We start from the raw sequence: 72,089 nt of genomic DNA on the forward strand, positions 1-72,089 counted from the left end.
TTTATGTATTTCTTAACGGATGGGGGGATGGGTCACAATGTTAAAAGTTTGATGACAGATTACACTATTATGTCAATATAGAGCACAATTCTGTATTCTCTGTTTGCATTTGATATGTATATACTGTTGGATGGGAATCGCAGGAAAGTCATCAATAAAAATTGTTGAAACATAAAAATTAAAGGTAGAGAGAAAAACAAAGTGATACTTATCTGATAGTCTGCTGAGTTTAAGGGATTCAGTGGGTGTAGAACAGTTCACAATTTTCTGTAAAATGGAAAAAACACATTTGTAAAGTTCAGCTGACTAGCATGCATCTTATTTTTGTAAATGTTTTTGGTAATTGAATTTTGGGAAATATTGTCACATTTCTAATTATACTCCAACTACAGCTACAAATAAAAGCATTTTTTGACAACTTATCTTTTGTTGCTAGCTTTGCAAGTAAAAGGGAATCCTAAATTTTAGCTTCTTTTCCTCCTTGCAACTTTGAGTTGTAAGGACGTGGTTAGTTTATATTGCTTACTCTTTTTTCCTGAAACTCAGCTTGAGGTATCAGCCATGACTACCAACATCAGGTACAGTAGAGCTGAGCACCCTCAGGAATGGGTGTGAGTTGGCAATGGACAGGCTGCCTAGGCTTTCTGGCAGTGATAGTTTCTTCCCAAGTTGTGGTTTATATTTCCACACTGCAGCTCCGTGGCATCTCCTTGCCATGGTTCCTGTTGCCACAGGCAGTTGCTTGGGACTAAGCTTGGCCCAGCAAACCCCTTGACCAGACAGGACTCCGGTCACTCAGGTTCTCACCCCCCCCCCCCCCCCGTATCAGGCAGATCTCCTCCTCTCCAGTGGGAGACCCTAGTTACCTCTTCCAGGTGATGGACCAATTGACTATTAACAACCTTGACCTCCTAGTTAGAGTGCTCCTTGTCTCCCATTGGTTTTCTTTCATGACTTCTCAGGACTTCATTGAGCTCTCTCCTGGGAAGTTTCCTTGAACTGGCTAGCTAAGCTCTCTAGCTCCTTGTACATCGCATGTTTAGATGCTTCCATCTGGGTCAGCAGAGCTTGGACCTGCACCACCTATTCCTGCAGGACCCACGTACCCTGTCCAGCTCTGCAGCATTCCCCTGAAATTATTGAACTTGTAGTTGTAGCATGGCATTCATGCTAGCCAGCATTTGGATTCATTCTAGCACTGTATTATAGATCCACTAGGTTCCCATCAGCTGCCCTTTCAGCTCAGAGTAATGCCACATGGGTACTGTGCCTGCCAGCTATTGTTGCAGCCGCTTAATTTTTCCCCCTGACACTCTCATGTCATTCCTTGGTTGCCCGGACAGTCACTTTGGTTTCCTGCAGTTCCATCAGCAGTTCTTTCGCCTGTTCCAGCAGAATCTTCTGGGAAGGTCTCGTGGAGTTTAGTTGCTCTTGCTGATGGGTCACCTCTGCAGTTTGATTTCCCTTTTCTCAGGGTACCAATGGGACTTTCGGGAACTTAGATTCCAACTTCAATCCTACTTGTGCAAGGTCCTCTTCCAGTGGTTTGGTCCCCAACTGCCATGTTTCTTCTGCCTGCTGCTCAATAGTTTCCAACAACCCTCTATGCTCTTCTTCCACTGCATCCCAGATGGACCGAAGTTCAGCCATAAATTTTCCACTTTGCTGTATAAGGCTATGCTCATATTCCTTCATTTTTTGAGTTTACTTCCTAATCTGGCTCTGAGCTTCAGCCAGTTGAACGTGCAGGTAGTCCTTCTCTTAATCTCCTTATACATCTAGTTGCTTGCTCTTAATCCTTCTCCAATTCAGCAATATAGTGGTTGGTTCGCCCCACCTCACTGTATTGAGGGTCATTCTCCTCCCATGATATACCATTGCCGACAGACAATCCAGGGCCTCCATCTTTGTCTCTTGCCCACAAGAAGTTCTTTCTTCGTTCTGCTCAGGCTATTTAAAGGGGCTTCATCAATTGATGGCAGGGTTTAGGCAGATTTGGGCTCTCTGTATATTCATTGGGAATTTCCTTCTTCTTTGATCCAGCTGTTAGCTGACACAGAAGGGTTTGACGTTTGGAAAATTCCAGCCCAGAACAACTGGGTAGGGGAAGCCACAGCAAAATCACCAACTCCAAATGAACCTGCCCGACTGGTGTATTGATAGACATGTCAGCTGTAGGATTTTGTCTTTGGTCTTCATGCACGCATGACAATTTCACAGTTCATTCATGGGTTATGTGGAGTAGGATGGCTATTCCCCTCTGAACGAGTCCTTACACTGCCGGAGTCTATCAGTGCCTGGTAAGAGTTCCCATTCAGTTCAACTTGCAGCATACAGCTCCATCTTTCAAGTGGGGAAGCCTATGCAAAACAGCAAAAATGCGAGGCTACCACATTCACGTCCATGAAGATATCAACCTCTTAGCAATCCCAGGCAATATGACTTCTCTCCCCACACCTGAAACATGTGAGAGAGCGTGGTTCTCGCAACCCTGCCAGTGGAGGGTGCTGGATACATGGAGACAAGGGTCTCCATCGTTCCAACCCCATTCTCTGGGGTGCCAAACTAGAAGGTGGTTTCAGTCCCGTTGCCCCCCCCCCCCATAACTATGCCACTGATTCCTAGGCTCTAGGCCTGGTAGGACTACCACACATGAAAATGGGCAAAGGGGGCCAGCTCTGTCTGAGTTAGGGGCTGGAAGAAATATAGTTAGTGCTGGTCAAGCAGGCTTTATTTCCTGGTTTGTTACTCTTTTGTTGTACACAACAAGGTTGCACAGAAAATATAGAAAGATTGCTCCAGGCCTTGTCAAGGGGCAGCAGCAGCAACAACAGTTGCTGTAAACTATTGTGCAGAGGCAATGCGAGCAACAACAGGCATTGTTAAATTCTTTGGAGGTACAGTGAAACTCCCTAGTACAAGTAACCCAAGTGCTCTACAGACACCCAGGCTACACATTTCAGTTCCAGTATTACCGAAGATGGTACTGGAGAATGAACCAGACTACTTTTTGGCAAACTTTGAAAGAACTGCTCACCTGGCTGGGTGGCCGGAAGCATCATGAATGGCATATTTAGGAAACCTGCTGACTGGTAGTAGCCAGACTACGTTTCAAGACATCAACTCCAGTGAGACAGCCCCATATGCAATAGTAAAGGCTGTCATTCTGGAGAGGTCAGGTTGCACTCAAGAGGCCTATCATCAACTTTTTTGAAAGGGGTCTCTACAAGAATCCTCAAACTTTCTTTTACTGGCTCAAGGAAGTAGCCTGGAGATGGCTCCAACCAGAGGGCAAGACTGGCCTGGAGATAGCAAGAGTTGTCCTTCTCGAACAGTTCCTTGAGGGCTACCTCCATCCATGAAACAGTGTGTGAAGTGACGCCCTAATCTGACACCAGAGAGCCTTGGAGGCAACCGAGGCCTTTTTCCAAGCCCAACCCAAATCTGAGCCCTACAAAGATAGAAAACAAGCTCAGATCCCAGGAAGAGAAGAGAGAAGGCAAAAAACTGAAACTCCCTGACCCTATCCCCATGATCAGTCTGTGCCCCCGCTACAAGCCCAGGCCAGCCACCATCATTGCAAGCCCAGGCCAGCCCCCTAACTGGAAACCCATCCTCCTGGGCTGCCCATCAATTCTGCCCTTCCCCCCACCCCTCACCTGTAGGCCCTCCTCGGGCCTACCTTCTAAAACCCTGGTGCTCTATTAGCCTCTTTGGAATAGGAATGATCTCAAGTCGCTCCTGCCCCACCCACTGCATAGTGAAAATGGCATCTGCAACTTCCCATGGCAGCCAAGCGAGATTGCTTCAGTAGGTTGTGGTTGCTATTTTGGGATTGGATCCTGCATGGGCAGAAGCAATCCCCAGTTGCTCCTGCTCATGCCATTTCTAATCTGAAAATGACATCTGCGATCTCCTGTGGCAATCTCAGGATCACTCCTGTTCCAAACAGGCCACTAGATTACCAGGGCTTTTTGAAGGTAGGCCTGGGAGGGCCTATGGGTGGGGGTCGGGGGAGGGTGGAGTTGGTGGGCAGCCCTGGGGGATGACAGGAGCCTGGCCTGGGGGGACAGGCTTGCGGTGGGGAGCAAAGCTATGGTTTCAACTTTGGCTTCGATTCCGGCCAAAATCAAGTGAGGAATTTCAGCTGTAGATTCAGTTTTGGCTGGAACTGAAAGCCCTGGTTTCAGTCATCCTCTGTCTACAGGATATCCACTGAATCCTCTCCTTCTTTTCCTGGACCAGTGGCTTCCTGCTGCTCCCCTGTACTCTAAAGATGCTTATCTTCTTTCTTTCTTGTTAGAAGCAGTGGTTTGCTGGTGCAGTTAACCAAAGCAGACTATCAGGGGAGTGCAGAGGCCCTGTTACCTCTCACTACTTCTCTGATCCTTCTGGTACAATGGCTGGGCTAGCCAAAGACCTTGGTCCTCTTACAGATTGGTACAATGGCTGATGACCCAAAATATAGAACAGGAAAAGTTCTCTACAATGACGAATCACAGAAGGCAAAAGTAGAGACTAATAGACGATTCACCACTGGAGACGTGAGTCCAACAGTCTTTATTATATCAGAGATAACGACCCGACACAGGCCGTGTTTCGATGCTAAAAAGCGTCTGCATCAGGGGTCAATAAATACACCAAGTAATGAATGCAAAACGAAGAATCCTACTTGTATATGTGTTGTCAACTCACTGATCACGTAGCACCAAACAGAATATGCTTTTTAGCGTCGAAACACGGCCTATGTCGGGTCGTTATCTCTGATATAATAAAGACTGTTGGACTCACGTCTCCAGTGTTGAATCGTCTATTAGTCTCTACTTTTGCCTTCTACAATGGCGATCCATAAAACCACAGAAATTCAAATGGGCCTGGTGTTTTATAGCAGTTCCCCTCCAAAAGGGGTCTCCTCCTATCTTTACCTCACTGGGTAGGAGAGCCCTCCCCTTGTTCTGGAACATGCACGGGTATACACAGGTCACAGCACAATTATTTAGTAGAGCCACTAGGGGTCTCGCTACTCAATATTTATTTATTTATTTATTGCATTTGTATCCCACATTTTCCCACCTATTTGTTAGTTTTGCCCCAAGATGTTTTCTGTATAGCCTGTTGCTCTGTTCGTTTCATATTGTTGGCATTTTTGGTACATGGTTGTGGTCTTATCCCTCTGTTCTGGGACTCAGGTTGTTTAAACATGGTTCTGATCTCCTGTCTTGCAGTAAAGTGTTTCATTGGGTTGTTTAGTATCATTCACCTATCCTGTCATTTCTCATATCTAAGCCATGGCTTTCTTTATGCAGCTTCATCCTATCACAGCATTTCACAGGGTGCAACGGGTGGGAAAACACAAATATCTTGATATACCATCCCCATTGGAAGTCAATATTATGTGGCAGGATAAATCAGTTACCTTCCTCTTCTTGGATGAACCTGACTAAAGATGGGAGATGAAGTAAGCTGGCATGGTGGTGGGGGTCAGGGTGGCCAGTACATTCTCAGAAAGGCCTTTTCTAGACTTGTCTGGGCTCTGGGAAAGGCTAATCTGTCCTGGTGCCATGAAATGACATCTTCAGTATGTGGCCTACTTATTCTACTGTCCACAGAGAACTTTACTATCTTGATATCTCTCATACAGTATCTCCAGAGTGGTACTTCTGCTGTCTTTTTCATTGGAGCATATGAATTTGAGATATTCCTCTGTTAGTACAACATGCTTCATCCTCTTTTGAACCTTTCTTTACAATTTTTGGTGTGCCGACACTACTGGCACTCCTATATGCTCTGTTTTATTTTTTCCCTCAATATATTATTTCTAGCAATGAGATGAGATTTTGTTTTGATCAGTTTAGAGTTCTTTAACCAGTTGTTTATCAGATGGGTGTAGTGAAACCAACGTGGGTGGAACTCAGTGTATGACGATATAAATCCTTTCTGTGCAACACATGCAAATCTTGTCCCTTGACTCCCAATAAGTGCAGATGTACATAGTACTACTATCGGTAGTGGTTTACAACTGGTCTACATTTTGTTACAGAACAAATTAATTGAAATTAAATTCCACAGGAAGTGGTGAGTTTTAACAGTTCTCAGTTTCTATATAAAACCAATGAGTATTCTGGTTGCTATGTTAGTCCAAATGTTTATGTACCAATAAAGGCCATAAACAAGATGAAGGTGATGTTTTTTTAGTAGACTAACGCCATGCATCTGTGACTGGCTGTTGAGAGCAGTGAAGAAACAGCCCCATTACACTCTATGACCAGCCTGTTCATATTGACATGGTTTGGCTCTGGAGCCTTGTACTCTGCTAATACCAACCATGATCTGCAGTATCATTTATTTATTAGGATTTATTTACCGCCTTTTTAAAGGAATTCACTCAAGACAATGTACAGCAAGAATAAATCAAACATAAGCAATAGACAATTACAGCAGTCAAAATATTCAAACAACAATACAAAGAGGGGCATAATCGAACATGAACACCCATCTCCATGGGCGTCTATGTCCGAAAACGGGTATGTGAAGAGGCGGGACAGACTGTATTATTGAAAAAGATGGGCATCCATCTTTTGTTTCGAAAATATGGTTTGGACGGATCAAATGTCATGGATTTGGTCCCTTCTGAGATGGGCTTTTTTTTTTTTTTTTTTTTGCGATAATGGAAACTAAAAACGCCCAGCTCAGAAACGTCCCAATCCAAGCCATTTGCTCATGGGAGGGACAAATGTACAACATTACCATAGCTCTTAGGGGTGAAGGGAGCAAGTACATGTGGGTACAGTGGGTTTTAGAGGCCTCCCATTTACCACCACAAGTGTTACGGGTGGGGGGGGGGGGGGGATGGGCCTGGGTCTGCTTGCCTGAAGTGCACTGCAGTACCCACTAAAAGTGCTCCAGGGACGGGACTTGTTGCTGGTGTATAACCTTGGCACAGTAGTTCACACCTGAAGACTAATCTCGCTGAAAACGTCCTTTATTTGAATAAGCACCTTTACTCACAGTTAACTGCAGATCAGAGGTTGTGCCCCACTGGCAACGAGTCTCCCTGGTACTGAGATTAGCAGTAGGTCCGAGCTGGCAGAATGGTGTACAATGCCCTCTTTCAGCAACATTCAAGGTAAGAACTAAGTGCTGTAACATGGCTAACACATGAAAGGGATCTAAAAGTGTCTTACACAAATGGCTACTACCTCATGGACTACCAGAAACAAAACAAGGCACACTCTGACCCAGTAAGCAAAGGGAAAAGCATCATGGGAGTAGAGCCTACCAACTACCAACATCATGAGCATTTAACACAAGCTAGTGGAATCACGGAGCCCAATACCCTACACCCACCACAATGCATTGCTGATGTGACTCTGCAGTGCCCTTAACAGAAAAGGTGTCACACTCACCAGAGACCCACATCAGAACCAGGGAAAGGCTGTCAGAGGATAGAACACATTCTGCTGTCATGGAGGTGGGTACGGCATTTGAGGCTGGCTTACAGGCTGGGAAAAAAAGTGTTTAAAGTGGGGCTTTTTTTGGTGGGAGGGGGTTAGTGACCACTGGGGGAGTCAGGGGAGGTCATCCCCCTCCGGTGGTCATCTGGTCAGTTCGGGCACTTTTTTAGGACTTGGACCTGAAAAAAAAGGGTCCAAATAAAGCGGACCAAATTCTCGTCAAAAAACGCCTGTCTTGTTTGCAAGGATGGTGAGCCCTTAGGTCCCGTAAGGCCCCGAGGAACCTCAAAGAACAGCCGTGCAACCCCAAGTCTTCACCCGCGGCGACCGCCGTTCACCAAGGGTTGAGCCCCCAGCTGCAGGCGGCCAACGGGACTTCAGGAACCGCGGGGTGCCGAGCTGACCCGGACAGGGACCAGGAGAGCGGAGGGCAGATGGAGAACGAGAACATCCAATAACAGGCAAAGTTCAGGGCAGGCAGCAGACAACGAAGTCAAGATCCGGCAAGAGGTCGAGGCAGGCAGCTAGCAGGGAAAACCAGGAACAGTCCAAAGGTCAAAACCAGAAGAACGAGGAACACACAGGAACAAATGGAAACGGCCTCAGGAACAGAACCTGAAGCAAAGTTCTAAATCAGTTCCCTTCCTTAAATACTGTTCGGCATCAGCCGCCCCGCCCCCGCAGGTACAGCCGACCAACCCGAACCTGGTTATTGACAGAGCCCTTCTGAATGGCTCTGTCTGCCCAATCCAGCACCTCAGAGGCGGAGGTCCGAACCCCCGCGCTCGGGAGAGATGAAGACGCCGGCCATCGCGCCCCGGCACCGCCTCCTCCCGCAGCGCAAACACCGCCCCCACAGCCGGCAACCGAGAGACCAGTGGCCGCAATCGCCGGCCTCCGGCCTCGGACTGGGCGGCCACCACCGCGGCGGGCCCCGACTCCCCGCCGCAGCCTCCGGATCGCCGAACCCCACCAAGGCGGACGCCGGCCCCCGCCCCCCGTGGCGGAGGAGCCAGCGGGAGCAACGGACGCGACAACGCCCTTCTTGTTTCGATTATCAGCTAAAGATGCCCATCTCTCCTCGGCCGATAACTACGCCCCAGTCCCGCCTTCGACACGCTCCCATGATCTTTGTTTGTCTCCGTGACGAACTGCATTTGAGGACGCCAAAAATCGGGTTTTGATTATACCGATTTGGGCGCACATCTCCCGATTTGGATCGAAATATGGGCATCTTTCTCTTTCGAAAATAAGCTGGAAAGTGTGACATGGAGGGGCATAATCGAATGGAAACGCCTATCTCCATGGGCGTTTATCTCCGAGAACGGGTCCGTGAAGGGGCGGGCCGAACCGAATTTTCGAAAAAATGGTCGTTTTTGAGCTGGGCGTTTGTTTTTTTTTAGCGATAATGGAAACTAAAAACGCCCAGCTCAAAAACGTCCTAATCCGAGCCATTTGGTCGTGGGAGAGGCCAGGATTGGTAGTATACTGGCCCCCCTGATATGCCAGGACACCAACTGGGCACCCTAGGTCAGTGCGGTGGACTTCAGAAAAAGCTCCCACATGCATAGCTCCCTTACCACGGGTGCTGAGCTCCCAACCCCCTCCCCCAAAACCCACTACCCACAAATGTACAACACTACCATAGCTCTTAGGGGTAAAGGGGGCACCTACATGTGGGTACAGTGGGTTTTGGAGGCCCCCCATTTACCAGCACAAGTGTTACAGGTGGGGGGGGGGATGGGCCTGGGGCCACCTGGCTGAAGTGCACTGCGGTACCCACTAAAAGTGCTCCAGGCATAGAGGCTGGAAAAAAAGTTTGTAAAGTGGGGTTTTTTTTTGGTGAGAGGGGGTTAGTGACCACTGGGGGAGTCCGGGGAGGTCATCCCCGATTCCCTCCAGTGGTCATCTGGGCAGTTGGAGCACTTTTTTGGGATTTGTTCATGAAAAAAAAGGGTCCAAAAAAAGTGACCCAAAATTGCGGTAAAAACGCCTTTTTTCAATTATCAGCTAAAGACGCCCATCTCTTCTCGGCTGATAACCATGCCTCAGTTCCGCCTCCACCACGCCTCCGACATGCCCTCGTCAACATTTTTCATTTCCGCGACGGAGTGCAGTTGGAAACGCCCAAAATCGGCTTTCGATTATACCAATTTGGGCGCCTTTGTGAGACAAACGTCTATCTCCCGATTTAGGTCGCACTATAGGCGTTTTTCTCTTTCGAAAATAAGCAGGATAGTATGGTACATTACAATATCAACACAATACATAATAAAACATTTTAATAGACAGCATAGGGTGTAAGCAAAGATGGAGCATACATTTGGATGTACTTCATTGATTTGCCCTTTCATCCTTATCACCTTTCCCCCTTCCTCTGCTGTTTTTTTGACTGTATCTCGCAGCAGATCATGGGGGACAGGCTGAGCCAGTCCTAGTCTTGCTTCTAATGCACTCAATGGAAGAAAAATCAGAACTGGCTCAGCTTGTTCTCCTGACTTGGAGCCATCTGATAACTCATTCTTGCTTTGAGATTCATTTATGTGAAGCGAGTAATCAAGTACTAGTAATGTAAAGTTAAGTTGAGAAAATGAACAGGGTAAAGTCTGTAACAATGTAAAACTATCTGACAGCGGAAACTGGGCCAGCTCAAGGGATAGTGGCACACTGAGCCAACTTGCTTTGGTGGCACTCCCTTATCACATTGCTCCCAGCGCCCCCCCCCCCCCCCACCAACCCTGTGGGTCTGGCATCTCTCGTCCCTTGAGCCAGTGTCGCTCCCCATCCCCACCCCCCTGTCTGGTCTCTTTCCTCCTCCTTGTGGGTCTGGCACTGCTCCCTCCTCTCTTGGGGAGGGGGGGGGGGGGGAGAGAGAAGAAAAGGCTTCACCTTTCAACTAGGTGAGGTCAGAGGCTGGGTATTTTGGCACCCTTAATCGCTGGCGCCCTGGTCCAATGGTTAAGCCAGCCCTGAGCAGAAAAGGAGCATCAGAGCGGTTGTATCTGCTCCACCTTCCTCTTGGAGAACCATGACCCTAGCTGATCCCAGTCTCCCCTGCACCTGCTTGTCACTAGGGATTCACTGTGCTTATTGCATGCTTTCATGAAATCTCTTGCTGTTTTTTGTCCCCAGCAACACCACCGAGGTTATTCTATGCATTTTTTCCATGAAGAATTGTTTACTAATGTTGCTACTGAGTTTCTACTACTCGCGACCCCTCATCCACAATTTTCTTTGCCCAATTAGAGATTTTAAATTAGTGTCAACTATGTTTTTCCAGCTTTCCTCAGTAGCGTTGCCAGTCAGTATTTGGCATGCCCTGTTTGTGGACCAGCTGGTTGGTATGCAGAACAGTTTGCCGTTAACTTCAGGATTTACTATTTCATTTTAAAATTGTGCCTCAGAAGATGCTTAAAAATTAACCAGCTATGCATGGAAGGGATTGGAGGTGTTCCAAGGTGCTATCTGCTTAAAAAACAGCAGATAGCACCAGTCAGGGCCGGCTTAAGGGGCAAGCCACTGAGGCCCTATGTCTGGTGGCCAAGCTTAGAGCACCAAAACTGTGCCTCATTAGCTCTGCTCTTTGCTGCAGCAGGAGCTTATGTTTTTGCTCCCACTGCTCTGTACATCTTTGTCTGGCTCTGTTTGTTCTCACTTTTTAAACCCTTCTGGGAACATGCAGAGTGATGTTCTTATGACAGCAAGTTCCTGCTGCTATAAAGAGCATGGAATTCCTTGGACAGGTAAGAAGGACAAGTTGAAAGAACATATGAACATAAGAAAAGCCATACTGGGTCAGACCAATGGTCCATCTAGCCTAGTATCCTGTTTCCAACAGCGGCCAATCCAGGTCACAATTACCTGGTAGAAACCCAAATAGTAGCAACATTCTATGCTACCAATCCCAGGGCAAGTAGTGGCTTCCCCCATGTCCATCTCAATAACAGACTATGGACTTTTTGTCCAGGAACTTGTCCAAACCTTTTTTAAACCCAGATATGCTAACCACTGTTACCACATCCTCCAGCACAGAGTTCCAAAGCTTAACTGTTCACTGAGTGAAAAAGTAGTTCCTTCTATTTGTTATAAAAGTATTTCCATGTAACTTTATTGAGTGTCCCCTGGTCTTTGTACTTTTGAAGGTGTAAAAAATCGATTTGCTTCTACACCTCTCAGGATTATAGACAAAGAGGGGACTGAAGCTGATGCTGTGTCTTGGAGAAGGAGGGGACTGGAGCTGATGCTGGGTTTTGGTGAAAGGGGTATGAAAGCTGAGGCTGGTCTGGCAGAAGGGTGGGCTGAAGCTGATGCTTGATCTGGGAGAAGGGGTGCTGAAGCTGTTAATGTGTTTCAGAAAAGGGGAACTGAAGTGATGCTGGGTCTGGGAGAAGGGGGATTGAAGCAAAAGGAGAGGCAGGCACTATAACAAACAAAACCAAAAGAGAACAGCACCAAAAATTCAGAGGTAACTTGAACAAAGTTTATTCAACTTAGAATTTGCACGCAACATGGCCACATTTCACCCAAACGGGCTACATCAGGAGGTCATATAACATCTGTGTAACAAATACACGAATGATATATGTAAACTTGTATAAGAAAATTAAAATCACTAATCTAAAATAAACGCACCGAAATCATATACAGCTTATCACATAGATCAGATCATACCTGTATAGTAAAGTCTTGATCATCCGATGTAAATGGGACTGACAGGTAGTCGGATAATACAAAAAATGGTAGATGAGGGATAAAAAAGAGGTATATTAAATGTTTGTTTCAAAAGAGGAAGTAGTAATAAGAGTTTACAAACTTATTGTAGCTTCCTCATCTCAGAAGGCCCCGCAAGCTCTACTATTACCCGTGGCCAAATACCTCAAGCCTGCAGTTCACCTCTGAGCTCGGAGACAATTAAACTAATCTCACCTCCGAAGTCCTAGACCATGGAGGGGAAAGAAAACTAAAAGGATTTTAGGACCCAGTAACCAGACAGATGGTAAGTACAAGTTACTAGTTGTTTATTTAAACCCAATTTGGGGTATGGAAAAAGTGATGTTCTTAACACATTAGGTTCTTTTGTAACATAAAAATACATTTATACATAAACTAATAACATACATTTTTCTAACAGGTGCAGCAGTAGAACAACAGTGAAACCAACAGACAAGTATTAACCAAGATATCTTATTTGTTCTCTCTCAATCTATAAATTTCCTTTATATTGTGTGTTTCAAGAATCAATTATTTTGAATTACTGTCCGCCTTATTTTCGAAAGAGAAAGACGCCCATATTTCGACCCAAATCAACTGCACTCCGTCGTGGAAATGGCCAAAGTTGACGGGGGAGATGTCAGAGGCGTGGTGAAGGCGGGACTGGGGCGTGTTTATCGGCTGAGGAGAGATGGGCATCCTCGGCCGATAACTGAAAAAAGAAAGGCGTTTTTAGCGTGAATTTGGGTCACTTTTTTTGGACCCTTTTTTTTCATGAACAAGTCCCGAAAAAGTGCCCTAAATGACCAGATGACCACCGGAGGGAATCGGAGATGACCACCCCTGACTCCCCCAGTGGTCACTAACAAACCACCAAACAAAAAACAATTTTAACAACTTTTTTTTCCAGCCTGTATGCTAGCCTCAAATGCCATACCCAGCTCCATGACAGCAGTATGCAGGTCCCTGGAGCAGTTGTTAATGGGTGCAGTGGACTTCACCCAGGTGGACCCAGGCCCATCCCCCCTACCTGTTACACTTGTGGTGGTAAATGAGAGCGCTCCAAACCGCCCCCAAAACCCACTGTATCCACATCTAGGTGTCCCCCTTCAGCCATAAGTGCTATGGTAATGGTGTAGAGTTGTGGGGAGTGGGTTTTGGGGGGGATTTGGGGGGCTCAACACCCAAGGGAAGGGAGCTATGGACTTCAGAGGTAGTTAACATTTTTTTTAATTGTTACAAGTGCCCCCTAGGGTGCCCGGTTGGTGTCCTGGCATGTGAGGGGGACCAGTGCACTACGAATCCTGGCCCCTCCCTCAACCCAATGCCTTGGATTTGTTCGTTTTTGAGTTGGGCGCCTTCGGTTTCCATTATCGCTGAAAAACGAAACCGCCCAGCTCAAATCCGCACAAATCCAATGCATTTGGCTGGCACAAACCGTATTATCGGAAAAAAGATGGACGCCCATTTTTTTCCAAAATACGGTTTGTTTTGCCCCTTCACGTACCCGTTCTCGGAGATAGACGCCCATGGAGATGGGCGTTCACGTTCGATTATGCCCCTCTTTGTCTTTTAGGTGTGAACACCCAGATTCAGTCTCTAAAACAGGTAAGTCAGATTAAACTGTGACCTTTCAGTGTCCTTTTGCATAGGAGTGAAGACTTATCTTTGGCCCTTCTTGGAGCTTCTTCGTTCTTCCTCTTGCTTGTATGTTGGAGCTCAGGATCTTCTCTTTCAGTACAGGAACCTACTGCCTCACCCTTTAAATGAAATCAACAATAAAAAACCTTCTTCCTGACTAACAGCAGGAACAGCACTAGCTGGGATTCAAGGATAACTGTGGCTTGCTAACTAACAAAATGTATAACCTTAAATAGTTTCTCTGTTCTTGTACTGAGTTCCCTAACTAAGGAAGGGCACTCTTCATTGGATCTTATAGTCACACTGCTCTCAGCAACTTTGTCTCTCCAAACTCATGCAATCTTCCACTCTAGTGCACCAGCATGTGAACACACATACTGCAAGCCCAACCTTAAGCCTGGAGACCAGCAGGCTTATTTTCGAAAGTGATCACCGGCGATCTTCCGACATAAATCGGGAGATGGCTGGCGATCTCTCAAAAGCGGCGAAATCGATATAATCGAAAGCTGCTTTGTTAACATCATCGCCGCTTTCCCGTCGCCGAGCCGGCAAAAGTTCAAAGGGGCGTGTTGGTGGCATAGCGAAGGCGGGACATGGGCGGGCATGGGCGTGGCTACCAGATGGCCGGCTTTCGCGGATAATGGAAAAAAAAGTGACATTAATCAGTATTTCGCCGGGTTTACTTGGTCCTTTTATTTTCACGACCAAGCCTCAAAAAGGTGCCCCAACTCACCAGATGACCACCGGAGGGAATGGGAGATGACCTCCCCATACTCTCCCAGTAGTCACCAACCCCCTCCCACACTACAAAAATAAAAATAAAAACCTTTTTTTGCCAGCCTGTATGCCAGCCTCAAATGTCATACCCAGCTCCCTGACAGCAGTATGCAAGTCCCTGGAGCAGTATTTAGTGGGTGCAGTGCACCAGGCAGGTGGACCCAGGTCCATACCCCCCCCCCTACCTGTTACACTTCTGGTGCTAAGTGTTGAGCCCTCCAAATCCTCCCAAAACCCACTGTACCCACATGTAGGTGCCCCCCTTCACCCTTAAGGGCTATGGTAATGGTGTAGAGTTGTGGGGAGTGGGTTTGGGGGGGCTCAGCACCCAAGGTAAGGGAGCTATTTGTGTATTTTTTTTTTTTAATTTTTAGAAGTGCCCCCTAGGGTGCCCAGTTGGTGTCCTGGCATGTGAGGGGGACCAGTGCACTACAAATGCTGGCTCTTCCCATGACCAAATGCCTTGGATTTCGCCGGGTTTGAGATGGCCGGCATTTTTTTCCATTATCGCTGAAAAACAAAACCGGCCATCTCAAACCCAGCGAACTCTGGCATTTGGCCGGGCTAAACCTTATTATTGAAAAAATAGATGGCCGGCCATCTTTTTCGATAATACGGTTCCAGCCAGCTGTTGTGCTGCCGCCAAAATAGATCGCTGGCGATCTATTTTGCCGGAGACGTTCTATTATGCCCCTCCAGTTTTCCTAGTGGCTAAACTGGGATTAATCCACTTGCATAAACCTGTCTTACACAACCTTACACAGGGTCTCTCCAGTCTCCACCACAGTTTTAACTGTAAAACATTTAAACAGCACACAAACAAAAACACATTTTAGTTCTTTCTTTCTTTCTCTTGTTCAAATCCAACACCTTTCACCTTCAGCACACTTCACCTGCATTCAGTGTTTCAGCACTAAACACTGGCAGAGAAATTCCCTTTCAGATACTTAAACAGTACACAAAAAAAACATCAGTTTTAGAACTTTCTTTCTCTGCTCAAATCCAACACTTTTCACCTTCAGCTCTCTTCACCTGCATTCAGGAATTCAAAGCTCACAGAAAAACTTACTTTCACACACTTTTCTGCCTAGAAATCCTGTCATGCACTCAGAGCTCTCCCAAACACATTTTTCCTCTTCAGTGCTTCAGCCCCTCCTCCACTTCCTGGCAAGCTGTTGCCAAGGGACACTGTGTCTCTGAGTCACCAGCTGACCTCTTCTGGCCAATAAGGTGTCAAAACACAGGGTGTTTTCCTCATGGACACTACAGGGGCTTAGCTATGGGTGGGCCTGGGTGGGCCCAGGCCCACCCAATTTCAGCTCTGGCCCGCCCACCCACTTTTCCTTCAGGCCCGTGCCAGCCCCAGCTCCCATTGCCGGCCACTGCTGCTTTTCCTGATGAGCAGCAGGGCCGGCGCTACAAAAAGAAGAAGCGCTCAGCTGACTGAGCTGAGCGCCAACGCAAATGACGACTCGTCGAGAAAAAATGTTTTAAAAAAAACGCGGCACCGCAGGCAGCCTCGAAGCATTGGCTGCTGGCTCTGCAGGCTCCGCCCGTCTCTTACGTCACTGCCCCTGGAGCGAAGCAGGGGCAGTGACGTAAGAGACGGGCGGAGCCTGCAGAGCCAGCAGCCAATGCTTCGAGGCTGCCTGCGGTGCCGCATTTTTTTTAAAACATTTTTTTCTCATCGAGTGAGTCATCGTTTGCGTTGGCGCTCAGCTCAGTCAGCTGAGCGCTTCTTTTTGTAGCGCTGGCCCTGCTGCTCATCAGGAAAAGCAGCAGTGGCCGGCAATGGGAGCTGGGGCTGGTGGGCCTGAATTGGGAGTGGGAAAATGGATGGCAGGATGGGAAGAAAGAGGGAAAATGGAAGAATGGGGAGAGAAAGAGGGAAAACAGATGGGAGGATGGCAGAGAAAGAGGGAAAACGGAAGGATGGGGAGAGAAAGAGGGAAAACAGATGGGAGGATGGCAGAGAAAGAGGGAAAATGGAAGGTTGTGGAGAGAAAGAGGGAAAACAGATGGGAGGATGGCAGAGAAAGAGGGAAAACGGAAGGATGGGGAGAGAAAGAGGGAAAACAGATGGGAGGATGGCAGAGAAAGAGGGAAATTGGAAGGATGGGGAGAGAAAGAGGGAAAACAGATGGAAGGATGGCAGAGAAAGAGGGAAAACAGATGGAAGGATGGCAGAGAAAGAGGGGAGATGGATGAAAGGATGCAGAGAAAAAGGGGAGCGACTGGAAGGATGTGGAGAGAGAAGGGGCACTGAACAGAAAAGGGTAGAGAGATACACACTGGTTAGAAGGAGGGAGAGAGACAATAGATGGAAGGATCAGGAGAGAGGGTAGATGGGTAGAAGGATGGGGAGAGAAAGAGGGAAGATGCTGGATGGAAGGGTAGGGAGAAAGAGGTGACACGATGGAAGGATGCAGAAAGAAAGATGGGAGACTATTGGAAGGATGGGGAGAGAGAGGGGAGACACTGGAAGGATGGGGAGAAAAAGAGGAGAGCTGCTGGACGGAAAAGGGGAGTAGTGAAAGATTGGAGAATAAGAGGAAGGGGCATGGGGAGAACAAGGGTGAGAAAAAGATGAAAAGCCATAAGTAGATGAAGGAAATTAAAGAATGGATAGTAAGAATGAATTAAATCTGGACACAGAGAGAGGCAGAAAAATATTGAAGAAAGCAAAGAAAAAGGAGAGAAAAATGACAAATGGCCAGGAAACCCTGGCAGAAGAGTTAAGCGAAAATGAAGGAAAGCAAAATCTAGAGACTGGGAGCAACACAATGAGAAAAAGTAAATGGCCATACAACAAAGGTAAAGAAAATAATTTTATTTTTAATTTAGGATAAAGTAATATGGTGTTAATAAAGTTTCAGAGACCAATACTTCCTTCCTTAGGTCAGGAGAGGATACCATAACAGCATTATACTGACCTGAGGCAGGAGGTTTTGGCCTCTGAATGCTCACTGAAAAGGATTAGGCTATTAAATAAATTGTCTGAAATCAGATGCACTGAAAAGCAGCACTTTACCCTGTGTGACAAATGCATCTGAGTGTGACTAAATTTTGCTGGGGGGGGGGGGGGGGGTGTAGAGAAAAATTTGTGCCCACCCACTTTGGGTTCAGGCCCACCCAAAATTGGCAATGGCTACGCCACTGGGACACTAATTAACTTTTTTTCACAATCTCCATTTTGGAAAATAACTTTCCATAGGAAATTGACTGTCTAAATCCAAACCCTGGTGAATACCCAGCGGACAGAACCTGGGCCAACTTTGAGACGCTATCAGAGGACATCGTCTCCCAAGCTCAGAAGGTTTGCCAAGTCTCATTGCAAAATAGACATATGCCCTAACAACCTAACAAAGTCAGCCCCTCAACAATTTTTAACAGATCTCACAGAACACCTGAACTACATGCTACAAAATGGACTCTTTCCAAAGGATCAAGGAAATATTTTACTCACCCCTATACACAAAAATACAAAAAAAAAGCACAAGCGACTTAACCAATTACCACTCAGTAGCATCTATTCTGCTGACAACCAAATTAACGGAAGGATTGGTGACCAATCAACTCACCGACTACCTAGATAAATTCTCCATACTGCATAACTCCCAAACAGGATTCCAGTCTAACCACAGCACATGAGTGTTAGTTACTCTCATGTCTAAGTTTAAACAATTGATCGCAACTAGCTACAACATACTTCTCCTACAATTCGATATGTCCAGCGCTTTTGATATGGTTGACCATGGAATATTACTACACATCCTTGAATACTTTGGAATCGGAGGCAATGTCCTCAAGTGGTTCAAAGGCTTCCTAACCACACGATCTTACCAAGTAATATCTAACTCTGCCACCTCAGACACATGAACACCTGAATGTGGAGTCCCACAAGGATCCCCCCTCTCGCCGACCCTCTTCAACCTAATGATGACACCCTTGGCCAAATTATTATCCAATCAAAACCTCAATCCATACATCTACGCAGATGACATAACAATCTACATACCGTTTAAACAAGATGTAATGGAAATTACCAACGACATCAACCAAGGTTTCCAAATCATGCATTCATGGGCGGATGCATTTCAGCTGAAACTTAACACAGAAAAAACACAATGCCTTATACTTACCTCACAACATAACATGAACAAATTCACCACCATAAACACACCAAATTTATCCCTTCCCGTATCGGATACATTGAAAATTCTTGGCGTTACCCTCGACCGGCATCTTACACTTGACAATCATGTGAAAAATACAACTAAAAAGATTTTCCATTTGATGTGGAAACTAAAAAGGATAAGACCATTCTTCCCGAGGACCATCTTTCGCAATCACTAGTGCTTAGTCACTTAGACTACTGCAACGCACTTTACGCCGGCTGTAAAGAGCAAATCACCAAGAGACTGCAAACCGCCCAGAACACCGCAGCTAGACTCATATACAAAAAACAAAATATGAAAGTGCTAAACCCCTGAGGGAGAAACTACACTGGCTTCCACTTAAAGAACGCATCACGTTCAAGATATGTTCTCTAGTTCATAAAATCATCCACGGAAATGCCCCAGCCTACATGTCAGATCTGGTAGACCTGCCGCCCAGGAACGCTAAAAGGTCATCTCGAACGTTCCTTAATCTGCACTTCCCCAGTTATAAAGGCCTAAAATACAAATTAACGCATGCGTCTAACTTCTCCTACCTGAGTACACAGTTGTGGAATGCATTGCCGCGCAGCTTAAAAACTACTTATGAACTAACTTTTGCAAAGCCCTGAAGATCCACCTATTCAACAATGCATACCAATAAGAGCAAAAACTAGAAATGTAATACATAGCAACCTTACCTATTATCAACAATGTTCTTGCTTATACCTTCTTGTCTGAATTTTGATTACGCTATTTTCTATGACATCTCCATCTTACCTATTATCAGTAATATTTTTATACTTATATTAACTTGTCTGAATCTCGATCATGCTACTTTCCATGTAACACTAACTGTTATCTCCTAATCTACTAATAACAACACATTGTAAGCCACATTGAGCCTGCAAAGAGGTGGGAAAATGTGGGATACAAATGCAATAAATAAATAAATAAAATAACTTTCCATAGGAAATAATAGAAAAGTTATATTTTTAGACAAAAACCCATACAATTTCTATACAGTCAGATCAAAATATCTTACAATCATTGGTGCCATCAAACTATACATACAGTGTATTTTTTATATGTTTAAACACACATTTAAATATATTTACAGACTTTTATCATAAATCTGTCAAAACTCTTATAAAACTAGAAATGTTCACTCAAAAAAACAAATCCAACACTCAGAGCATTGGGGCAAGCCGCAGACTGCGCAGCTCTGTGCAGGAAGTCTAGAACCGCTTCTGGAGTCACAGTACTGGCCACCAACAATCTCTGGGAGCCTAGAGCCTCCCCCGGACCCCAGGTAAAAATAAAAAAATAAATATAACTCACCGGGTTACACTAACTTAAGGAAAGATTGCATGTGGTGAGACTGCTGCTAGAGGTTGCAACAGCCATTTTGAGGCCAAAGCTGACACAGGCAGGAGCAACTGAACAACCAGCAAATATTAAGGTAGGTCTGGGGATAGGAGTAGGGGAGCTGGCAATGAGGCTTCAGGAGTGGGCCTATTCCTTTTTGGGAGGGAGGGGGCCTATTACTCTTTGGAGGGGGGAGTCACGAGGGTAGGGGCCTATTGCTCCTGTGGAGGTTGGGAGAAAGGTGAATCTATTTGGGGGGTGGGCAGAAAGGGAGATGAGACTATATGCTGCTTCAGGCCTCCACCCAGAAGCTATGCAGCTGATATTCAGTGCTGGCACCTGCATAGCTAGGAAGGTAGATTTAGGATTGTTTACTTATATGGGAACTGGCACTGAATATTGCTGGAACCCGCATATCTGCTGGCTCATCCCTGACTCCACCCCCACAACAGCCCTCTCTTGTCTGATTTAAAAGATGGCCACATAGTACTGATATTCATTGGCACTGCCAGTTATGTGCTGCTGAGTACTGATGGCCGGCCTGCCCGCTAATATTACTATGAACTGACCCTAAGGGGTCCAGCAGCAGAACAAACAGAGTCTGCAGTGTCACAATGCAAAGAGTGAATAGGGCAGTGAATGTAAGGCTATTTTTTTTTTAATCTCTCTATGGGTCTTACGTGAGAAGCACTACTGAGTGAGCTATTGACTTCCTCTTTAAATCGTCAAAAGCCTTTAGCAAAAGAACAGGAAGAACATTTTTTAACTGTGTCTTGCTGTGGCTTAGCCAGCCACTGAGAGACTTCTGAGTGCGACTGTAAGGTTGTTCAACACTGTTTCACCAACCTGCAACCGAATAAAAACTAATTAAAAGAACAAGAAATCAGCTAATAGGATTCCCCCAGAGGAAAACAGAATTTGGACCCACAAGGTAAGGACAAGAACCACATGTTGATCACTGGGGTTGTTAGAATTTAACAGAGGTCTGAGAGTGATGGAAAGTAGGTTAGCATTCTCTGTGGCCTAAGCATTGTCTCATAGACAGAAAATGGGACAAACCCTTAAGCACATTTCTCAGTTACAGATGCTTTCCTAAATGTCTGCCCTATGCATGACAAAGCTTAAAGCTTTTGGCAGCTACTCTGTCCTCACTACCTTGATAAATGAAACCCATAGCAAAGTGCATCTACGATGACAGTATAGTACCTTTCATCCAAAACTACCCCACAAGAGCTTTGCAGCAGCATAAGCCTATGCATGAAGTTCAGCAAAAGATGAATGCTTTATGTTGAGGAGTGTGGTACGGCTAGATTAGAACTCAAAACCAGAGATGATAGGAATTCATGCCAAAAACTAGAAGAGAGAGAACTGCTACAGAAGGATCTGCCCTTGCAACTAGGACTGGATTTGTGTCAAGGCAAGATGGGGGGGGGGGGGGGGGGGGGGGAAAGTCCAAGGGAAGATTTTTAAGCAAGAAAGGCGATTTTGACCTAGATTGTTATAAATAAAATAATTGTTTTTAATTATAATTATTTTTAGTTATAAAACTTTATATCAGATTGAATGGTTTTATACTGGACTGTTACATAGCATAGACTCCCTATCGATGTTTACGAAAGAACTAAAAACATTCTTATTTCTAGACGTTTTGTCTTAGGTATTTAGTCCTATTATTAACTAATCATCTCCTCTTACTGAAGATCATCCTAATGTTCCCCTCACCTCTGTCTCTTCAAATATTGTAGTTCTTCCCTCATCCCTCACAGTCAATGTCTGTCTTAAAGCACTCGCAATAATAATAATAATTATTATTATTTGTTGCATTTGTATCCCACCTTATCCCACCTCTTTGCAGGCTCAAAGTGGCTTACAATACATCATGAGTAGTGGAAGAATGTTAGTAAATAAACATTTAGTATTGCAGGATCTTGGTCAGCATGATGATAATAAAACAAAGTAATAGTATACAAGCAGATATTGTGAAACAGTTCTGAATATAGATGTGCGAGTAGTGTACATTCACAATTGTTGATCTTTGTGGTACGCTTTATTAAAGAGATGGGTCTTCAGTAATATGCGGAAGTTCGTTTTTTCATAGATCGATTTTAAGCTGTGCGGCAGTGCGTTCCATAACTGTATGCTCAGGTAGGTAAAGTTTGACGCATGCATTAGTTTGTATTTCATTCCTTTGCAGCTGGGGAAGTGCAGATCAAGGAATCTGCGGGATGATCTTTTGGCATTCCTAGGTGGTAGGTCTATCAGGTCTGACATGTAAACTGGTGCGCCTCCATGGATAATTTTGTGAACTAGTGAGCATACTTTGAATAATAATAATATTATTATTGAAATTGTAAGCCACCTAGATGGAGCCTCCGACTGGTGGGTTAGTAAAATATAATAAACGTGAAACGTCACAACAATAACATATCTATCTATCTATCTATCTATCTATCTATCTATAGATATATATACGTCAGCAAAACCAGTTTCAGGATAAGACCCTTTATTATGGGGGTCACCTAATACATGGGTGGCCAGTTTTTTTCAGATCAGTTATCAGTTTAAAAGCATGCTAAGTGTTGTTCAACAATGCAAAGGACGTCACTAGCTCTGTTGGGAAAGTGATGCTTGTTTATGAAAACTGTTGCTTAAATTATTACTTCACCGGATCTGAATCTGGAAAGAGAAGTAGCAATAGAAGTCTGGGCTGCAATGCCCGTGAAGTGGGCAGTTATGGTTCTCACAACACATAAGGGAAGTAAAGAGATCTGCAGGCCTTCCAGCTGTAAATTCACCACAGGCAACCAGAAATTCAAAGCTGGTGCCCTCCGGGTGCTAGTACCGTGCTATGCTACAGGGCAAATGGGACACAAAAATCAGGAAGTGTTTCTCTCAAGTGCTGCCACTCCAGGGGCATAGCCACAAGAGGGCCTTGAGTTTGGGACACCTGGCTGGCAGGGATCCCTTTGCTTTCCCAATGGAAATGCTCCTCCACTACCTCCACTTACACTGACCACCTTTGATGTGGCACTGGGCCTCCACCCACCACGCATGCTTATTTTTTGCTAAACTGAGTGCATGTAGGGGGCGGGGCTCTCTCGCGCATGCTCAGTTTCATGGACACCGAGCATGTGCTGGGGGGGGGGGAATGCCCAGTACAGAGGTGTCAGAGAGAGGTTGCAGGTGGGAACAGCACATGTGCAGGGCAGGGTTGGGGACCCTCTCCAGCTCAAGTATGGAGAGTCATGGGGGGGGGGGGACAAAATGTGACGGCAGGGTGAGGCAAACGTTTGTGCCCCCCTCCCCACTTTGTGCTCTGGCACCCCTGGAATTCAAAGTCTGGCTATAATAAAGTAAGACTAATGTGTGTTTTTTTTTTGGGGGGGGGGAGGAATAAGGGACATAGAAGCCAACTTTTCAGAACAATTAAGGGTGCTAAGCCTAACTAAATTACCCCTTCCTGGTCACAGTGAAAGAGCTTGCTCAATACTGGGGGCAAGGCATCCATTGCACCTACAGAACCATAGAAGCCAGCTCTCTGGGTATTTGAATATCCCAAATATTGAGCAAACTTCTCTGTGTCCAGAGACAGAGTAGTTTCCATTAGGTTTAGCACCCTCAATCATCTTAAAAAGTTGGCTCCTTTGAACAGAACTAGCACCTGTTGGAGGACAGCAGAGCTGTATCAGAGCGTATTTCTTTGGAGCAGTAAGGTTATCAATAGAAATCAAACAAAATAAAATATGGAAAAGAAAATAAGATGATACCTTTTTTATTGGACATAACTTCGTACATTTCTTGATTAGCTTTCGAAGGTTGCCCTTCTTCATCAGATCGGAAATAAGCAAATGTGCTAGCTGACAGTGTATATAAGTGAAAACATTCAAGCATTACAATGACAGTCTGACAGGGTGGGAGGATGGGGGTGGGTCGGAGGTATGCATGGGGACATCAAAGCATATCATTGATATTCTAAAAGGATGGGTGTGGATAGGTGAGGGGTGGAGTGATCAACAGAAACATACAGCTTTATGGTTTATAATGGGCTAGGAACCCCAGATCCTTGTTAAGTCCTTTCTGTTGGGTGTTAAAATATTCAATCATTCTGACTTCAAAGGTCTTACGTTCTTGTATGGTTTTAAAGTTACCTTTCAGGATTCTCACTGTGAAGTCACTGGTACAGTGTCCTGGTCCTGTAAAATGTTGACCAACAGGTGTGGGAACCCTACTGGCACCAGCATTGTTCATGTGATGTCTATGTAAATTGAATCTTGTCTTAAGCATCTGGCCTGTTTCTCCAATATAGCATCCTTCCTTACATTTTTTACACTGAATGATATATACCACATTGGAAGATGAGCAAGTGAAACAATTTACATAGACATCACATGAACAATGCTGGTGCCAGTAGGGTTCCCACACCTGTTGGTCAACATTTTACAGGGCCAGGACACTGTACCAGTGACTTCACAGTGAGAATCCTGAAAGGTAACTTTAAAACCATACAAGAACGTAAGACCTTTGAAGTCAGAATGATTGAATATTTTAACACCCAACAGAAAGGACTTAACAAGGATCTGGGGTTCCTAGCCCATTATAAACCATAAAGCTGTATGTTTCTGTTGATCACTCCACCCCTCACCTATCCACACCCATCCTTTTAGAATATCAATGATATGCTTTGATGTCCCCATGCATACCTCCGACCCACCCCCATCCTCCCACCCTGTCAGACTGTCATTGTAATGCTTGAATGTTTTCACTTATATACACTGTCAGCTAGCACATTTGCTTATTTCCGATCTGACGAAGAAGGGCAACCTTCGAAAGCTAATCGAGAAATGTACGAAGTTATGTCCAATAAAAAAGGTATCATCTTATTTTCTTTTCCATATTTTATTTTGTTTGATTTCTATTGATAACCTTACTGCTCCAAAGAAATACGCTCTGATACAGCTCTGCTGTCCTCCAACAGGTGCTAGTTCTGTTCAAAGGAGCCAACTTTTTAAGATGATTGAGGGTGCTAAACCTAATGGAAACTACTCTGTCTCTGGACACAGAGAAGTTTGCTCAATATTTGGGATATAAATAAATAAACAATAAAAAACAATATAACATTTTCTGTTGTTAACCAGGAGAGACGGAGCAGCAAAGATGAAATGAGCTGGATGGCATTCTCATTCAAAAGGTCCTGGGGACAAGCCTAGTGGTTAATGCAGCAGACTTTGATCCTGGGGGACTGGATTCAAATCTCATTGCAGCTCCTTGTGACTCTGGGCAAGTCAATTAACCCTCCATTGCCCCAGGTACAAATAAGTACCTGTATCTACTATGTAAACAGCTTTGAATGTAGTTGCAAAAACCACAGAAAGGCAGCATATCAAGTCCCATTTCCCTTTCCCCTTTTGGCATTCCAGATAATCACAGGGTGCTCTTCAGACCCATGGCCACTACATAATGACTTGCAGAAGATTTATTCACTTATTATTATGCACAATATCCAACAGAGCTATACTTAGCTGGGACCACTGAATAGGAAGCACTGATGCATAATTTAGCCTTTTAAGACAGGATTGCTATCCAGATAAGTTTCGTTCTGCTCTTGAAAAGCCCCTCATCCCCTCCTGATCTGATATGGATAACATTTGGCAGACATCAAAGTGCCCATCCTAAATGTATCTGTTAACCTGCACGTAATAATAATAATAATAATAATAATAAAAAATTAACATTATTAGTTGAGTGCATAAATGCTTTTCAATATTGATCTGTCAGTTTTTAACACAATGCTTTTTTTATGATGACATGCTATTTATATATTTGTATAGACTTCTTTACTTTTCTGAAATGCAAGTTGAAAAAGGACTGTCCTGTATAAAGCAGAAGGACACGTGGAGGGGCATAATCGAAAAGGACGTCCTCGTTTCGATTTGGACGTCCTCGCAAAATGTCCCCATCCATGGGCGGGGAAACTCGTATTTTCGAAACAAGATGGACGTCCATATTTCGTTTCGATAATACGGTCAGAGAAGCCCAAATCCTGAAATTTGGTCATCCTTAGAGATGGTCGTCCCTAGACTTGGTCGTTTCTGATTTTCGTCGATAATGGAAACCAAGGACGTCCATCTCAGAAACGACCAAATGCAAGCCATTTGGTCATGGGACAAGCCAGCATTTGTAGTGCACCGGTCCCGCTGACATGCCAGGACACCAACCGGGCACCCTAGAGGGCACTGCAGTGGACTTCATAAATTGCTCCCAGGTGCATAGCTCCCTTATCTTGTGTGCTGAGCCCCCCAACCCCCCCCCCCCAAAAAAAATAAAACACACTACCCACAACTGTACACCACTACAATAGCTCTTACGGGTGAAGGGGGGCACCTAGATGTGGGTAGAGTGGGTTTGTGGTGGGTTTTGGAGGGCTCGCTGTTTCATCCACAAACATAACAGGTGGGGGGGGGGATGGGGCTGGGTCCGCCTGCCTGAAGTGCACTGTACCCACTAAAACTTCTCCAGGTACCTGCATACTGCTGTGATAGACCTGAGTATGACATCTGAGGCTGGCATAGAGGCTGGCAATCAATATTTTGAAAGATGTTTCTTGAGGGTGGGAGGTGGTTAGTGACCACTGGGGGAGTAAGGGGAGGTCATCCCCAATTCTCTCCGGTGGTCATCTGGTCATTTTGGGCACCTTTTTGTGCCTTGGTAATAAGAAAAATATGACCAGGTAAAGTTGTCTAAGTGTTCGTCAGGGACGTCCTTGTTTCTTTCGATTATGGGTCGAGGACATCCTAGTGTTAGGCACGCCCAAGTCCCGCCTTCGCTATGCCTCTGATACGCCCCCTTGAACTTTGGCCGTCCCTGTGACGGAGTGCAGTTGGGGACGTCCAAAATCGACTTTCAATTATACCGATTTGGACAATCCTGTGAGAAGGACGCCTATCTTCCGATTTATGTCAAAAGATGGGTGTCCTTCTCTTTCGAAAATGACTCCAATTGTCACTCTTGCTGTGACCGTGTCTACCACATGGAGAATTACCTCCTGCTTAAGATATGATCATGTGTAGGCAGGGTGGGGCATGAATATGAAAGAAATCTCATCGGTATTTGATACGTCTAATGAGGACTGATGTAGGCAGCAGTGTGCATTTTGTGAAGCTAGGAGATCTTCAAGGTAACATATAGAAATAAAACAAAATAAAACATGGAAAATAAAATAAGATGATACCTTTTTTATTGGACATAACTTAATACATTTCTTTATTAGCTTTCGAAGGTTGCCCTTCTTCGTCAGATTGGAAATAAGCAAATGTTGGTAGATGACAGTATATTTAAGTGAAACATCAAAGTATTCCAGTGACAGTCTAACAGGATGGGGGTGGATAGGTGAGAGACAGGAACAGGGACAGGCGAGATATGCATGGAGACAGGAGGGGGACAAAGCAGTACGATTTTCAAAGCAGTACATTTTTATGGTTTATAATGGGCTAGAAAACCCAGATCTTTGTTAAGTCCTGTCTGGTGGGTGTCAAAATATTTAATCATTCTGACTTCAAAGGTCTTACGTTCCTGTATTGTTTTAAAGTTCCCTTTTAAGATTCTTACCATGAAGTCACTGGTACAGTGTTCTGGTTTTGTAAAGTGCTGTCCCACAGGCATCACATCTTTATTAGTACTGGCATTTTTCATTTGGTGTCTATGTAAATTAAATCTCTTCTTTAGCATCTGACTGGTTTCTCCAATGTAGCAGCCTTCGTTGCATTTTTTACACTGAATGATAATATACCACATTGGTAACATGAAAGAAACAGGAAGAGACACACCTTGTTGTTGGTGGCTGCCTGCATTTAAGATGATTTCTAGTGCTCTCATGTGTTCCAGAAAATGATTCATAATGTTCTGCTTCCTTCCTCTCCTAAATTTTAGCCTCCCTCCTTGACTCTCAGTCCCCATTGCCATATCTACCCTCTTTCCCTTGCATAGCATCTGCTTGCACTCTTCTTCACTTCAGCTTTTCCTTCCTGTAGTAATGTACCAGCCTGGAGATTCTCCTCTCTTTATTCATTCCACCCAGTTCTCAAACCTGCTAAGTCTTTTGCATTAGGCAGAAGTCTCGTACTTCACGAGGCTATCTCCTGTGCAAGTTCAGAGAAGTCCCAACCTTGGGAGCCAAGCACTCAGTTTCTTCTCTGCCTACACGTGACCATGAGCAGCTCCAAATCTAACAGCTCACACTTCCTGCTGATGATCTTGCGAGATTAAAAGCAGGAAGGGTCAACCACTATATCTGAAGTTGTTCGTCATCACAGTGCTGGCAGTGCTGCATTGAAAACTGACTAATGTGGAGAGGGTGGAGTGGAGGCAGGCATGAGAAGACTGTGGTCAAAATTTCCTGCAGTTCTATATTCTCTTTCTTCCTCTTCAACCCTTTGCACTTTCTCTTATCTCCTCTTTGTCCCCTCTCCCTCCTTTCCTCTTCTACTATGTAAGATTGCTAACCAGCTACTATATAACCAATCTGGCTGACTGGCAGTGCAATTAATGATAATCTGAGCACCAACCTAAGTAGAAAAAGACAATTTTTCCCTCCTCTGACTCCATCATCTCACCTCGGTGGTGGCAGTACTCATAGATTCAGTGCACTCACAGGCCCTATGGGGGTCCCATTTGCTCCTTACACACGGGCTTCCTTTCAGACAGGAAACTTGTGTATGGGGAGGGGGTGGAGTGGAGGGGCCAGGACCACTGCAGGCCTACGAGTATATGCTGGCCAGAAAGACCTGCCCTGTGTTACAGAATACTGCTGCTGCTGGCCTACTACTCCCTGTTAGGACCATTCCCACCACCACCAGTATGCCTAACATTTTTGGAAGTAAGGAAAAGTGTCGGGAGGCTCATAGTGATGCTGTTGAGAGGCAAGGGGAGGGATGATGAAGGAATAGTGATAACTTGCAGTGGAGGCGGCCATTTCTTTGGATACTAAATTGGCAAGCTTAGTGCTGTGTAGTACAATACTATTTATGTGCTCCAGTGTTAGTAGGCTGAGAGAGTCCTGAAGCAGTCTTCCTGTAGTTTATTGGTTACTGACATTTATTCAGTGATAAGAACATAAGCGTTGCTATACTGGGACAGATAGAAGGTCCATCAAGTCCAGTATTCTGCTTCCAATCCAGGTCACAAGTTACTGGCAAGATCCCAGAAAAGTAAAACAGATTTTATGCTGCTTATCATAGATTTTATGCTGCTTAGCTTAAAAACAAGCAGTGGATTTTCCCAGGTCCATCATAATAATGACTTATGGACTTTTCTGGCTAAAACCAGTCTAAATGAAACATTGCAAGCCCGGAACTTTACCTCCCTAGCGTGCACTGATGTTACATTTACCCAGTCAATATTGGGATAATTGAAATCAACTCCTATTCAACAATTATCCATTCAATTTCGATATGGTGCACTGTGGAATACCCCTCATTCCATTCACTACCAACCATTCATTGTGGTAATTGAAGTCACCCATTATTATTGTGTTCCCCAGTTTATTAGCCTCCCTAATTACTCATAACATTTATATATTTGTCTGTTCATTCTGGCCATGTGGATGGTAGTACACTCCAATCACTATCTTTTTTCCCCTTTACACATGGAATTTCTACCATAGGGATTCCAAAATGTGTTTTGTGTCCTGCAGAATTTTTAGTCTATTCGATTCAAGGCTCTCTTTAACATATAATTCTACCCCTCTACCAATTCAGTCCACTCTATCACTGCAATATAATTTGTACCCTGGTATTACAGTGTCCTACTGGTTATTTTCCTTCCACCAGGTCTCGGAGATGACTATTATATCTATCGTTTCATTTAGTGCAATATATTCTAACTCTCCCATTTTATTTCTTAGGCTTCTGGCATTTGTATACAGTCATTTCAAACAATGTTTGTTATTCCTATTTACAACTTGCTGTGCAGTTGACAGTAATAATTGAGAATCCTGAAAGGTAACTTTAAAACCATACAAGAAGTAAGACCTTTGAAGTCAGAATGATTGAATATTTTAACACCCAACAGAAAGGACTTAACAAGGATCTGGGGTTCCTAGCCCATTATAAACCATAAAGCTGTATGTCTCTGTTGATCATCCTCCCCTCACCTATCCACACCCATCCTGTTAGAATATCAATGATATGCTTTGATGTCCCCATGCATACCTCCTACCCACCCCCATCCTCCCACCCTGTCAGACTGTCATAGTAATGCTTGAATGTTTTCACTTATATACACTGTCAGCTAGCACATTTGCTTATTTCCGATCTGAGGAAGAAGGGCAACCTTTGAAAGCTAATCAAGAAATGTATTAAGTTATGTCCAATAAAAAAGGTATCATCTTATTTTCTTTTCCATGTTTTATTTTGTTTGATTTCTATTGATAACAGTAATAATTTGAAATCTTTAAAATCTGTCTCTATTTAAAGACACCCTAGTCTACTATGGAATTTATTGCAACCTTGCTATCGAGATACCGTATCTTCCCTGTTTTGGTGATATCTTTTAAAGATACCTTGTGCCGAACCATGCACTTTAGAGTGACTGTCGGCCTTCCTCCAGTTTCTAGTTTTAAAAACTGCTCTATCTCCTTTTTAAATGTTGATGTCTGCAGCCTGGTTCCACCCTGGTTAAGGTGGAGCCCATCTTTCCAGAACAGTCTCCCCCTTTCCCCAGAACGTTGCCCAGTTCCTAAGACCCTCCTTCCTGTACCATCATCTCATCCGTGCTTTGAGACTCCAGAGCTCTGCGCTTGGAACGGTAAGCACTTCTGAAAATGCTGCCCTGGAGGTTCCGGATTTTAGCTTTCTACCTTAGAGCTCTAAATATGGCTTCCAGAACCTCCCTTTCACATTTTCCTATGTCATTGGTATCCACATATACTAAGAGAGGAGGCTCCTTCCCACCACTGACTAAAATCTTACCTAGGTGGAAGCTTGAGGTCCGCCACCTTTGCACCAGGCAGGCAAGTGACCAAGTGATCCTCATGTCCACCAGCCACTCAGCTATCTATATGCCTAATGATCGAATCTCCAACAACGGCTGTCCTAACCCTTCCCTCCTGGGCAGAAACCCCCTGGAAACACATCCTCAGTGTGAGAGGATATTGCATCCCCTGGAGGGTAAGCCCTGGCTACAGGATCACTTCCTGCCTCTCCATGGCAATGTTCTCTCTTCAGGTGACCTTTCTTCTCCTTTGCAGCACAGAGGTTGCCAGGCTGGAGGTGGGACTTCTGTACTATAGGCCCTGTAGTCTTCCTCTATAAGCCTTTCTATCTGCCTCAGCTCCTCCAAGTCTGCTACTCTAGCCTCCAGAGATCAAACCCATTCCCTGAGTGCTAGGAGTTCTTTGAACTGAGTGCACACATATGACTTCTCACTATATGGGAGATAATCAAACTTGTGACACTCAGTGCAAAAGACTGGATAGCCCGCTTCTCGCTGTTGGACTGCTGCCTGTATCTTATTATTGGTGATTTCTTAAGTTGGTAATGGAGTGAGGGTATGTAAACTAAAGTCCCCTAACATTGCTAGTTATATGCTATGGTACACTAATATTTACTTATTATTATTATTTTTTTTTTAATGTTATTAGTAGGTTCCCCTATGGAACTAAGTAGACTGTGTTTCAAAGAGCTAATTAGTGGCTGATAGAGATGCCTAATTAAATTTGTAGCTTCCTAATTGGTTCAAGGGCCTATAAATCAGGTTGGGGGTGGGTGGCAGGAAATTAAAATCTAAAGTGAGGTTTCCTGTGACTATTACCTGTGCTTTATACCGATACTATGGTAACTTTAAAACAGTCTCTTTAAATGCTAGCCTATGGAACTGTAACAGAGACTCTGGGGCCCTTTTACTATGCAATGGTAAGGACTAACGCATGCTTACCGCATGCTAAAAGTAGGGTTACCATATTTTGTCCTCTCAAAAAGAGGACACATGCCCCACCCCTGCCCCGGGGTGTGTTTGGGGGCAGAGAGTAGGCATGCCCTTCACTAACTGTCAAATTGCCACAATGCTGATTAGCGCGGGTTTAGCGTGGGAGCCCTTACCGCCTAATAAATAGGTGGCGGTAAGGGGTCACATGCTAATTGGGAAATTAATGGTACTAATGGTATTCTGTGATCCTGAATAAAAACCGTTTAAACATAATCATAACAACATAATAAGATATTTCAACCAGAATATTCAACTTAGTCTTACATACATTTCAAACAGTAAGTTCAAAATTATACATATAAAGTAGCACATACAAGTTTATCATGTTGGGCAGGCTGGATGGACCGTACAGGTCTTTATCTGCTGTCAGGATCGTGTTATTATGATATGTTGGCTACAGATACAAGAGTGCGGCAAAAATCAACCAAAGCATTCTGTGAAAATCAATTGGCCATTTGGAATTTACAGTAAATAATATTGTTTGTTTTAATATTATTTGTAAATTGGTTGTTGCCCCCACATATCTACGTTTTTTTTTTTTTGTTGTTGTTGCTGTAGAGAGAGCCTGTTGTTAAATATTTACCAGCACACCACTGGTTTCAGTAGAGGAGTGGCCTAGTGGTTTGAGCACTGGTCTTGAAATCCAGAGGTGGCTGGTTCAAATTCCACTACTGCTCCTTGTGATCTTGGGCAAGTCACTTAACCCTCCATTGCCTCAGGTACAAACTTAGATTATGAGCCTTCCTGTGACAGAGAAATATCCAGTGTACCTGAATGTAACTCACCTTGAGCTCCTAGTGAAAAAGGTGTGAGCAAATAAATATTTCTTAATTTCTTTTATTTTTCATTTTTAATTGATGCTTATAAACATAACCATCTCATATCAAGAAACAAGAAAAGGATAAGTTTGTTCCACAAAAGACATTTACATCCAAATATTCATATTATGGAAAGAGAGAGAGAATGGAATAAGACAAAGAAAGATGCTCTGAAGAAAATAAGGAATAATTTTCCCAGAATCTTAAACCAGTTTATGGTATAATCCCATCATTCCCTGATTCCTTATTCTGACCCAAAAGAAATGTGTCTAATTATAATGCATCAACAAACAGAAATACCTTATCCTGAAAAGATACCAAACACCTACAAGGTTCCTTAAAAAAAAAAAAACACAACAACAAAACACAGATAGCCCCTAATTCCAGTGTCCATGTCTTCAGAGCAAGAAACTGTTTCTTACACTCATGTATAACATTTATTTATTTATTTAGATTTTGCTCACACCTTTTTCAGTAGTAGCTGAAGGTGAGTTACATTCAGGTACTCTGGATATTTCTCTGTCCCAGGAGGGCTCACAATCTAAGTTTGTACCTGAGGTAATGCAGGGTTAAGTGACTTCCCCAGGATCAGACACAGCAGTAGTGGGATTTGAACTAGCTGCCTCTGGATTGCAAGACTGGTGCTCTACCCACTAGGCCACTCCTCCATGCAAGATGTTTGGAAAAATCTGCATCCACTGATCACAAAATAATTCCTCTTTAAATCTGAAGCAAGCTTTGAAAGCCATCATTTTGGGGTCATTTTACTAAGTGTGTTAGGTGCTTAGGACTAAATTCTATAAATAACACCCAATTTTGGGGGCTGATAAATATTAGCACTCAGTGCTATTCTATAAATGGCGCTCAGAGCTGGGCACCATTTTTAGAATAATGTTTGGCACCGGGATCTGCATCCAGTTTTGGCTGCGAGGATTTACAATAACTGAAACCTGTAGTAAATTATCACGCCTTAATTAGCTGCGGATCTCACTTATTCTATAACACTGTGCACAAATTCCAAGAATGCCCCTGATCCATCCATGCCCCTTCCATTGCCCGCTCTCTTTTCTGATCCACGAGTAACTGGCACCTGAAGATGCACCTGTAAATTTAAATTAATAGCAATTAGTGCCAATAATTGATTATTGGTGCCCAATTATTGATGCTAATTGGCTTGTCTGTCAATTAAATTGTATGTGCAAATTGGGTGCACACCCAAATTTCCGTGCGCAATTTTGAGTATCATATATAGAATTAGGGTGTTAATGTGTGAATTGGGTTGCATTAATTTTTGACTTGTGATGAGGTCATTGAAAAGGATTTCTTCTAGACATCGGGTTTCCTCCCGCCCGTCACAACTCCTTTCTTTATGGCAAACTGAGATCTCAACTTATATGCAGGCTATTGGTGGGGGTGTTGTGTCTGATTTGGGAACAAGGAAGAGCCCAGACCTCAGGAGTGAAATATCGCTCAGCCCTGTTGTGCCCAGCTGCCCTCTGGCTTGGTGGACACATGTAGCAATGCAAGCTACTATGAATCCACATTGCAGCCTGCAAGGGAAGGAGGAATACAGCCATTGAGTTGCGTACGCTTTGTAGCGCTATAGATATGCTAAATAGTAGTAGTAGTAGTAGTAGAGTTGGTCCTCCGAAGGCGCAAGCACAGTAGCGCTTGAGTTACAGCAGTCGCCACTGGGAGGGGAGGAAGTTTTAGCTCAGGGGATTGAATTTACAATTCCCCCTTTGATAAAACCAGCTGAAATAAACTTGGAGGCAATATGGCTGGACCTTGAATCCTTGTATAAGGTGTACTCAGGAGTAATTCCTGCTGTTCAAGGGAACTGTCACGTTTTCCAAAAGCAGGAACTAGGATCGTGAGCCCTTGGGCCACTGCCAAGGAGCGGCAGTGGCATGCAAAACCACCCCACACAGGGATAAGGCAGAACTCTGACAGGGCCAGCTAGACTTCACCTGCACTTGACCACCGTTCCTCAGGAGTTGAGCCCCTGAGTGCAGGTGGCTGGCAGGATTTACCGGACAGGGCCAGAACTGGATACCAGCAGGATACACACAGGGACTAGAACACACAGGGAGGCTAGGCAGAATACTAGACTAGGACTCTCAGTCAGACAAGGGACAGAACTGAAAGCTGCCAGGCAGCCACTGAACAAGAAACACAGGCAACCACGAACTAGACAAAGACATACAAACAAGAAACAAGACTGGGCAACAAGCAACACAGAACAAGAAGCTACACAAAGACTAAACTAGAATCAGGCAAGAATACAGACTATAAACTGGACTAGGCAGAAGTGCAACAAGTACCAACAAACCAGGGCCTTAGGCGATGCAAAGGCAAACACAGAAGTTTCAAGGTGATTAATAAGCCCATCAGCATCTGAGGCTCAGCTGCAGCAATCTCAAGGCAACTACGGGTGCTGTTCAGGCACAAACAAGACCTGTCGCTTCTTTCTCTACAACATCAGCAAAATTCGCCCTTTCCTCTCTGAGCACACCACCCGAACTCTTGTCCACTCTCTTATTACCTCTCGCCTTGACTATTGCAACCTACTCCTCACTGGCCTCCCACTTAGCCACCTATCCCCCCTTCAATCCATTCAGAACTCTGCTGCACGTCTTATCTTCCACCTGGACCGATATGTTCATATCACCCCTCTCCTCAAGTCACTTCACTGGCTTCCAATCAGGTACCGCATACAGTTCAAACTTCTCCTACTAACCTACAAATGCACTCAATCTGCAGCCCCTCACTACCTCTCTACCCTTATCTCCCCTTACGCTCCTACCCAAAACCTCCACTCACAGGACAAATCCCTCCTCTCTGCTCCCTTCTCCACCATCGCCAACTCCAGGCTCCGCCCTTTCTGCCTTACCTCTCCCTATGCTTGGAACAAACTCCCTGAGCCCATACACAGAGCCCCCTCCCTGCCCATCTTCAAATCCTTACTCAAAGCCCATCTCTTCAATGTCACCTTCGGCACCTAATCATTTTACCTCTATCCAGGAAATCTAGACTGCCCCAATTGACTGTCTGCACATGTTGTCCATTAGATTGCAAGCTGACTGCACATGTTGTCCTTTAAATTGTAAGCTCCTTTGAGCAGGGTCTGTCCTTCTTTGTTAAACTGTACAGCGCTGTGTAACCCTAGTAGTGCTTTAAAAATGTTAAGTAGTAGTAGTAGTAAGATCCAGACCGGACTGGGCTGAAGCCTGGAACAGGTAGGAACAGCAAGACAGTCTATGGCAGCCACCGGTTCTGGCCACCAGAGGGCGAGGGGAGCACAAACCAAGAAGCAGGCAGAAAGCATACTGAAGCATAGAGAGGCTCAGCATACACAGGTGCAGCACAGAGGAGCAATCAGAGCCATGCTGGAAGTAGCCAGCACACAGAGACAGAGCTAACTTAGAAAGACCAGACAGAAGCCAGCTTAGAAGCTGACCGCCATAAATAAGGTAAGCCTGAGAGGGGTCACGACCACAGACGTGACAGGAACTCAGTAAGTTGCAGAATGTGGAAATTAGACTTGGAGTCTGTGAAACAAAGCTGGAAGATCTGACTACAAAAGTTCAGAAAATAAAACAAACCCAAGCAGTTCTGCTTCAGGACAAGATGGTATTACACCATAAGGTACAAAATATTGATAATTAAACATGTGATTTCCTACAAAAGGCAGTATATCAAATATGTGGAGGGGCATAATCGACCAGAAACGCCTATCTCCATGGGCGTTAATCTCCGAGAACGGGTCCGTGAAGGGGCGGAGTGAACCGTATTTTTTTAAAAAAATAGACGCCCATGCTTTATTCGCCAAGGTGTGAGCTGGGCGTTTTTGCTTTTCACCGATAATGGAAAATGAAATCGCCCAGCTCAAAAACGAATAAATGCAAGGCATTTGTTCGTGGGAGGGGCCAGGATTCATAGTGCACTGGTCCCCCTCACATGCCAGGACACCAACCGGGCACCCTAGGGGGCACTTTTACAAAAACAAAAAAAAAGGTAAAAGAGCTCCCAGGTGCATAGCACCCTTCCCTTGGGTGTTGAGCCCCCCAAATCCCCCTCAAAACCCACTGCCCACAAGTCTACACCAGTACTATAGCCCTAAGCGGTGAAGGGGGGCACCTACATGTGGGTACAGGGGGTTGGGGGGGGTTGGACGACTAGTAGCATTAAGCAGCACAATTGTAACAGGTGGGGGGGGATGGGCCTGGGTCCACCTGCCTGACGTCCACTGCACCCCCTAACAACTGTTCCAGGGACCTGCATACTGCTGCTTGGGAGGAGGGTATGACATTTGAGGGTGAAAGTAAAAAGTTGTGAAACATCATTTGTTGTGGTGGGAGGGGGTTAGTGACCACTGGGGGAGTCAGGGGAGGTCATCCCCGACTCCCTCTGGGGGTCATCTGGTCATTTAGGGCACGTTTTGGGGCCTTATTCGTCAAAAAACAGGGTCCAGGAAAAGTGCCCTAAATTCTAGCTACAAATGCATCCATTATCGGCGAAGGGCGCCCATCTCTGTTCGGGTGATAACCACGCCCCAGTTCCGCCTTCACCACGCCTCCGACACTCCCCCGTCAACTTTGTCCGCATCCGCGACGGAGTGCAGTTGAAAGCGTCCAAAGTTCGGCTTTCGATTATGCCGCTTTATTTGTTTTTGTGAGAAGAACGCCCATCTCCCGATTTAGGTCGGAACTTGGGCGTTATTCTCGTTCGATTATAAGCTGGATAATAAACTAAATTAAATTTAAGAATTTTGAATTTTCTTCAGATGCTGACTGTGTCTCCTAAGGATCTATTTTATAGATGTCTAAAACAGACACTATACTATTCTGAGTCTTTACCTCCTTTACAAAAAATATATTTTCTGCCGTTGCCTGTTAAAAGACATACGTCTTCAACTGCTGAATCTCCACTAGTGGATGTTTCCTCAGATAGCTTGGATATAACAGAAATTCTGGAAAGTTCTATGGATGAAGTTACATCAATTATTAGTATCTTATGTCTTTCTCCAAGATAAAGCTTTGCTCTGTCTTTTTTTCTGATCTGACTGTAATTTTTGTGGTGGAAACATATCTGTTTTCCCTGATGTCTTGAGATGCACACAAACTAGGAGGAAAAAGGTTATTATCGTCAACAACTTTGGACATGGGTTCAAAGTTCCAACTTAGATACCCAGGTAAATGTGTTCTGGTCTTTGAAAACCATTCTTATATTTTCTATGAGCCATCATAACTTCAGGTTTTTGTTTTTTGTTTTTAAACAAGGGGCTGGTTAGATCCAAGTCTTGAATTTATCTGCCTTTAAGTATTTACAGCTTGTTATCTGAGTTTTTACTTAATAGCTTATGGGGTCTTTTACTAAAGATTAGCTCAAATTATCTGCAGCTGGGCCTGTAGGAATAAAATGGGCCCTGCTGCAGATAACTTGAGCTAATCTTTAGTAAAACACCCCCTTAGTCTTTCACTGCATTGTAATTAAGGGGGCCTTTTACTAAGCTGCGGTAAAAGGTAGTGTCAGAGTGTGTTTTTGACACTTGCTGAGGCCCCCTTTTACTGCAGTGGGTAAAAGGCTAATGGCTATCTTTTTTTTCTCAAAAAGAAATGGCTGTGCGGTAAGTGAACCACTTACCACGCTGCCATTTCGGAGGAAGCATTTACCATCACCCATTGAGGTGGCAGTAAGGGCTCCCATGCTAACCCAGTGGTAACCGGGCAACACACGGTGCTGGCTGATGACTACTGGGTAAGCACCAGTGCTACAAAAATAGAAAATATTTTGAAGCGCCAGAAATGACGCGCTGGGGATGGGGTAGCCCGGTGGTAGTTCTGAACTGGAGCACGGCAAGCCCATTGCTGTGTGCCAACCCTTTAGTTATAGGGTCCCTTAATTTGATTTGCTAGCGATTTTCAGCTTCCTTTGGTTAATATTGTTTTTAGATTCTCCAAATGAGGGCTAAATTGTGATAAATTTCTGTGTTTTATTCTTTACTAGTAAATCAGGCCCGTTTCTGACACAAATGAAACAGACGCTAGCAAGGTTTTTGTCGGAGTGTGTATGTTTGAGAGAGTGTGTGTGAGAGTGACTGTGTGTGAGAGAGAGAGAGTGAATGTGCCTCCCTTCCTGCCACCCAGCGATTCTCGTCTCTCCCCTGCTCCCTCCTCCAGCCACCCAGCGATGATCCTTTTTCCTTGGCCCCCCCCCATCCCCGTATCCACCCAGCGATGCTCTTCTATCCTCTGCCCCCCCTCCCGCCACCCAGTGAGTCTCCTCTGTCCCCTGCTCCCCCTCCAGCCACCCAGTGATTCCTCTCTCCCATGCCCCCCCTTCCAGCCACCCGGCAATGCTCCTCTCTCCCCTGCCCCCCTCCAGCCACCTAGCGATGCTCCTTTCTCCCCTGCTCCTAACGATACCGGCCAACTCTCTTGCCCTCTGCCAACCGGCCAACCTCTGCTGCAGTGCACAGCTCAGCGTGCAGGTCCGCTGAACGATCGATCCATTTGCCGCTGTGCGCCCGCCCTCCCACCTCTGGTTGGTCAGCTTTTGTGTCCGCCCTCCCACCTCTGGTTGGTCAGCTTTTGTGTGTGACGTACCAGGAAGTACTGACATCAATTCAGAGAGCATGAATGCTTCAAGGTTTAGTGCCACGGAGTCAGCTTCAGAACATTGGAGGTGCTTTTTATTAAATAGGATAATAATGTTCTTTTTCTTATGGTGAAATTTATCACTTTGTTTCCTCTTCAAAAGTTTTTTACTTTGATGTACGATTTGAAAATCAAATAAAAATAAAAAAAAGGATTCCTGCTAACCAACCTAACCATCCAACGGACCAATCCTATTCTACCCACATATTTGACAGTTCAAATGGAAAAGGCACAAGCTCCACAACCAACCCGCACCAAACACTTAACACCCCCTCCCAAGACTCACAATCCAATTACACTACATATTATGTACCCTATTCTCACCTGAACTGAACCCTGCCTGTCCAACCCTATTAGACTATGTTGTGATCCTATTCGACTCGTTCTTTGCAACTTTCTACCAATAGTCATATAATCCCCACAGAACCCCCTATGAACGCAACTATGAGACAACCCCACAACCTCGCACTATTCTATCGAATTGTTAACCTACTTGATAACTTGTAACTGCCCCCTTTTGTACCATATAAGCCACATTGACCCTACCAGAAGGTGGGATAATGCGAGATACAAATGCAATAAATAACTTTCCCATGCAGATCACTGTGGTACATAACACCAGAGGCGTAGCTGCTATGGGGCCACGGGGGCCTGGGCTCCCGTAAATTTGGCCCTGGACCCCCTGCCAACGCCCCTCTCAACCTCCCCGCCAACGCTGTCTGTACCTTTGCTGGTGGGGGAACCCCAAACCCCTGCCAGCCGAAGTCTTCTTCCTGCATTTGGTTTCTTCTGAGTCTGACGTCCTGCTGCACGTACAACATGCAGGACGTCAGACTCACAGAAGCAGAAGGTAAAATTATGTATAATCATACCTGATAATTTTCTTTCCATTAATCATAGCTGATCAATCCATAGACTGGTGGGTTGTGTCCATCTACCAGCAGGTGGAGATAGAGAGCAAACTTTTGCCTCCCTATATGTGGTCATGTGCTGCCGGAAACTCCTCAGTATGTCGATATCAAAGCTCCATCCGCAGGACTCAGCACTTAGAGAATTACACCCACGAAGGGACACTCTGCCCAGCTCACCACCGCCGAAACGGGGGAGGGGAATTAACCCAGCTCATCCCCACACAAGTGGGGGAGGGGAATCCGTCCAGCTCATCCCCGCGGAGCGGGGGAGGGACACCACACCCGCCGATGCGGGGGGATCTGGCTTATCCTGCAACCGCAACCGCGGGAGGAGCTGACTGACCCTAACACCGCCGAAGCGGGAGGGGTACAAAGCTGCCCTACAGCCGCACGAAGCGGGAGGGAGTGCCGGCAGAATTTTAAGTCTCAATCCAGCCCCGTAAAACGGAGGGGAGAGGAATGCAGCAGCTCACTGTAACACAAACTCGTCTTAACTCTTGAAGAATCCAAGTGAAAAAACTTGAACACGAAGTCTTTCTGAAGTAACTGAAGACTAAACTTGAACCTGAAATGCAACCAGAATAAAAACAGTACAGATATCTGGGAGGGGCTATGGATTGATCAGCTATGATTAATGGAAAGAAAATTATCAGGTATGATTATACATAATTTTACCTTCCATATCATCAAGCTGATCAATCCATAGACTGGTGGGATGTACCGAAGCAGTACTCACCCAGGGCGGGACATTGAAATCCCTGACCTCAACACTGAAGCTCCAAACCGGGCCTCCGACCGTGCAGCCACAGTCAAACGGTAATGCTTGGAGAATGTATGAGCCGAAGCCCAAGTTGCCGCCTTGCATATCTCTTCCAAGGAGACGGATCCGGCCTCTGCCATCGAGGCCGCCTGAGCTCTCGTGGAGTGAGCCTTCAGCTGGATAGGCGGCACCTTCCCCGCGGCCACATAAGCCGCTGCAATGGCTTCCTTGACCCATCTTGCCACTGTAGGCTTAGCAGCCTGCAGACCCTTACGAGGACCTGCAAACAGGACAAACAGATGATCCGATTTCCGGAAATCATTGGTCACTTCCAAGTATCTGATGATGACTCGTCTCACATCCAGATATTTAAGAGCAGAGTACTCCTCTGGGTAGTCCTCCCTACGAAAGGAAGGGAGACAGAGCTGCTGATTCACATGGAAGCGAGAAACAATCTTGGGCAGGAAGGAAGGCACTGTGCGAATAGTCACTCCTGCCTCAGTGAACTGCAGAAAAGGCTCTCGACATGAGAGCGCCTGGAGCTCGGAAACTCTTCTGGCTGAAGTGATAGCCACCAAAAAGACTGCTTTCAACGTCAGGTCTTTCAGAGATGCCCTCGACAAGGGTTCAAAAGGCGGCTTCTGCAATGCTCTTAGTACCAGGTTGAGATTCCACGCAGGCACCACTGAGTGCAGAGGAGGGCGCAGGTGATTAACTCCCTTGAGAAAGCGCACCACATCTGGCTGCGAAGCCAGGGAAGCACCCTTCAGGCGGCCCCTGAAGCAAGCCAGAGCCGCTACCTGGACTTTAAGGGAACTGAGCGACAGGCCTTTCTCCAGACCTTCTTGCAGGAACGCCAACACTGAAGAAATTGGAGCAGTGAAGGGAGAAAGTGAGCCTGCTTCACACCACGCTGCAAAGATACGCCAAACCCTGGCGTAAGCAGTAGAAGTAGAGCGCTTCCTCGCTCTCAGCATAGTGGCGATGACCTTGTCTGAGAAGCCCTTCTTCCTCAGACGCTGCCGCTCAATAGCCAGGCCGTAAGACCAAAGGGGGAGGGATCCTCCATCACCACGGGACCCTGATGTAACAGGCCCTGCTCCACTGGCAGCCGCAGAGGATCGTCGACTGAGAGCCTGATCAAGTCCGCATACCAGGGACGCCTGGGCCAATCCGGACCCACCAGGATTACCCTGCCGGGATGCTTTGCCACCCGGTCTAGCACCCTGCCCAACATGGCCAGGGCGGGAACACATAGAGAAGCTCTTGTGTCGGCCACTGTTGGAGAAGAGCATCTACTCCCAGGGATCGAGGGTCCCGTCCTCTGCTGAAAAAGTGCGGCACTTGGCAATTGGCCGATGACGCCATCAGATCTAGGCTCGGCTGGCCCCAGCGCTTCGTGATGTCCAAGAACGCCTGAGCAGATAGCTGCCACTCTCCGGGCTCCAAGGTATGGCGACTGAGAAAGTCCGCCTTGACATTCATGACTCCGGCAATGTGGGCCGCTGAAAGCTGCTCCAGGTTCGCTTCCGCCCACTGGCAAAGATTCATAGCCTCCTTGGCTAGAGGGGCGCTCTTGGTACCTCCCTGGCGGTTGACATAGGCCACAGCCGTGGCATTGTCCGACAGGACCCGTACAGGCTTCAACACCAGTACCGGGATGAACTCCAAAAGCGCCAACCGAATGGCTCTGAGTTCCAGGAGGTTGATAGACCACTTTGCCTCTGCAGGAGACCAGAGCCCCTGCGCTGTCCTTCCCAAGCAGTGGGCTCCCCAGCCCGACAACGAGGCGTCCGTCGTGACGACAATCCACTCTGGGGTCACCAGAGGCATTCCCGCAGACAACTTGTCTGTCTGCATCCACCAGCTCAGCGCCTTGCGCACTGCTGGGTCCAAGGGAAGGCGCACAGCATAATCCTCCGACATCGGAGTCCAGCGCTGCAGCAAAGAGTGTTGAAGTGGTCTCATATGAGCCCTGGCCCAGGGCACAACATCCATCGTGGCCGTCATAGAGCCCAACAGCTGCACATAGTCCCAAGCCCGAAGGGGAGAGGCTACTAGGAACTGGTCCACCTGAGCCTGAAGTTTGACAATCCGATTGTCTGGCAGGAACACTCTGCCCACTTGGGTGTCGAATCGAACTCCCAGGTACTCCAGGGACTGAGTCGGGCGCAGCTGGCTCTTCTCCCAGTTGATGATCCATCCCAGGGAGCTCAAAAGAGCAACTACCCGGTCCACAGCTTTGCCGCACTCTGCATAAGAGGGGGCTCGGATCAACCAGTCGTCCAGATAAGGATGGACTTGTACCCCTTCCTTTCGTAGGAAGGCTGCGATGACCACCATTACTTTGGAAAAGGTCCACAGAGCAGTAGCCAACCCGAAAGGGAGGGCTCTGAACTGGAAGTGTCGTCCCAGGACTGCAAAACGCAGAAAGCGTTGATGAGGCGGCCAGATGGGAATATGCAGGTACGCTTCCTTGATGTCCAAGGATGCCAGGAACTCTCCTGCCTTCACTGCCGCTATAACAGAGCGGAGAGTCTCCATGCGAAAGTGCCGCACTTTCAAGGCCCAATTGACCCCTTTGAGGTCGAGGATAGGCCGGACAGAACCTCCTTTCTTTGGTACCACAAAGTAAATGGAGTAACGTCCCTTGCCAAGCTGACTTTCTGGCACCGGAACGACCGCGCCCAGGCGGATCAGATTGTCCAAGGTCTGCTGCACTGCCACAGCTTTGACCGGAGACTTGCAGGGAGAGAGTACAAACCCGTCTTTTAAGGGTCGGCAGAACTCTAGTTTGTAGCCGTCTCTGATGACTTCCAGCACCCACGCGTCTGAAGTTATTGTGGTCCACTCGCCCAGAAACGAGGACAGCCGTCCTCCAATCTGCACTGGGGCGTGGACCAAGACCCCGACATTGGGTACGAGACCCTGGGGGAGGACCGGAGGGCGCACCTCCGGGACGGCGGTCTCTGCGAAAGGAATGCTGCTTGGGGGAGAAATTCCTCTTGAAGGAAGAGGGGGCAGAGGAATCCGACTTGCCCGGGCGGTACCGACGGGCTTCCTGCAACCGTCCTCTGGAGGTACCGGGACGAGTACTAGCCCGAGCCCTGACCTCTGGTAATTTCTTGCCCTTAGACGTGCCGAGATCGGTCACGATTTTGTCCAGCTCGACCCCAAAGAGCAGCTTGCCTTAAAAGGCAACCTAGCCAGGCGGGATTTAGAGGCGTGGTCAGCAGACCAATGTTTCAGCCAAAGCCACCGCCGCGCAGAGATTGTCTGAGCCATGCCTTTCGCTGAGGCCCTCAAGACATCATACAGCAAGTCTGCCAAATAGGCTAAGCCCGATTCCAGGGCCGGCCAATCAGCCCTCAAGGAATGATCCGAGGGGGAAGCCCGCTGCACCATAGTCAGGCACGCCCTGGCCACATAGGAGCCGCAAACTGAGCCCTGCAAACTTAAAGCAGCCGCCTCAAAGGACGACCTTAAGGCCGCCTCCAATCTTCTGTCTTGGGCGTCCTTTAGGGCCGTGCCACCTTCCACCGGCAACGCCGTTTTCTTAGTCACCACAGTGATTAAAGAATCCACGGTAGGCCACAGATAGGCCTCACGTTCACTCACAGCCAAAGGATAGAGGCGGGACATAGCCCTAGCCACTTTAAGGCTCGCTTCTGGGACATCCCATTGAGCCGAAATTAAGGTGTGCATGGCATCATGCACGTGGAAGGTTCTAGGCGGGCGCTTCGTCCCCAGCATAATGGCAGAGCCAACAGGGGCTGAGGGAGAGACGTCCTCCGGAGAGGAGATCTTCAAAGTGTCCATGGCCTGTAACAACAGGTTGGGCAAATCCTCTGGGCTAAAAAGCCGCGCTGCAGAGGGGTCATCCGCTCCATCCGAGCGGGGATCCGTCTCCTCCAAGGAATCCGCAAAGGACCGTTGGGAGACCTCATACACGCTGCCCTCATCTACATCGGAGGAGACAATTCCTCCAAGGCCTGGGAATCAACCCGAGGGCGTTTACCTCTGGGAACCTCAACCTCTTTACCAGACGAGGGAGCAGGGGCAGCGTTGTGCATGAGGAAGGCCTGATGCAGCAGCAAAACAAACTCGGGGGAGAAACCCCCCAGACTGTGCACTTCCGCAGCCTGGGCAACAGCCCTAGACGCACCCTCAACCGGCGCTCGCAATAGCGGGGGAGAGACATGCTGCGCATCCAAAATGGCGTCCGGCGCGAAACTCCGCGAAGGAGCCGCGCGGGAAGAACGGCTCTTAACTTTAGCCGCTTCTGTGCCGTCGCCCAAATTAAGGGCGTTCATGGCATTAATGTCTCCAACCTCAAGGGCGGCCCAAGAAGAAGCCGTCCGAGCCGCGTGGTCGGCCAAGATGGCGGAGGCGAGGAGCGGGGGATGGGCGTTTATGGCGGGAAAAACCGCCACGCCGGAGGAAGGACCGGGACATTCATCGGTCACGCAACTGTCACCCAACAAGGGCGAATCAGGCTTTAAGACCCCCGCATCCCCTCTAGAAGCGCTCAAGCGACCCGGGGAGCGACCCTTTGCGCCCTCGCCCTCCGACGCCATATGCCACGAGGAGAAGAATCGGGGAACCCCCTGCCCGCTATAAAAAGGTAAAAATTACCTGCTGTCCGCTCCGAGTTGTAACGACCTGGTGTCCCAGTGAGTAGCTGCAATAGACGCTTAAATAAACGTCGAAATAAACGCCTTTAAGGACGTTCAAAATTTTTTTATTTTTTTATTTTTTAACGGAGCCAGCGGGAGGGGGGAGAAAAGGAGGGACCTGGCACCACCAGGTTTGCACTTGCTCAAAAGAGCCCTCAACCCCAGGCACTCAACAAAACCTAAAAATTAGGCTTGGAGGCCTAGCCAGAGCTGCTGCTGTGTGTGACCACCACCTGCTGAGATAGAGAACATACTGAGGAGTTTCCGGCAGCACATGACCACATATAGGGAGGCAAAAGTTTGCTCTCTATCTCCACCTGCTGGTAGATGGACACAACCCACCAGTCTATGGATTGATCAGCTTGATGATATGGAACGAAGCCCTGTAGATCGCAAGGCTTTGTTCTGTTTCTGTGAGTCTCACGTCCTGCACATTGTACGTGCAGCAGGACATCAGACTCAGAAAAAACCAAACGCAGGAAGAAAACTTCTGTTGGCGGGGGTTGGGTCCCCCGCCAACAAAGGTACAGACGGCGACGGATGGTGGGCGGGTCAAGAGGGGGGGTCAAACTTGTTGGAGGTGGTGCTGGCGGCGGGGGGTATCGGCGATGGCGGCGGGGGGGGTCGGTGGTGCTGGGGGGGGGGGGCTAAAATGTTCCCCCTCACCTCGGCTCTGAAGTCCAGGTACGCCCCTGCGTAACACTGTTCTCTGGATCTGTGGATACATATTCCACTGTCAGCTAACTTTACAGCAAGTCATTTGCAATGATCTGTGAATTTCATTTTGCAGATCTAACCAGTTTTTGGGCAGTTCTATCAGAAAATGCTCTTGGGCTTCAAGATCTTACCTTGACTTCAACAGTTCCATGTTGTTGCCATTATTAACGGTGTTCTGACAGTTGAAATTGCTACCAGGAAGCATTTAAAGATTTTTGTATCCTCATACCTTGTAAGAGTGACTTATCTTAATTTTCAAATGCCCAGTCAACTGCTTAGAGGAACCCGTGGCTGTCGAAAGTAGACAGAAGGAAAAATCATAAGCTGAGATGTTTGAAGGGTCATTTTGTTTGTTCAACTGTCCACTTGTTTTCAACTACTAACTAAAGGCTTTTGGGGCCATATTAACAACTTAAAAAAAACTGTAGTCATAAATCAACTTGAAGGATTCCAAACTTTTGCACCTACCACATTCACTTTATTATTATTTTTAATCGCTTAAAGATCCATAAATAAATAATAACTATGCATTAACAGCTATTGAGTGATGTCATGTTTACCTTTGTACCATGTAGAAACTCTGTCAGCTTCTGATCACTTAGGGATTCATTGAACCATATTGTTTGACCTGGGGTTTCTAAACATTTGCATAGAACTGTAATCATAAGGGGAAAGGGAACGTGATATACTACCTTTCTGTGGTATTTTGCAACTACATTCAAAGTGGTTTACATATATACAGGTACTTATTTTGTACTTGGGGCAATGGAGGGTTAAGTGACTTTCCCACAGTCACAAGGAGCTGCAGTGGGAATTAAACCCAGTTCCCCAGGATCAAAGTCTACTGCACTAACCACTAGGCTACTCCTCCACTCCCAAAAGTGTGACTGCAGAGGTGGTTATATCTAGAGGTAGGGGCATAGATGCCAGGGAAGACATTGAAGATATTGAGAATGCCTGTACTTCTGATTTGTTGTTACATAACTGCTTTAAAGTTAATGTGCTATAGCATATGAAGTCCCAACAGAGGTGAAAGAGCAACAAAGTCTCTGTAGAATGGCTGATAGGTCCTCTAACACATCTGCCATGAACTGGCAGGAAGACTACAGAGAAGGGAACTCCTTGTCATTCTTGATATTCTTATAGCAGTACACTGATACGGGCTGCTTGTGTAGCATGTATTTTTTAGCTTATGTTGTGAAATATGAAGACTCTGATAATTATTTGTTCTTTTGTTTAACATTTCAGGTTCCACTCAGGGGTTCAATACACTTTAAAGAACATTTGGAGGTGACTGTGCCTTGGGTGATCTCTTCCTCTGTGTGTGGTGGAACAAAAGAGAGAAGACTTCCTGCTCTCTAAGACTCTCCAACCTTATTAAAAGACATACAGAGAAACAAAGGCAGAATCATGATGGCAATGTTAGGAAAGAATCAGAGAGCCAAGACAGTTTGGCTAGTGATGAACCTCCTGGCTATGTTGTCAGAGTCAGTGATGGGCAACAGGGAGACAACTGAAGTAGTGAGCGAAAGTATTTCTACTACAGAATCTAATGTGGCTAGGGCAGAAAACTCCAAATTTCCTTCAGCTGGTAAAACCGATAACAGTGGTGCTGCTACAGAGTCCATGAGAATCATCAGTTTATATAATTCTACACATGAGGCACCTACTGTAGAAGACTTGACCAGAAGGGATGTGTTGGACCCTCTTACCACCATGAGGATATTTACTAATGTTATAGCAGAGGCTCTTGAAAAGATAGCTACAACTGTGCCACAGGCATTGACTTCAGATTCCCTGATGAAGTTTTCTCACCCAAGTAGTATGGCATTGCCTACTGAGATCTCGGCTTCCAGAAATACTGCTGGGAATATTACTATCTTACCTACAGTTGACAGGGATACCCCAGCTACTTCTGCAGCATTCTTTAGCAAAATCACCACTGGAAGCAACCCTTCTCCTGTTAGGACTGGCCAAAATATCTCACCAACTTCAGAACAGCTATTTACCTCCTCAGTTTCAAGTATAATTAGTGTCATCAGTTCTACCAAGCACACAGCGAAACATGACGAAATGGTGCCAACCCCAATGCCCATGTCCTCTTCGTCTACAATGAAGATCTCAACTTTGTTGACAGACACAACACCCGTGGAAAAAAAGGGTATCAACCACTTATACCTTATCATTGTGGTTGTCATTCTCTTTCTGTTGATCATGGTGTTCTGTTTCGTCTGTGTGGCTAAGAAGAAAAGGAGATCAGGATCCACCAGCTTTCATGTTAAAAAACACAAGAAGGGAGAAGATGCTTGGGCTGGTCCTGTCATGATCCCTGAGGATAATGGAATGGCAGCAGAAGACATGGAAGAAGGGAAGGACAAGGATCAGGCTGGGAAACACCTCACCTTGACAACTTTCTTTGGGAAAAGAAAGTCCAGACAATGCTCAGTCTTGCTGGAGGATGTCACTGTTAATGTAGACCAACCAGCCAAACAGGAAGAGAAGCCCCTCTTGAACCAGGAAGCCAATGGTCAGATGACCAGCAATGAGAAGTCAGAAGAGCCTCCAGCTTCCTCCACAAAAGAACACAGACCTGAAAGTGAACCTCAACCCAACGGACATGTTCTTAGTCCAGAAGATATGATCCCTGAAAACAAGGGTGAGAGCCCTACCGACCTCCCATCTCCAGCAACAATTCCAGCCCCTGATACAGATTTTCCTCTTCCTCCTTCAGAGCTAGAGATTATCCAAGATGATGAGGCAGACAAGGCCTGCTGAAACCAGTGTACTCTCTTTTCCCCATCTCAGTCTCTGGTATCATGTTGTTCAAAGTATAGGACCTGACATCATTGGCTATAAGAAATAGATGGAGGAGAGCCGATTGGCATATACAACCAGCTTCATAAGGAATCAAATTGGATTGAGGCCCACTTATAGGCTTTTTCACTAGGGCTGAGAAAATATTAACTGTCTTCAGTGAGCCAGCCACATCCTTCCTGGTAGCAGTAGTGGTACTCCATGGAAGGGAGTTCCTGTGTTCAGTTGAGTAGCACAATATGCCACTTAGCTTTAGACTGAAGCGTTGATCCTCTTGATCATATTACATCATTTTAGGAAAGAAAGAAGTTAAATTCACCTGTCATTATTTTTTTGGTTCAATGACAACTGAGTATAGTGCTGGTTAATTTTTCTGAATTGTCAGCTATTTTGAAAGCTGCCCTTCCTCCATTGGTTGGCCACCATGAAAACATCAGTTATTAGAAAAGTTGCCTTTCCCCACTGTCTGCTACTAAACACTTTGCAACATCACTTGCCATTCCAAGTTGCTTTGCCACCATTTTATGATGCTTTTGGACTTACTGCAGCTTTGAAATAGGACCCCTTAGTGTTTTCAAAACTTCTGCCACTCTCTGCCTTAATCTCATGAGAAAACATGCTCTGTATACATTCAGAAACATTTTGTAAATAGGACTTATGATATATGCACATATATATTACCTGACCTGGCATGTTGTGCTCCTGATAACTAGTTCTTTGTCTGAACTTTTTAATCCTACCTTTATACTTTACACTTTGAAGGACTATTCCACCCATAAAAAAGGCTTTTCAATCTAAAAATAGTTTTATTCTAATTTCAATGAAAGCTAAGAACAAAACATGGCCAAAGGAAAAAGAAAGGCAGAGTAGCAGACAGCCCAAGTCTTCCAGATTCACTGTCCATCTCTCTTCTTGGATCCCACACCCAGTGTCCTGTCCTGGGGCAGTATGAGTTCTGCCATCAGAAAGGTAGAGAGAAGCTGCATCAGTGATGCACACAAGATCAGTGAGTAGGTAGGGACCGGAACCTCTTTTCTTTGTAGCAGATAGTTTCTAAATGAAGCATTCAACTATGGAAAGAAGAAGTGAGGCAGTCTTGAGAGATAACTCCTGTAGCTCTTTGTCTAGTCCCACAGCCAATGGGAGAGATGAAATCTGGGAGAGGATGAAGTGGTGGATAGAGGGAACCACAGATCAGGATGGAGAATTAAAGAGAAATAAAAGGTGGAATAGAAGGCTGAGGAGGCATGAAGAATCTAGAAAAGTAGAGAGCAGTGGTAGTAGAAGATGGTAGGGATAGTGAAGAAAGAACACGAAACTCGTACTGGGAGAGATGGAGTATTGAGTGATGGAGAGATACAGGTAGAGGTGAATATGAATACATAGTGGTGAAAAAGAGAAATGGAGACAAGATGGAGGGAGGAATGAAGACAAGAGAATTAAGAAAAGGAGTTAGGAAAAGACAGGCTGTATGAGTAGAAATAAGGAGTCCTGGAGAATGAAGATAGAAAAAATGCTCACAAAAGAAAAACACACTGAGCACAAAAAGTCTTTAAATGTCTAGAAAATGACCATTTTTGAAACAGATATGACTTTTTTAGGTTTGAAAATGGTCATGTTCGCCACTTGATTTTTGGACCTATTCAGCAAAACATCCAAAATCAAATTTAGACATCAAATTAAAAATGCCCCTTCCCATCACACTCTTGTTACATGAAGTGAATACACTCTTTGTGATTGATATCAACTCTGTGTTCTGTCATACTGGGTGGATAATAATTTCCAGGCCAAAATATTTACCCATATTGCCCCTACCACCACCTCACTCTATTTCCTTTTAGAGGTTTCAAAGAGCAAACAGTATATTTTATGCTGTCTTTACATGTAATTAAACTCTTTGTGATTGATATCAACTCTGTGTTCTGTCATACTGGGTGGATAATAATTTCCAGGCCAAAATATTTACCCATATTGCCCCTACCACCACCTCACTATATTTCCTTTTAGAGGTTTCAAAGAGCAAACAGTATATTTTATGCTGTCTTTACATGTAATTAAACTCTGGAATTTGTTGCCAGAGTATGTGGTAAAAGCAGTTAGCTTAGCAGGATTTAAAAAAGGTTTGGATATCTTCCTAAAAGAAAAGTTCATGAGCCATTATTAAGATGGTCTTGGGGAAAATCCATTGCTTTTTTCTAGGATAAGCAGCATAACATGTATTGTACTATTTTGGGATCTTGTCAGATACTTGTAGGCTGGATTGGCCACTGTTGGAAACAGGATGCTAGGCTTGATGGACCTTCAGTCTGTCCCAGTATGGAAACACTTATGTACTTATATGCAAAGCAATACTATACCTAAATCTTTCCAGATTTAAACCCTGGTGAATACACTCTGAAAATTCTCACTCTTTGATCTTCAATCTCAGTCCTTGGTGTGGTAATTCTCACTCTTTGGGATGGTTCACCCTTGGCATCTCTACCAGTGCTTCCACCCTTTCCCCCCCTCATACATTTCCCCTCTCTCGTCTACCCAGTACTCTGATTCCTGCTCCCTTCCCTCACAGGCCTGGCTGCTCCTCCAGGGACCTACTTGCTGCTCTAATAGGACTGGCCATAATATCTGGAGCTGTCATAGAGTCTGGTATGTACTGTTTCTTTGGGGATGGAGGGGTGGGAGAGGGTCAGTCACCACTGGGGGAGTAAGGGGGTCATGCCTTAATCTCTCCAGTGGTCATGTAGGGCACTTTTTTATGACTTAGTTGTGATTGAAACAGGTCCAGTCAAAACGTCCACATTTTAGCCTTGGACATTTGTGCTTTGTTCCATTACGGCAGAAAAACATTCAAGTTGTGGGAATGCCCAAATCCCCAATACATCCCTGACACACTCCCTTGTGATTTGGATGCACAGCAGATGAACCGCAAAGAAAACCATCTTAAAAATGTGTTTCGAAAATTGCGATTTGGACTTTTTTGCAAGAAAAACATCAATCTGCAGCTTTATGCCACTTTTTGGTTGTTTTTCAGTTTTGAAAATGAGCCTTTTAAATCTCCACTTTTTTATATTTTTACAAAAATCACAAAGAAATGCAAAGAGGAAAAAGAAATCCATACCAGCTCATATCACTTGATATAATATTAAGACCATTAGAGGTTGCTCAAAATACAGCTGCAAGAATTTTAATGAGATCTACTCATTAGAGCATATAGCACCACAGTACATCCATAGTAGGGTCACACGGAAGAAGGATCAAGGGTTTCTTATATATCCACTACTATAGTGGTGGAATAAAGTCATTAGGGACAGAACCAGTACCTGAAAAAGAAAATTGTAAACTGCTTAGGTCTAGGTGGTACATAAATACTAAAATAAATATTTTATTTATGTGGATTTTGCTCACATCTTTTTCAGTAGTAGCTCAAGGTGAGTTACATTTAGGCACACCGGGTATTTCTCTGTCCCTGGAGGACTCACAATCTAATTTTATACTTGTTGTAATGAAGGGTTAAGTGATTTGCCCAAGATCATAGGGTGCAACAGTGAGATTTGAACCAGCCAGATCCTGGATACTTGACTACTCCTCCACTGTAATGCATACATTATGGTGCAAATTTAAGCTTCTTACATTGGTTCCTAAAGTCCTTGGCAATTAAGCACTGGTTTCTATTGCTGAACTGGAGAAACCTTATCATCTGCCAGAATCCTTAAGATCAGAAAAATCAGCGTTTAGTAGATGTTCCGTCACATCACTATGTTCAACTGGTGGAGACTCATCACAACTTAGTAAAGGACGGCAGATAAAAACCTACGTGGAGGGGCATAATTGAACAAAAACGTCTATCTCCATGGTCGTTTATCTCCGAGAACTGGTCCGTGAAGGGGCGGACCGAACCGTATTAAAAAAAAAAAAAATAGACGTCCATGTTTTATTTGACAATTTGTGAGCTGGGCGTTTTTGTTTTTCAGTGATAATGGAAAATGAAAGCGCCCAGCTCAAAAATGAATAAATCCAAGGCATTTGTTCGTGGGAGGGGCCAGGAGTCGTAGTGCACTGGTCCCCCTCACATGCCAGGACACCAACCGGGCACCCTAGGGGGCACTTTTACAAAAACAAAAAAAAAGGTAAAAGAGCTCCCAGGTGCATAGCACCCTTCCCTTGGGTGTTGAGCCCCCCAAATCCCCCTCAAAACCCACCGCTCACAAGTCTACACCATTACTATAGCCCTAAGGGGTGAAGGGGGGCACCTACATGTGGGTACAGTGGGTTTGGGGGGCGATTTGGAGGGCTCCCATTTACCAGCACAAGTGTAACAGGTGGGGGGGGGGGGGGGATGGGCCTGGGTCCACCTGCCTGAAGTCCACTGCACCCCCTAATAACTGCTCCAGTGACCTGCATACTGCTGCCAGGGAGGTGGGTATGACATTTGAGGGTGAAAATAAAAGTTGTGAAACGGCATATTTTGTGGTGGGAGAGGGTTTGTGACCACTGGGGGAGTCAGGGGAGGTCATCCCCGATTCCCTCCAGTGGTCATCTGGTCATTTAGGGCACTTTTTGGGGCCTTATTCGTGGAAAAACAGGGTCCAGGAAAAGTGCCCTAAATTCTCGCTAAAAACGCATATTTTTTTCCATTATCGGCGAAAGGCGCCCATCTCTGATCGCCCGATAACTACGCCCCAGTTCCACCTTCACCACGCCTTCGACACGCCCCCATCAACTATGTCCGCATCCGCGAGGGAGTGCAGTTGAAAACGTCCAAATTCGGCTTTCAATTATACCGCTTTATTCATTTTTGTGAGATAAACGTCTATCTCCCGATTTGGGTCGCAATATAGGCGTTTTTCTTTTTCAATTATAAGCTGGATAGTCTATCCAGATTGCCTAACAAGGCAGCCAGAGCTGCACCTACCACTCCTTAAGGATTAAACACTGGCATTACAAACAGGCAAGGGGTAATTTGCTACCATGCCAGCCGCTTCCAGGCAGTTATATCTGATGCAATCTTGGAAGAGTAGTTTTATAATTTTGGTTGCAGCATAGTCAATGTCAATATATAATTAAATGAACAATCTAACAATCGTGCTAACTAAAAACATTTTACTCACTAATTTCAATCTTAAGATGTCTATCACCCACACTCATATCATATGATATGAATGTGATGTACACAAAAACTGTATCTGAATTCAAGAAAGCTTGGTACAAATATATAGGATCTCTTAAGGGAGAAGGGAGAGTAGATGGCATGGATGGGCAAATTTGAGACCATATGATCTTTTTCTGCCTTCATTTTTCTCCATTGCTCTGCAAAATAAGCATATTTGATCCTGATTAGTCTTTGCCATTTTCGGGATCGCAGGTGCTCTTGGTTGCTGCTCCGTCTTGTGCAATTCTGCCAACTTTTGATAAATGTGCTCTGTTTTCAAAATCAGCTTAAGTAATTTTTATTTAGACATGAATTCCCATTTTGTTCTCGAATATGGATAATAATTTAGTTTAGGCAGTATTTTGATATTACAACATTTGACTTACATAGAAGTCCTACAGAAACATGATATTTTTCAGTATTGATTTTGCATTTTTAATGCTTTTCTTTATATTATTTTTAATTTTATAATTATTTTATGTCATTAATTTGATTTACCATTAAGAAAAAGGGGAAAATTAGTCATCAATATGGGGACTATACTGATGTTCCTCAGTCAAACATTCAATATATCAAAGGGAACAAAAGATACTGTGATGTGCAATATATAGAGAAACGAGGCTACTGACCAACTTAGGTGTCCTTTTACAAAACTGTGGTAAGAATTGGCCTGATGCAGGTCTTTCTCACATGCTAAGGCCATTTTTTACTGCAGCTGGCAAATGGCTTTTTTCATTAATAACCACACAACCATTAAAAAAAGTACTGCAGGAGCACTTATTGCCACCTATTTTAGAGGACAATAAGGACTCTCGTTAACCATGTGCTAGCATAGGAGCCAACTTTTCAAAATGATTGGGGGTGCTGATTTTTTTTTTTTTACAAGTGGTGCATTCCCCTGCCCCCTCCCCTCCCCTCCCCTGTCCCCCTCCCCTCCTCCCTCCGAGTTCCAGGCCTCCCTCCCTGCCTCCAAGTTCCAGCCCCCCCCTCACTCTCCCAGTTCCAGGCCAGGCCATTCCAGGCCAGGCCCCTTCCCCTCTCCTCCCCCTCCGAGTTCTTGCTACTACTACTATTTAGCATTTATATAGCGCTACAAAGCGTACGCAGCGCTGCACAAACATAGAAGAAAGACAGTCCCTGCTCAAAAGCTTACAATCTAATAGACAAAAAATAACAAAGCGAGCAAATCAATTAATGTGTAGAGGAAAGAGGAGAGGAGGGAAGGTAGAAGCGAGTGCAACTAATTATGTCTATAAAACCACTACAAAATAAATAAATACCACACTATGTAGACATTTCCTTTGACCCATGGAACAACATTTTCAGAAGCAACACTCGCTGATCTTAAGACAGGCCTTATTAAAAGCATGGATCCTTTAAGTGAGATTCCAGATGGCATCTATTTATTTATTACATGAAAGGCAGAAATGCTTTAGAACACAGATTCCCTGTTATTTACATCTTCAAACCAATAGAAAAGAACCCACAGTGTCAAGACACCAATTAGCACTTCATTTAAAAATATCCATTTAAAAAGGGATAAATTCAAAAGGACCAATTCATTTACCTTCAACATAATGTCACACATGAACAAATCTGGTTAAAATACCTTTACTATATCTTACCTCTCAAACTAGCACACAAAGTAAAACCTAGAAAGTGTTATTTCCTTTCAAAAATCGTCCAATTCCTGCAACACAGCTCAAAAGGACTTTCAACACCACCACCATCACATTTGTCCTTAGGGGTCAGGAAGAACATTGTGCAGACCTTTTTCTGTCTCTTGGATCACCAAATACATAAATTGCCACAACTTGTGTGATTTTGAAGACAGCCTGGGTCCAGGGGCCCAATTTCAAACCAAACTTGACTCCTCCCTCCCTGACTCTGAGTTCCAGGCCCCCCCTCTCACCCTCCCAGTTCCAGACCCCCCTCTCCCTCCCTCCCTCCGAGTTCCAGGGTGCCCCCCCCCCCCCCATCTCCCTCCCTCCTTCCTTCCTTCCTTCCGAATTCAAAAGTCACTCATCTTACCTCCTGGTCGGAGGAGTTACATCTGCAGCAGCAGCCCAGGAAAAAGCTTGCAGGCAGGAGACTCAGAGCTGTTCCGTTTGGTCTCTCTGAGCTCTGGTCCCACTCTTGCGTAAACAAGAAATGAGGGGACCAGATGAGGGTGGGACCAGAGCTCAGAGAGACCAAACGGAACAGCTCTGAGTCTCCTGCCTGCATGCTTTTTCATGGGCTGCTGTTGCAGATGTAACTCCTCCAATGAGGAGGTAAGATGAGTGACTTTTAAATTTCGGAGGGAGGGGGACGCCCTGCAGGGAACTTCCGGTGGGTGACTATTGGGGGTGCTCGAGCACTCACAGCACCCACGGAGTCGACGTCTATGTGTGCTAGCCAGATACCATGTGGTAATGTAGATGCACTAACTGATGAGTGCAGGAATGGCCACTCTGCACCCTGACACACCCCCTCAAAAAAATATATTAAACAATAATTACCTTTAAGTTAGTGTGAACAAATGCTAAAACTAAAATGGAACACCTTAGGCTAACACAGCTTAGTAAAAGGACACGGACCCCTTAAAGTCCATAGCAACTACTGATAACCCTATGCAAATGTATTACAACAAGCTCATCAGTATTAAAATGAGCATTCTGTGCCGAAGCACAGAGAGGAGCACCTACCTTTAATCTGCTAGATTTTATGGCAGGTCAGCAGCTGTCAGAGAGGTGCCTCCTCATCCATACTGACCCCAGTTCCATTCTCCCTTCAGCCTCTGCCTCCAGATCACCCCCCCCCCCCTCCCGGTCTGGTGTAGGGAGCCTTCCCCTCCTTCCGGCGCTCTGCTGACCTTGTTCACTTCAGCTTCACATAGCCAAGTCCCTGCTGCCGTCTTTACAAACTGGCTGTGCAGGTCCTCCCCCATCACCACAGTCAGCCACAGGAGCTCCGAAGTTTTGTCTCAAAAATTAACTTTCGTGAGTGCAGGAGCTCTCTCTTCCTCCCTCCCCCCACTCTGTCCTGGAAATAACTCCTGTGCTTCACAAGTGCTAGGTGCTTCCAGGGGCTGATGCACAAAGGTCGACTTTAAATTTCTGTGCATCTCATTTGCATGCTATGCCCTTTGTTCATCGGTCACTGTTTGCGACTTGGTAAGTTCACCCACGACTGCTGTGTTTAATGGTGACCTTTGTGCATCGGCCCCTGAAGGAGAAAGCAATGCTTCAAAAAGATCAAAATAATAAATCCCATGAAACAGGCTAATAATTTTTGCAACTATTTCACTTTGCTCGTATGGTCTATTTGCCTCATTGTTTTCCTATCCTTTCTTTTATATATGTTCGTACATTTTTGGCAGCCCAATAAATGTAAATTTTACATTCCGGGTGATACATCGAGCCTACATGGCCCAAACGCAACTAGCAAAAATTGGAGGGGTGCAGACTTCGAAGTGCAAGCGATGCGGGAGGGCAGATAATACATTTTACCATGCCTTTTGGGGATGTAGGATAATCAGGCAATTTTGGAGGAAAACTACTATGTGGCAAATTTATTGGGAAGGGAGATAAAGGGGACGCCGGAGCAACTACCGTTAGATAAGCCAGGATCATTTAGAGGGGCAAACCTGGAAGAAATATTGCTATTTCGAAAGCTTGCCTTGCTAACAAAGAAAAGTATACTGCAATACTGGACGGCCGATGCAGGTCCGGAGTACTGGCATTGGCGTAATCTTGTACACCAGTTGATGGTGTGGGAGGCTAAAGAAGTCAATAGATCACCAAAAAAGAAAAAAAACGTTCCTTAAGATCTGGGGTGCCTACATAGATACTTTGTCGCATAGGGGGAAGAGTTTAGTGCTTAACGTGTTGTAGCAGAGTGTAGAGTGCTTATATAACATTGATAAGAGTGCCGGGGGGGGGGGGGGGATGGGGAGGGGGAGGGTGGAGGACGGGGTGAGGGATTGGGAAATGGAAACGGTTTATACAACATGAACCATCATGATGAGAGATGTGGACTTGTGCTGTGAATTTTTTTTTTTTTTTTGGGGGGGGGGAAAGAAAATCTGATGACTGTAACTAGCACAGAGATCTAATTGTAAAGTTATACCTGCGTGAGTTTTTGTAAAGTAGAAAGTGGAATGTGATATTGTTTTGATTTGTCATCAATAAAATGTTGAAACATAAATGTAAATTTTACTATAATTCAGAACAGCCTCCCTGCTACATTTTCCCTTGTCTTTATTGTACCTGTTTAATATAACCTTGTATTATTTAATCCTGTCATTTGGGGACCCTTTGATAGTCTGTGCATACTGGGAAGGAAGGGTTAGGGAAGATTTGAGGTGTTTTAGCCAGTGGGGTAGCTAGGTAGGGCCATGGGAGCCTGGGCCCCCACAAATTTTCTCTGGGCACCTGATTGGCTGGCGGGGATCCTTAACCCCCGTCAGCTGAAAACTTCATCCAGCGCTGGTCTGCAGTGGCACCGCCACATTGCCTGCCCTGTTCTCTCTTCCCCTCATGTTGGGCACGCTCCTTTTAGTGAAATTGAGCACGCTCAGTTTCACTAAAAGAAGAGTTCTGAACGTGAGGGGAAGAGAGATCAAGGTAGGCAATGCAGCAACACCGGAGGCCAGCGTTGGACTAAGTCTTCAGCTGGCGGGGGTTGGAACCCCCGATAGCCTAGGTATTTGCAGCGGCGGTGCTTCAGCTGGTGGGGGGTTGGGGAACTCCACCAGCCAAGATGTCCATCGGTGGCAGTAGGCAGCAGAGAGGAGGTGGCCAATATGTGCCCCCCACATCTTGGGCTCTGGCCCCCTCCCACCTTGAGGTCTGGCTATGCCCCTGGTTTTAGCCACATACCATAACTTAGTTTTTTATGCACTGACCTCTGGGTTATCTCTCAGCCCCACCGATCTGAGAAGTCTGCCATATATTTAACTTATTTCTGATTTTTGTCTGTTGGTTGTGACCTACCTCGATTTTTACATAATGTGGGTTAGAAATCTTTTAAGTATTTGTAAGGTGGGTTCCCAGTGGATGCCTGGTTATTGTAAGGTGAGTTAGCTCACATAAAGAATTTTTATTTGACCTTAAAGGAAATGGCCCAGAGTACTTGAAGAGCAGGAGTTCGCTCTACACACCTTCACTGTCCCTCCCCTGCCTGACGTATTCCAGGATCAATGGATCAATCTCTCTCTCTTCTTCTTTCCTGTTCTGCTTTGTCTCTTCTTGTTCCCCTCCCCCCCCCCCCCCCGCATCCTCTCCCTCCCCTCAAACCTGTCCTAGTCTCGCAGCTCCTTCCCAGTGCATCCACTGTGAGCAAGAACTAGAAATGGCAGGTGCAGAGTCTTGTGCTATAATGCTTCCACTGGGTTCACCGGAACCGCCTCCTTGGCAGCAGGAAGTGTGTCGGAGGGAGTAGTCCGGCAGAGCCCCACTGTAAGTGCTGTAGCACAGGACTCTGTACCAGATGTTTTTAGTTCCTGCTCATCGCAGCTCTACTGGGAAGGAGATGCAGGACTAGGTAAGGTTTAAAAGGAGGGAGCGGATGCAGGTTAAGGGGGGGGGGGAAGAAGGAACAAAGCAGAACGGGGAAGAAGAAGAAGGAGAGAGAGATACTGGAACGCGTCGAGCAGGGAAGGGATAGTAAGGCACTCGGTCCAGCAGCATTTGGGGGGAGGCAATGCCCCCCCAAACTATGCCCATGGTGGGCCTGAACTTAAACCAGGCCCACCCATAGCTACACCCTTGCTTTGGAGTCGACTGAGTTATTGAGAGTGGAGTTATAAAAGTCTGAACTGTTTATTTGGCCTTCTGGCATAAGCCAGCCTCAGACTCAATAAATTTGTTTGTGAACCCGTGTTCCCACTCCATGAAGGAAGCATCAGACAGCCACCTATGCTAGATACTTGAACCACAGAGGCTTTCACATATACATTGTAGGTATCCTGAAAATCAAGAACCCCTGATGTTGACATTACCAGAGCTACCAAATAGCCCAATTCCAGGAGGGAAACTTTTTGGTCCGTCCTGGTTATGAGCTTACATCCCAAAGCTCTGTGTTATTTGTGGTCCCTGATTCTACCCATTGAAATTAGGGCTTAAAGTTGCATAATGCAGCAGGACAGGGTTATCAGATATCCAGGACTGGCTTAAAATCTTCCGCTTGGCAGCTGGCATTACATTCCATAATGTAAAGTACAAACACATAATAAACAGCCAGTGAGTGAAATATCTTTAATTCCAAATTTACAACAGGCTTTTGATATCATCTCACAAGACGAAGGCAGGAAAATATGAGGCGATAGATTGGAGAGTCTTTAAGTATTCTGGGAAATCCATAAAACAGAAATAAATATCAAGAACTGTGCCTGACTTATTGGGTGTCCCTAAGCTGGAATTAGTCCTTTTATTTATTTCACAGTGCTCTCAATAGCCTGCCCTATGATGATCATAGCATCTCCATGCTGTGCTCTTGGCTGCCCTCCACATGTTCCACAGGGGAATTTGCTCTGTAAAACATAGTAACACCATGACTTCCCCCTTTACCTTGAGGAGTTTTTGTACTATTTTAAGTTTGAACTTTCATGCCTCTGTTAACCCATCCTAGTTACAGTTCCCTGGTTACACACATCACATGCGGTTCCTGCATTGTGGCAATGGGATCCAAGTATCAGTGGAGTTGCCTTTATTTGTTGAACTGGTTACTGGTCTCCAGCCAAACAGAACACTGATGAGTTGGGTCACTTTAAAGCTGAGATGAAGCTGATGCTGGTTGCAATTCTCGGTGAACAGACGTATGTCTCTATCACAACAGACTGCTGGTCAATTCATGGAAAGGTTTACATTGGGGTGGGCATCCACTGGGTTGACAGAGTCTTTAGAGAGGAAGTCTGCTTGTCTGGTCTTAAGGCTGAGGGGTTCCCACAAAGTTGTTTCATCTGTTCTTGAAGATATTGAAACACAGTTTGTCATCAGACAAAAAAATTGTTAGAACAACAACAGACAATGATTTCAACTTTGTGAAAGCCTTCTTTGTAATTGGACAGCATGATGATAATAAGAAGGTAAAGATGAAGATGCAAATGATGAATTAGACAACTCTACTTCTAATGCAGATGATACTGACAGCAATGATGATAAAGTATTCTTTGCTATACAGAAGTCAAGTGTTTAAAAAATTCTCTTGATCAAAACCTGCAGACCCAGTCAGAAGACAAAAGTAATATTATAGCCTGGCCTGATTTGAAGGAACATTTTCTCACACTGAACAATCCATTCCCTGCCAGTGCAGTTGTTGAACACCTTTTTAACTGAACTGGATTAACGACTTACATGAGTGACAGTCATTTTCAAAAATGTAGTTTTACTAAAAGCAAAGTTAATTGAATTGTAGAGCAATAACGTTCTTGGGATAAAAATATTATTAACAAATGCTGCAACCAAAATTATAAAACTACTCTTCCAAGATTGCATCAGATATAACTGCCTGGAAGCGGCTAGCATGGTAGCAAATTACCCCTTGCCTGTAATGCCAGTGTTTAATCCTTAAGGAGTGGCAGGTGCAGCTCTGGCTGCCTTGTTAGGCAATCTGGATAGACTATCCAGCTTATAATTGAAAAAGAAAAACGCCTATATTGCGACCCAAATCGGGAGATAGACGTTTATCTCACAAAAACGAATAAAGCGGTATAATTGAAAGCCGAATTTGGACGTTTTCAACTGCACTCCGTCACGGATGCGGACAAAGTTGATGGGGGCGTGTCGAAGGCGTGGTGAAGGTGGAACTGGGGCGTGATTATCGGGCGATCAGAGATGGGCGCCTTTTGCCGATAATGGAAAAAAATATGCGTTTTTAGCAAGAATTTAGGGCACTTTTCCTGGACCCTGTTTTTCCACGAATAAGGCCCCAAAAAGTGCCCTAAATGACCAGATGACCACTGGAGGGAATCGGGGATGACCTCCCCTGACTCCCCCAGTGGTCACAAACCCCCTCCCACCACAAAATATGCCGTTTCACAACTTTCTATTTTCACCCTCAAATGTCATACCCACCTCCCTGGCAGCAGTATGCAGGTCACTGGAGCAGTTATTAGGGGGTGCAGTGGACTTCAGGCAGGTGGACCCAGGCCCATCCCCCCCCCCCACCTGTTACACTTGTGCTGGTAAATGGGAGCCCTCCAAACCGCCCCCCAAACCCACTCTACCCACATGTAGGTGCCCCCCTTCACCCCTTAGGGCTATAGTAATGGTGTAGACTTGTGGGCGGTGGGTTTTGAGGGGGATTTGGGGGGCTCAACACCCAAGGGAAGGGTGCTATGCACCTGGGAGCTCTTTTACCTTTTTTTTTTTTTTTTTTTGTAAAAGTGCCCCCTAGGGTGCCCGGTTGGTGTCTTGGCATGTGAGGGGGACCAGTGCACTACGACTCCTGGCCCCTCCCACGAACAAATGCCTTGGATTTATTCGTTTTTGAGCTGGGCGCTTTCATTTTCCATTATCACTGAAAAACAAAAACGCCCAGCTCACAAATTGTCAAATAAAACATGGACGTCTATTTTTTTTTTTTTAAATACGGTTCGGTCCGCCCCTTCACGGACCCGTTCTCGGAGATAAACGACCATGGAGATAGACGTTTTTGTTCAATTATGCCCCTCCACGTAGGTTTTTATCTGCCGTCCTTTACTAAGTTGTGATGAGTCTCCACCAGTTGAACATAGTGATGTGACGGAACATCTACTAAACGCTGATTTTTCTGATCTTAAGGATTCTGGCAGATGATAAGGTTTCTCCAGTTCAGCAATAGAAACCAGTGCTTAATTGCCAAGGACTTTAGGAACCAATGTAAGAAGCTTAAATTTGCACCATAATGTATGCATTACAGTGGAGGAGTAGTCAAGTATCCAGGATCTGGCTGGTTCAAATCTCACTGTTGCACCCTATGATCTTGGGCAAATCACTTAACCCTTCATTACAACAAGTATAAAATTAGATTGTGAGTCCTCCAGGGACAGAGAAATACCCGGTGTGCCTAAATGTAACTCACCTTGAGCTACTACTGAAAAAGATGTGAGCAAAATCCACATAAATAAAATATTTATTTTAGTATTTATGTACCACCTAGACCTAAGCAGTTTACAATTTTCTTTTTCAGATACTGGTTCTGTCCCTAATGACTTTATTCCACCACTATAGTAGTGGATATATAAGAAACCCTTGATCCTTCTTCCGTGTGACCCTACTATGGATGTACTGTGGTGCTATATGCTCTAATGAGTAGATCTCATTAAAATTCTTGCAGCTGTATTTTGAGCAACCTCTAATGGTCTTAATATTATATCAAGTGATATGAGCTGGTATGGATTTCTTTTTCCTCTTTGCATTTCTTTGTGATTTTTGTAAAAATATAAAAAAGTGGAGATTTAAAAGGCTCATTTTCAAAACTGAAAAACAACCAAAAAGCGGCATAAAGCTGCAGATTGATGTTTTTCTTGCAAAAAAGTCCAAATCGCCCTCCAAACCGCCCCCCAAACCCACTGTACCCACATGTAGGTGCCCCCCTTCACCCCTTAGGGCTATAGTAATGGTGTAGACTTGTGGGCAGTGGGTTTTGGGGGGGGGGTTTGGGGGGCTCAGCACACAAGGGAAGTGTGCTATGCACCTGGGAGCTATTTAAATTTTTTTTTTAATTTGTAAAAGTGCCCCCTAGGGTGCCCAGCTGGTGTCTTGGCATGTGAGGGGGACCAGTGCACTACGAATCCTGGCCCCTCCCATGACCCAATGCCTTGGATTTGTTTGATTTTTGAGCTGGGCGCCTTCGGTTTCCATTATCGCTGAAAACCAATAGTGCCCAGCTCAAAAACACCCAAATCCTAGGCATTTGCCCCGCACAACCCGTATTATCGAAAAAAAGATGGGCGCCCATCTTTTTTCGAAAATACAGTTTGTCCCGCCCCTTCGCATGGCCGCCCATGGAGATGGGAGATGGGCACCCACTTTCGATTATGCCCCTCCTACTGTACCTAAATATTAAAGACACCTGCAATGCTGATGGCTATTGAGGTGGTGCACATTCAGGTGCAGTAGGCATTTCCCTGTCTCTGGAGGGCTCACCATTTAAAATATCAGAGTTGCAGTGGAATATTAACCTGGGTGCCCTGGATTAAAGTCCACTGCACTGACCACTAGGCTGCCCCTCTGCTCTGCAGGGATGTCTGTGTGGCTGTTTTCATACAAATGCTGCCAGACAGACATTCTTGTCCCTAGTTTTTTTTTTCATTCATAATTTGGACTTTTAATTTTGGAAAATGGTTGTTCATTTTGGACGTCCTCACATATTTTTAAACAGGGAACCCCAACATTCTTCCTGTTCAGAAATGGCTGTGAGATGAACTTTTTTTGGATGATATAAGCAGAATGTCCCAATTTTGACCTGGACATTCTTTCGAAAATACCCCTCCACATATCCCTAGGACACTGAAGGGACCCAAGTAAAAACTTTAGCATATGAGGTGACTTGATTCTAGGGCAGCTACTTAACACAAAACCTCAAAAGTACATGGGGGAAATCGGTTAGCTGTCATTTTAAGATCTTTACCACCTAGATCTCACCTAGAATGGCAGAGGGAAAAGATCAGAGGACCCTCTCATAACAGTGCAAACTTGCACGAGTATGCTTTTGGAGAACTGATCCTTTTTGACATAAGGGGGCATTGCATTCTTTACCAGGTCTTTGCTTCTATCACAGGAATAAGAGGTGAGAGTAGGTAGGGACTGAAATGTGTGCAATGGTATTCCATTCCCCTTTCCCCAGCCGTGTCCACAACTGTGCAGTCCAGGGGATTGATAAGCGAGGCCACAAGGAGATTCAATGAATCTTCTGAGAGACTCTGGAGGAAGAGTATGGGACTGAGAGCAGCAGCAAGTTGTCTCCTGGCTCTCTGAAGAGTTCTAGACAGGGAAGAAGAAAATCACTACTACTACTTATCATTTCTAAAGCGCTACTAGATGTACGCAGCGCTGTACACTTGAACATGAAGAGACAGTCCCTGCTCAACAGAGCTTACAATCTAATTAGGACAGACAAACAGGACAAACAAGAGATAAGGGAATATTAAAGTGAGGATGATAAAATAAGGGTTCTGAAAAAGTGGATAAGGGTTAGGAGTTAAAAGCAGCATCAAAAAGGTGGGCTTTTAGCTTAGATTTGAAGACAGCCAGAGATGGAGCTTGACGTACCGGCTCAGGAAGTCTATTCCAGGCATATGGTGCAGCAAGATAAATGGAGTCTCCTGTCTTTGATTGGCCCTGGAGCTGGAGAGGATGAAAGCCTGCTTTGTCTCTCTAATGTGTGGAATGGTGTGTAGAGGACCTTGCAGAGGAAATCATGCAGAGCAGGGGTGCTTCTAGCAGTCTAGAAGACAAGGCTTTATGGGTGGGATTTGCATCAGAATCATCAGATATTGAAAATTTAATGGCCAAAGAGGGTCTTGAAGATCTTGTTGTTAGTGTGCTACGTGGTGAGGAGGAAGGAGGCGATACTGCTAGGATCAAGATCATACCTCAGATAGAGAGGACAGATGAGAATGGGATGTCCTCAGTCCCAGGTCCAGCAGCAGCAATCCCCTTCAACTCAGAGGTATGAAGACATTTTAATGTGCTTCAGGATCCACAGTATGCACCATGCAATTACTGTAGGAAGACCATTAACAGAGTGAGGCTGAGGGACCATTTTATCAATGGTGGTGTCATTTGCAGCATCTTTGCAGAAACAGCACCCTTTCTAGCTCAAAAGGGAGACTTGATCTGGCCATGTAAATAGCAGTGATGGGAAAGCTACAGAAATAAAGGAGCCCCCAGCCTCTTCTCCAGTGAGGTGGCAGGCTAGCAGCTCCAAAGTACATCAAAGCACGTCACCATAGAAGAGATGCGGTGGTGTTCGACAGCACTGTCACAGGCCAAACGGCAGCCAGGATCAAAGGTGGTGACATAGTGCATTGGGGAAATGATTGCCCTGGATCATCAGCTACTGCAGGTGGTTGAGAACATGGAATTTAAGAAGTTGCTACATCTCTTAGCTCCCAATTACCAAGTGCTCTGCAGGGCAACAGTTTTTAGGTAAATGATTCCCAGGCAACTGGAACCAGATTCACCCAATAAGGTTGATCCAGTCCTGGTTGTACCCAATTGCATGCAGAGACTTAATGACTTTAAGGAATGCAATGGGGAAATCAGAACTACAAGTTCCTGCATGCAATGGGGTAAACCCAGAACTGGGTCAAAGATGTCAGGTGAATCTGGATCCAGTTGACAATGTTATCAGTTGTGTGCCCTGCTCCAAGCAGAGAGTAGTAGCATGCATTTCACCAGCGACATCTGGACTTGTTGGAATGCTACATATGCCTACCTCTCCCTGACAGCTGGATGAAACAGGGAGAAGCTGTAGGTATAAGGGTGGGGGAGGATGTACCAGGAGAAGGGTACTCATATCATAGGTGAAACAAGGGAAATGCTGCAGGATCGGCAGATAGGCCACAGATAAAGCACCATACTTCTTGTTTTTGGGGTCTTTTTTTTTTTTTTTTTTTGCGTAACTGATGATGAGACAAACTCAGTTAAGGCAGTGATGGAGGGAAACTTTCATGGTATCAAATGCTTTGCACACTTAAGGGTAAATTATCAAAAGGTTGACAAAATGTAGGCATTGGGATGATGTGTGCAAAGTGTGAATGCCTTAACAGCAGTTGTGAGCACAACTGCTGTTACAGAAAACTCATGAATAATGTGGGAAGGCCACTTTTGCTGGAGGCAGAGGAAAAAAACAAATATCAAAAAAAGCCTTGCAGCTCAACAAAATCATTTCTATATGTCCACAAACATATAAATATTGAACAAAAAGTATTAAATTATCAAAATAGTGCTCATATCAAGGTTAGGATGCTGCCATGGTCTAAAAAGATCAACGGCATTAATCTCCATGTGATATAAAACTTATTGCAGTGAATTTAAACTTGTAATGTACTTCAAAATAAGATTTTCAACTATGTATTAATCTTGAAGAATTCTAAGTCAAACACCCTGTATGGACTTTTTGATATTTGTAACAGAGGCAGAGGGGCAGTGGGAATGGAACAGGGGAAAGAGTAGCCAGGCCAGCAAGCAGTAGTGGTAGCATCAACACCACACTCTCAACTACAATTCCCCTCCCCACGCTACACCTGGTTTCAGTTGGTGTAACTCCTCGCGCCCAAAGTTGAGCACAGATCCTGACGCTACGCACTATTTTATAAAGCGCGCCAGTCCACGGAAACTCATTAAAGAAAACTTCAGCACCCATTTTTTTTGGCGCCAAATTTTGAGCAACATTTATAGAATTTTCCCCTTAGTGCAAAGTTGATTGCGTAAGTTATATAATCTTGTAAGTTGTGAGTGTAACTTAAGATAATAATTAGCATTAACTACCAATTATTGGCTGTAATTGCTGTTAATTTGCACTAATTAGCACAGGAATATCTTTGTTGACAGAAGCTCTAGCTACAGTGATAAACAGCAGAGATCAGTCTGCCACAAAAGAGACTCCTGCAGAAATTTCAGTGCCATGCTACCTTGGACAGCCCATGGAGCCACAGTATCAGACTCCTTAGCATACTGGGCACAGGAGTCAGTAGTCTGGCCTAACCTACGAGAGCCACGGTGATACCGTGCGTTTAGCGAATGACTATTCTGCGCATGACTATTGTGAGCATGCGTTTCCTACATCGCTAGCGGGCATTTCACCAGATTAGCGATACTTTCATACATCCGACTTTTGAATACCGCGCCGAACATTTGCAAGTTGTTTTTTTAGAGCATCCATCGTTTTTTCTAAATCGGTAAGTTTACTACGTGCCTTTAACGTTTTCGGTTCTTTTACGTTTTGTTGATGCATCAGGGCCCTGGCCAAGGCTGCTCTGCATTTTCTATCCTACTCTCTAATCAGCATGTCCAGTAAACGTTTGACACTCCATCATACACAGCTAGCACCAGAGCTGGTGGAAGAACTAGTGTTTCTAAAGACAAAACTTCAATTATTTGGTTTCCCTCAGTTTCCATGTGACTGGGAGAATGGACAAGTGTAGAACCACACTAAAGCACAGCTGCCCACACTCTCCCTCTAATTCTATAAAACTGGGCGCACAACTTTACGCCTAGTCAGCAAAATTGCACGTGCCGTTTATAGAATAAGGTCAGTTGTGTGTGCAACTTAATTTATGTTTCATTCTTTTTTTTAGAAGAAATATAAGCAACTACATACTGTAAATTCTGCAGAAACATTAGAACAATAAGGGTCTGAAATCAACCCCCCTTCCCATTCCACCTTCCACTCCCCCCCCCCCCCCCCCATTACTTAAAGTATTACCAAGTGTGAGTGAGCTGGGGTATTACTAGAAAGTCAACAGTTCATAATGCAGCTAAGTGCTGGATGTGGCAAGGTCAACCAAAAAGGTTTACAAATATGAAGAAAGTGCTGACCATTAGGGCTGTTGATGTCGTCTATCCCAGTCCGAGCCATACATAACTGTTCAATTGTGTAGGTCCTCCAACGTTGTAATGAAGGCGTGTGAGTTTGGAGCCAGTCATGCAATATGGTTTTTATTCCAAACTGGATTAAGATTTGCAAAAAGGACTTTAATCTGGTAGGCACTGGGTCATTCAGCTTGTATTGCAACTTAATTTAATAATTGGTTGTTAATTGGAGGTAACAGTTGGCCAACATTTAGAGTTGGCTTAAATTGGTGTTAATTTGCACCAATCGGCAGTTTCAAATGCAACTGACCTTGGTTACTAATCTAGAAGTTGTGTGCACAATTTCTGTAGCGTGCAACTTCTAGGGGTGTGGCTGTGGGATGGGCGTGCATATGAGTTATGCGCACAAAATATAGAATACTAGGGGTTACATGGCTAACAGCCAACAGTTAGATGTGAGTACTTACACTAGGCTCTTACATGGCGTACATGTTCGCATCTACAGTTAGGCACAAAAACGCAGACTCATTTTCGAAAGAGGAAAATGCTCAAAAAGTGTCATAAAGCAGCATTTCTTCTGAAGACATCCAAAACGGTATTTTCAAAACCAATCTTGCAGATGTTTATGTCAGGTTCTCAGATTCAGAGCCCGAGGGGCCGGGCTCTGGAGCAAACGTGAGCCCTTGGGCTGCTGACGAGGAGCGACAGCAGCAGGCAAAACCCACCAACCAACACTGGGCAAGCACACCGGCATCGGCAGGGACTGCAGGCACCGCCCAGCAACCGGAACACATGGACTGGAATCCCCCGGACTGGAGGACACCGGACTGGAACACTGGACTGGAATTCCCCAGACTGGAACACTGGACTGGAGCACACTGGACTGGTCCGAACAGCTTCACCTGCACTTAGCTACTAAGCCCCCCAGGAGTTGAGCTCCTGGGTTCGAGTAGCCGGCAGGACTTACTGGATACCGGATGACACAGGGACCAGGACAGGAAACAGAAGAGACAGCAGTGCTCCAAGGAACAGGACTAACCAGGGCACTCCTAGGCCTACACTAACAAAAGGACTTCCTAAGCCCTATACTAAACAGGAGCTCCTAAGCCCTGCTCAACAAAGGGACTTCCTAAGCCCTAAACTAACAGAGCAGGGAACTAAACACAAAGCTAACACAGGTGCTACTAAGCACCAAGCACCAACAGCAAAGACTGCAATGTTCCCAATAGCACAAACACCAGAAGTACTTCTAACAGCAAACTCTGCAGTGTTCCTAACAACACCAAACCCAAACTTCAGTACTTCTATCAGCAACAGAGCTTCCAAAGCCCTACACACAGCAATGCTTCCAAAACCAAGAGGGAAAAGCAGGGGAACCATAAGGGAAAAGCAGGAAAGCTAAACACACAGTCACCAGTACACACTGCACTAACACTAACCTGGCCCTTAGCAAAAGCAAGCAGGGAAACTAGACACAAAGTCAGAAGTGCACACTGCCCCACCCTACCTAAAGCAAATACCACCGTTGCAAAGGCTCTGAAGGAAACAACACCACTTCCTTATCAGGGCCCTCCCTGATGATGTCACACTCCCTAGACCTAGGCAAAAGCACACTGACCCAGAGAGGCTCAACCCACACCAATGCAACATCGTGAAGCACTTGAAGCCAGTACACCCAAAGAGAGGTAGAGCTAACTCAGTCCACCGACACTGCTGTAGTAAAGTAAAACAATTAACCCCATGCTGCTGGAAGCTGCCAGCACAGAGAGACAGAGCCAGCTCAGAAAGGACAGAGAAAAGAAACAGAAACCAGCTAAGAAGCTGACCCCCAGGAAAGAGGTAAGTTTGAGAGGGGTTCTGACCCCAATCATAACAGCACCTCCCCCTCAAGGCTCCCGTGTCCCCACGGGAGCTCCAGGTCTCAAAAGACAATTTAGGTCTCCATGGGTAGCTGTGATGAAATCTCCCAATGGGTTTCACAACATAAATCTGGGCGGCTGGGCAGGAAGTGACAAGTACATCTGGAACTAGGAAACCAGAATGGCTTTGGCCGCCACGAGGCTCTTTAGAACGGCTGCTAGGCAGGATCAGAGTCTTGGATGCAACAAGTGGCGTCCAATTCAACAGGAACCCTCTCCCTAAGGAGTCCACAACTTCCTTGACCTCCTGGCACTCCACTGTAGCAGCCAGAACTGGGCTAGAGCCAACACCCATCCTGGAATCTGAAGCCGGGCAAGAACTCGAACTGGACTTCAGACTAGACCTTGCCCCTTGGCTGGAGCTGGAACTCAGAAGGAGTTCAACATCTTGGCTGAAATGGGAACTCGGAGTAGACTCAGCATCTTGCCTGAGACTGCAACCTGGTCCGGCCTCAGCATCTTGGCCGGAACTGCCACTCAACTCGGACTCAGCATCTTGGCTGGACTCGGTACCCAGCATAGACTCAGCATCTCGGCTGGCACTGGAACTCGCTCTGGACTCAGCATCTTGGCCGGAACTGCCACTCAATTCGGACTCAGCATCTTGGCTGGACTCGGTACTCAGCATAGACTCAGTATCTCAGCTGGCACTGGAACTCGCTCCGGACTCAGCATCTTGGCCGGAACTGCAACTTGACCCGGACTTAGCCTCTTGATCGGGACTGCAACTTAACCCAGACTCAGCATCTTGCCTGGGACTGGAACTCCAACTTGACCTGGACTCAGCATCTTGGTCGGAACTGGAACTCCAACTTGACCCAGACTCAGCATCTTGCCTGGGACTGGAAATCCAACTTGACCCGGACTCAGCATCTTGGCTGGGACTGCAACTTGACCCAGACTCAGCATCTTGCCTGGAACTGGAACTCCAACTCTCACCGGACTCAACATCTTGACTGGAGTTGCAACTCAATTCTGATTCAGCATCTCAGCTGGACTCTGCACTCGGTGCAGACTCAGCCCTCATCGTGGACTCATCACTCGGTGTACACTCAGCATCCCAGCTGGGACTGCAACTC

General features: G+C 45.5%; 1 protein-coding gene across 1 annotated transcript; it reads left to right on the forward strand.

Moving 5' to 3' along the window:
* Positions 1 to 20,888: 20,888 nt before the first annotated feature.
* SPN (sialophorin) lies at positions 20,889 to 51,029 on the forward strand. The gene is made up of 2 exons (XM_030210149.1): positions 20,889 to 21,038; positions 47,876 to 51,029. The coding sequence occupies exon 2, from the start codon at positions 48,038 to 48,040 to the stop codon at positions 49,400 to 49,402; it is 1,365 nt and encodes a 454-aa protein (XP_030066009.1). The 5' UTR covers positions 20,889 to 21,038; positions 47,876 to 48,037; the 3' UTR covers positions 49,403 to 51,029.
* The last annotated feature ends 21,060 nt before the right edge of the window (positions 51,030 to 72,089 follow it).

Source organism: Microcaecilia unicolor, chromosome 7, assembly GCF_901765095.1.
Source record: "Microcaecilia unicolor chromosome 7, aMicUni1.1, whole genome shotgun sequence".
Lineage (NCBI taxonomy): Eukaryota > Metazoa > Chordata > Amphibia > Gymnophiona > Siphonopidae > Microcaecilia > Microcaecilia unicolor.

Excerpts from the sequence above, each read along its gene's own strand:
- SPN (XM_030210149.1), top strand. The coding sequence starts at position 48,038 with ATGATGGCAATGTTAGGAAAGAATCAGAGAGCCAAGACAGTTTGGCTA.